This window comes from Periplaneta americana, chromosome 6 (assembly GCF_040183065.1).
Source record: "Periplaneta americana isolate PAMFEO1 chromosome 6, P.americana_PAMFEO1_priV1, whole genome shotgun sequence".
NCBI lineage: Eukaryota > Metazoa > Arthropoda > Insecta > Blattodea > Blattidae > Periplaneta > Periplaneta americana.
Window position 1 is genome coordinate 128390625 of NC_091122.1, and position 68830 is coordinate 128459454.

General features: G+C 34.3%; 1 protein-coding gene across 1 annotated transcript; it reads right to left on the reverse strand.

Moving 5' to 3' along the window:
- Positions 1–40536: 40536 nt before the first annotated feature.
- LOC138702234 (kalirin-like) lies at positions 40537–59342 on the reverse strand. Its single transcript, XM_069829822.1, has 6 exons — positions 58600–59342; positions 54997–55531; positions 51670–51811; positions 50155–50360; positions 45158–45353; positions 40537–41050 (listed from the first exon to the last, which is right to left on the reverse strand). Exons 1-6 carry the CDS (start codon positions 59324–59326, stop codon positions 40928–40930), a joined length of 1929 nt encoding a protein of 642 aa, XP_069685923.1. The 5' UTR covers positions 59327–59342; the 3' UTR covers positions 40537–40927.
- Between the last annotated feature and the right edge of the window lie 9488 nt (positions 59343–68830).

The following is a 68830-nucleotide window of genomic DNA, read 5'->3' on the forward strand; positions in this document are numbered from 1 at the left end:
ATTGTTGTATTATACGCGTAAATGCCAAGCAAACTTTGAAATAAATTCACATTACCACCCTACTTGTGAAGAATTAACTGATTTGAAAAAAAAGTATTTTTCACAAGTATTAACAAAATTTGAGACCGAATGAGCAGCGCTCGTGCTCGGTCGCAGTTCAGATATAATATTAAAATAAAAATAATAATAATAATAATAATAATAATAATAATAATAATAATAATATAAATAAATAAGTAAAATAAAATAGGAACTAAAATATAATTACAGTGGCAATGGAATTATATAATATAATATTAACACTAGAGAAGAATAATATCGCACGTGAAAAGTAGGACTAATATATATTTCAAAATTATAGAATACAAATATAATATAGGTTGATTAATTCATACACATAGGCTATAAATTTATGTAATCAAATTGAAGATATTAACACGTTTCTAATTTTCTTGTTATATGTTAGTGTGTTACATGTTAGAAGTTCTGGGTGTAATTTGGTTAAAGCATTGTACAACCGAGGGCCAAAATTTATGCTATGCTTTATACCAGCAGATGTGAGACATTTAGGTTCTACTAATGTTGAATTAATATTTCGTCTTTTGTCATAATTGTGTGCCTGTAATACAAACTTATTACGATATTTATGATAACATTTTAACAGCGTGTACTTATACATTTTTTTCAATTTTAACTACATTAAATTCAGAATAAATTAATTTAGTTGGATAATCGAAACGTTTCTTCAAACAAATTTTAATTATTCGTTTTTGCAGGAAAAATTTAACGGACTAAGATTAATTTTTGTACATCCACCCCAAACAATTTTAGCATATTGATTGATATACTGAATAAAAGGCAAATAAACATTTCGTAGAACTCTAATAGGTAAGCAGCATCGAAGATTAAGGAATTTATAAATTGTTTTACGAAGCCTCTTACAAACATAAGTAATGTGGTGAGGCCATCTTAAATTCTGATCAATAATGATACCCAGATATTTGACATAAGTGGCTCATTTCAAAGGTGGACATTTACAACTTTTGGGGTCTAAACAATTTTCACTGTGCATTATTAGTCTATATTTACCGCAAAATTTTAAATTTTGAACACTGGCAGCTGTTAACGAAAAAGGAACTAAAGTTGATTTAGATATATTTAAAGAAAGGAAGTTGGAGAAATCATAGATTCAATACTAAGATAAGACAAGACAAGACAAGACAAGATAAGATATCTTATCTTAAGATAGTATAAGATAAGATAGTATAAGATAAGATAAGATAGTATAAGATAAGATAAGAAAAAATAAGATAAGATAAAATGATAAGATAAGATAAGAGAAGATAAGATATCTTATCTTAAAATAGTATAAGATAAGATAACATAAGATAGTATAAGATAAGATAAGATAGTATAAGATAAGATAGGATAGTATAAGATAAGATAGTATAAGATAAGATATCTTATCTTAAGATAGTATAAGATAAAATAAGATAAGATAGTATAAGATAAGATAAGATAGTTTAAGATAAGATAGTATAAGATAAGATAAGATAAGATAGTATAAGATAAGATAAGGAAAGATAAGATACGATAGAATAAGATAAGATAAGATAGTAAAAGATAAGATAAGATAAGATAGTATAAGATAAGATAGTATAAGATAGGATAATATAAGATAAGATAAGAGAGAATAACATAAGATAGTATAAGATAAGATAAGATAGGATAAGATCAGATAAGATAAGATAGGATAAGATCAGATAAGATAAGACATCTTATTTTAAGATAGTATAAGATAAGCTAAGATATGATAAGAAAGTATAAGATAAGATACTATAAGATAAGATAAGATAAAAAAGTAAAAAATAAGATAGTATAAGTTAAGATAGTATAAGATCAGATAATATAAAATAAGATAGTATAAGATAAGATAGTATAAGATAAGATAAGATAAGATAGTATAAAATAAGATAAGATAGTATAAGATAAGATAAGATAGGATAAGATAAGATAAGATATCTTAAGATAAGATAAGATAAGGTAAGATAAGATAAGACGATAAGACAAGATAAGATGATAAGATAAGATAAGATGATAAGATAAGATAAGACAAGATATCTTAAGATAGTATAAGATAAGATAGTATAAGATAAGATAAGACAGTACAAGATATGATAAGATAAGATAAGGTAGAATAAGATGAGATAGTATAAGATAAGATAGTATAAGATAAGATAAGATGATAAGATAAGATAAGATATCATATCTTAAGATAGTATAATGTAAGATATGATAAGATAGTATAATGTAAGATATGATAAGATAGTATAAGAAAGATAGTAGAAGATAAGACAAGGTAGTATAAGATAAGATAGTAGAAGATAAGATAAGGTAGTATAAGATAAGATATGATAGTATAAGATAAGATAAGATAGTATAAGATAAGATAGTATAAGATAAGATAGTAAGAGATAAGATAAGATAGGATAAGAAAAGATATATTATCTTAAGACAGTATAAGATAAGATAAGACAACATATGATAAGTTAGTATAAGATAGATAAGATAAGATAAGATGAGATAATATAAGATAAGATAAGATTGTATAAGATAAGATAATATAAGATAATGTAAGATAGTATAAGATAAGATAAGATAGTATAAGATAGGATAAGATAAGATAAGATAGTAAAAGATAAGATAGGATAAGATAAGATAGTATAAGATATGTTAAGATAAGATAAGATAAGATAGTATAACATAAGATAAGATAGTATAAGATAAAATTAGATAAGATAAGATAAGATAGTATAAGATAAAGCAGTATAAGGTAAGATAAGATAGTATAAGATAAGATAAGATAAGATAGTATGAGATAAGATAAGATAAGACAAGATAAGATAGTATAAGATAAGATAGTATAAGATAAGATAAGAGAAGATAGTATAAGATAAAATAAGGTAGTATAATATAAGATAGTATAAGATAAGATAGTATAAGATAAGATAAGATTGAATAAGATAGTATAAGATAAGATAAGATGATAAGATAAGAAGAGGTAAAATAAAATATCTTATCTTAAGAGAGTATAAGATAAGAAAAGATAAGATAGTATAAGATAAGATAAGATAGTATAAGATAAGATAGTATAAGATAAGATAAGATAGTATAAGATAAGATAAGATAATATAAGATAAGGTAAGATATATTATCTTAAGATAGTATAAGATAAGATAAATTAGATATGAGAAGATAGTATAATATAAGATAAGATAACATAAGGTAAGATAAAATAGTATAAGATAAGATAATATAGTATAAGATAAGATAATATAAGATGAGATAATATAAGATAGGATCAGATAAGATAGTATAAGATAAGTTAAGATAAAATAAGATGATATAAGATAAGATAAGATAGTATAAGATAAGATAAGATAAGATAGTATAAGATAAGATAAGATAGTATAAGAATAGATGAGATAGTGTAAGGTAAGATAGTATAAGGTAAGATAAGATAAGATAGTATAAGGTAAGATAAGATAAGATAGTATAAGATAAGATAAGATAGTATAAGATAAGGTAAGATAGTATAAGATAAGATAGTCTAGGATAAGATGAGATTATATAGTGTAAGATAAGATAGTATAAGATAACATAGTGTAAGATAAGATAAGATAACATTAGATAAGATAGTATTTGATAAGATAGTATAAGATAAGATAGTATAAGATAAGATAAGATAGTATAAGGTAAGATAGGATAGTATAAGATAAGATAAGATAAGATAAGATAGTATAAGATAATATAAGATACGATAAGATAAGATAGTATAAGATAAGATAGTATAAGATAAGATAAGTTAAGATAGTATAAGGTAAGATAGTATAAGATGAGTTAAGATAAGATTAGATAAGATAGTATATGATAAGATAGTATAAGATAAGAAAAGATTATATAAGATAAGATAGTATAAGATACGATACGATAAGATAAGATTCGATAAGATAAGATAAGATAAGATAGTAGAAGAATAGATACGATAATATAGTATAAGATAACATAGTATAGGATAAGATAAGAGAGTATAAGATAAGATAAGATAGTATAAGATAAGATAAGATATGATAGTATAAGATAAGATAAGACAGTATAAGATAAGATAGTATAAGTTAAGGTAAGATAGTATGAGATAAGATAAGATAGTATAAGATAAGATAGTATAAGGTAAGAAAAGATAAGATAGTATAAGATAAGATAGTATAAGGTAAGATAAGATAAGATAATATAAGATAAGATAGTATAAGATAAGATAGTATAAGGTAAGATAGTATAAGATAAGATAGTCTAAGATAAGATAAGATAAGATAAGATAGTATAAGATAAGATAGTATAAGATAACATAAGATAGTATAAGATAAGATAAGATAGTATAAGATAAGATAGTGTAAGATAAGATAAGATAAGATTAGATAAGATAGTATTTGATAAGATAAGATAGTATAAGATAAGATAAGATACGATGAGATAAGATAAGATAGTATAAGATAAGATAAGATAAGTTAAGATAGTATAAGGTAAGATAGTATAAGATAAGATAGTATAAAATGAGTTAAGATAAGATTAGATAAGATAGTATATGATAAGATAGTATAAGATAAGAAAAGATTGTATAAGATAAGATAGTATAAGATAAGATGGTATAAGATAAGATAAGATACTATAAGATAAGATAAGATACTATTAGATAAGATAGTAGAAGATAAGATAAGATAGTATAAGATAACATAGTATAAGATAAGATAGTATAGGATAAGATAAGATAGTATAAGATAAGATAAGATAGTATAAGATAAGATAAGATAGTATAAGGTAAGTTAGTATAGTATAAGATAAGATAGTATAAGATAAGATAGTATAAGATAAGAAATGATAAGATAAGATATCTTATCTTAAGATAGTATAAGATAAGATAAGTTAAGATAGTATAAGAAAAAAGATAAGATGGTATAAGATATTATAAGATAAGATAAGATAAGATGATAAGATAAGATAAGATAGTATAAGATAAGATAAGATAGTATAATATAGGATAAGTTAAGATAAGATAAGATGAGATAGAATAAGATAAGATAGTATAAGATAAGATAAGATGATAAGATAAGATATCTTATCTTAAGATAGTATAAGAAGGATAAGATAGTATAAGATAAGATAAGATAGTATAAGATAAGATTGTATAAGATAAGATAAGATAGTATAAGATAAGATACTATAAGACAAGATAAGATAGTATGAGATAAGATAAGATACTATAAGATATGATAAGATAAGATAGGATAATATAATTTAAGTTAAGATATCTTATCTTAAGATAGTATAAGATAAGATAAAATTAGATATGAGTAGATAGTATAATATTAGATAAGACAACATAAGTTAAGATAAGATAGCATAAGATAAGATAATATAGTATAAGATAAGATAATATAAGATAAGATCAGATAAGATAGTATAAGATGAAATAAGTTAAGATAAGATAGTATAAGATAAGATAAGATAGTATAAGATAAGAGAAGATAAGATAGGATAAGATAAGATAAAATAAGATAAGATAGTATAAGATAAGATAGTATAAGATAAGGTAGTATTAGGTATAAGATAAGATAGTATAAGATAAGATAGGATAAGATAAGATAGTATAAGGTATGATAGTATAAGATAAGATAGTCTATGATAATATAAGATAATATAGTATAAGTTAAGATAGTATAAGATAACATAAGATAGTATAAGATAAGATATTATAAGGTAAGATAAGATAAGATTAGATAAGATAGTATTTGATAAGATAGTATAAGATAAGATAAGATAGTATAAGATAAGATAAGATAGTATAAGATAAGATAGCATAAGATAAGATAAGATAAGAGAGCATGAGGTAAGATAAGACAGTATAAGATAAGATAGTATAAGACAAGATAAGATAGTATAAGATAAGATAAGATAGTATAAGGTAAGATAAGATAGGATAAGATAAGATAAGATAAGATAAGATAAGATAAGATATCTTATCTTAAGATAGTATAAGATAAGATAAAATTAGATGTGAGAAGATAGTATAAGATAAGATAGTATAAGATAAGATAATATAAGATATGTTAAGTTAAGATAAGATAAGATAGTATAAGATAAGATAAGATAGTATAAGATAAGATAAGATAAGATAGTATAAGATAAGATAAGATAAGATAGTATAAGATAAGGTAGTATAAGTTAAGATAAGTTAGTATAAGGAAGGATAGTATAAGATATGAGGAGATAGTCTAAGATAAGATAAGATAAGATAGTATAAGATAACATAAGATAGTATAATATAAGATAGTATAAGATAAGATAAGATAAGATAGTATAAGATAAGAAAAGATAAGATTAGATAAGATAGTATTTGATAAGATAGTATAAGATAAGGTATTATAAGATAAGATAAGATAGTATAAGATAAGATAAGATAAGATAGAATAAGATAAGGTAATATAATATAAGATAAGATAGTATAAGATAAGATAAGTTAGTATAAGATAAGATGAGATAAGATAAGTTAAGATAATATAAGGTAAGTTAGAATAAGATAAGATAGTATAAGATGAGATAAGATAAGATTAGATAAGATAGTATATGATAAGATAGTATAAGGTAAGAAAAGATAAGATAAGATAGTATAAAATAAGATAAGATAGTATAAGATAAGATAAGATAAGATAGTATAAGATAAGATAAGGTAGTATGAGATAAGATAAGATAGTATAAGATAAGATAAGATAAGATAAGATAGTATAAGATAAGATAAGATAGTATAAGATAAGATAGTATAAGATAAGATAGTATAAGATAAGATAGTATAAGATAAGATAGTATTAGATAAGATAAGATAAGATAAGATAGTATAAGATAAGATAGTATAAGATAAGATAGTATAAGATAAGATAGAATAAGATAAGCTAAGATAAGATAGTATAACATAAGATAGTATAAGATAAGATCAGATAAGATAGTATAAGATAAGATAAGATAGTATAAGATAAGATAAGACAAGTTAAGATAGTATAAGATAAGATAAGATAGTATAATATAAGATAAGATAGTATAAGATAAGATAAGATAGTATAAGATAAGATAAGATAGTATAAGATAAGATAAGAAAAGAATAAGATAAGATAAGACAGGATAAGATAAGATAGTATAAGGTAAGATAAGATAGTATAAGATAAAGTTAGATAGGATAAGATAAGATAGTATAAGATAAGATAATCTAAGATAAGATAAGATAAGATAGTATTAGATAAGATAAGATAGTATAAGATAAGATAAGAATAAGATAAGTCAAGATAAAAAATAAGATAAGTTAATATAGTATAAGATAAGATAAGATAAGATGTCAATTTATTACAAAAAGTGTTAGATCTGTATATCTTCTTATTATAATGGTTATGTAATTTCATTTCAAGAGTGTTGCTTCATATCAGATTATTGTTGGCCACCATTGAATCTATGATTTCTTTTGAAATATACTTTTATCAAATCATTTAATTTTCAACAAGTCATGATAATGTGAATTTATTTCAAAATTTGTTTGGCATTTAGGATTATAATATAAGATTATTTAACTAATAATTTGTTTTCAAGAATGTTTCCTTCAGACTATTTGTTAGCAGATATTATGTGAACTGTTAAAAAAAATCTTATTTCAGATCAGTTAATTCTTAACAAGTAGTGATAATATGAATTTATTTCAAAATTTGTTTGGCATTTGTAATAGTTTAACTAATAATTAGTTTTCAAAAATGTTTGCTTCATTCCAGACAGACTAATTGCTAGCAAATAATCAATATATGAAATGTTTTGAAAAATTTTTCAAGAAGTACTGAATATGCGAATTTATTTCAAAATGTGTTTCCTTTTATATCAGTTCAACTAGTAATGGATATGTATTTTGTTTTCAATGCTATTTCCTTCATATCAGATTATTAGTCTGCAAGTATTGAATATGTGAATTGTTTTCAAATTTTTTTTTTTTCAATTCATTGAATGTGTGATCAACTATTGAATATATGTGCACTCACTTCACAAATTTTTGCTGTCTCTATCGTTTTCACTAATAGCTATGCAATTATTTTTCAAGACTGTTTGCTTGATATCAAATTATGTGTTATCAAATGTCGAACATGAGAACTGTGTTCCAATACCGGTAATTTGCATTCAGATCAGTTCATTTGTAAACAACCACAAAATGGTGAATTTATTTCAAATAATTTTAATGTTCCCATCGTGTTCATTGGAATGATGCCTATATAATTTATTACCAAGATTGCCTGCTTTCACACTACATTATTTGTGAACACGTACTGAAGAAATATAAGAACATAATAACGGGAATTAAAATAGGAAACAGAATTGAAATTGTACTCAACAGAGACATAGACTTCACAATATATACAACGGTGAAATATTAAACAGTTGATAATTTCTTTACTTACACCGTTGCCAAAGAAACTTAATACTTTGATATTGCAACAGCAGAATGAAGGATTGAATCGTAATTTCTAAAATAACAAATTTTACTATTGTCTGCATATCCAACAACTGTTATGCTACAACAAAGTAGGAATTTTAGATACAAAAACAGACTTCAGAATACTCGTTTTTGAGAATTTGCATCATTTCAGTTATTTAAGAAAGTTACAACATCTAAAACTGGAAAATCGTTCGAATTTTTATGTGTGCAATCAAAAATTACGATTCTTCTGCTGTAACAGAAAACTCACAAGACTTTATCAAACGTGCCACAAAACCGAAGTGGGACTAAACTGCAATGATATGCAACGAAAAAGTGACTTGAAATAGAGGACAAGTGACTTCTGGATGGAAGATAGTCGTAAAACAAGAAGACAAGCAGTCGCCTTAGGCTATTCATATTGCCAAATAGCGAGAACTGCATGGAAAGAGATCTCCATCGCCTCAATATACCAGACTGTGAAAATAACTCCTGATGTTATTATGATGAAGACGATATTGTATTGTACGATGATCTGAATCAGTAACAAGAACAATGGTGAAAAGTGACAACAGAATGTAATAGGAAATGCCACAGAACATGAAGCATACTTTAAAAGGAAACGAAAATATCATGTTTGGATATAGGAGAAATGATTACGGTAGTAAAAATGTACACTTTTAGGGCAGACGGAACAATTCTGTAAAATTATATATTATATAAACGTAATAATTGCCAGCATATGAAGGAAAGCGTCCACACCGGTGGAGTAACGGTTAGTGCGTCAGGTCGTGAAATCAGGTGGCCCGGGTTCGATTGCCGGTCGGCGCAAGTTACCTGATTGAGGTTTTTTCCGGGGTTTTCCCTCAAGCGAATATGAGCAAATGCTGGGTGATTTTCAATGCTGGACTCCGGACTCATTTCACCGGCATTATCACCTTCTTCTCATTCAGATGCGCACTTAGCACACCCTATGTAGTTTGGCTATCAGAGCAAATAAAGATATTCAGGCCTTTGCATCATCTATTTAGATTTTCCGAAGCGCAAAGTGGCGGCTCGTGACGTAGAAGGATCGTTACGCAATGTTAGGTCGACTTCTAATTTTATAACAAAAAACATGTATAGGCTTTTGTATATTAAATACCGGTATATTTAAACTACGTGACATTGATGGTGATGACAATAATAATAATAATAATAATAATAATAATAATAATAATAATAATAATAATAATAATAATAATAATAATAATAATAATAATTATAATAATATAAATTAACGGTAATAAATAATTATACCAATATTTTGAAGACAAGTTGAATCCTTCTGTTCATGGCATCGAATATATCAGTAACATCGTTGTGGAAAGGCTGATTTTTTTATAATTTTCTGCACATTTTGTTTCTGCATGGAAATATTTGCGATTGACGAGAGTCTTTGTTGTGACATGCTACTACGCAAATAGTTTTTAATGCGAATCATGTAAGAAAAACCTCTTTACGCGGACAAATTTGTTTATAAAGAGCCCAAATCCCTAAAGCATATTGATTTTATCAACAAATATTAATCTTAATTATTTAAAATAGTCCTAATAATTAAAGCAATAACTAAGAACAGTAGAGAAAATAATTAATGCACACAACGCGATCTTTATGCACACTCGCTCACGAAACCGCGGAAAATTTTACTTTGTATATAGGCTATAGTAGTACCCACAACACTAACACCATAACCATGTTTTTTTTCAATTCCTCTTACATTATATTTCCACTTTTCTCAAGACTCGTGCTTGCTTCTTTAGCAAAACAGTTAAAAAATACAAATATATTTATTTAGTATAACTTATCTATGAGCGATTCATCCATCGTACCGAAAGTTGTCACATTTTTGCTATCGTATATACATCTAGACCTATATGCAGCGTCCTACAAAAGAAAAAAAAAAATGTATAGTCTACGACAGACAAAAAGAATGACATCAAGCATTTCTTCATATATTTCGTTGCACTTATATGCACTGATTGAGAAAAGATATGAATTGGAAACCTAAATGTTGACTCAAGTGGAAGAGAATGAACATTATTTGAAATTGCCAAAGAATAACGGAATGCCCATATAAGGAAGGGAGGTTGGGATGGGCAGGGCGGAACTCGACATGCAGCCACCTCCACGTGGTGAGTTCTGGGTTGTTTCAGTTCATAGAAAATGAAACAAGCAAAGAGCTGCATCTCAACTGTGAAAGGTGGTAAGAAAATGTGTAGAGTAAATCTAATCTTTCAGGTAAAGCTCCCTGTAAAGCAGATTTGAATAATTTCAAGGGAAAAATTGTTCCGGGGCCGGGTATCGATCCCGGGACCTCTGGTTGAACGTACCAGCGCTCTGCCACTGAGCTACCCGGGAACTCCACCCTACACCGTCTCAACTTTTCCCTTTATATCCACAAAACTCGCATAGGCTGACGAAACGCCAGAGATCCACAACGAGTGCATACAATCTCTGTATGACTTGGAATTGTGGTTTTCGTCAGCCCATGCGAGTTGTGTGGATATAAAGGGAAAAGTTGAGACTGTGTCGGATGGAGTTCCCGGGTAGCTCAGTGGCAGAGCGCTGGTACGTTCAACCAGAGGTCCCGGGATCGATACCCGGCCCCGGAACAATTTTTCCCTTGAAATTATTCAAATCTGCTTTACAGGGAGCTTTACCTGAAAGATTAGATTTGCATAATATATACGTCACTGTGTACGTTAACAGAAAACCACAATTCCAAGTCATACAGAGATTGTATGCACTCGTTGTGGGTCTCTGGCATTTCGTCAGCCCATGCGAGTTGTGTGGATATAAAGGGAAAAGTTGAGACGGTGTCGGGTGGAGTTCCCGGGTAGCTCAGTGGCAGAGCGCTGGTACGTTCAACCAGAGGTCCTGGGATCGATACCCGGCCCCGGAACAATTTTTCCCTTGAAATTATTCAATGTGTAGAGTGTTCAATAACTGTAACTTCACACACTAAATCCATAAGGTAACAGAACAGAATATTCCTTCGCCATTTGTTCTTTTTATTTAATAAGAAATCTATTTTATTTCCAGAAAAAATTGCTACATCGCAGTAAATTCAGTAGCACTTGCCAACAGACGGAAACACTCTTCCCTGCTGCACCGCAGTGCTCAGCTCTGAGATGAGTACGCATCTTGTAATCGCGTTGCAAAATATCCATTACTTAAACTGATTTACTATTAACAAAAGTGTTAAAATAGTTACTTTTAAACCGTAAATGTAACAACATTATGCAAAATTATTTATTGCCAATAAAAAGTGTAATGTAGGCATGTTTACAAAATGCATATTTGTAGACTAAATGTGTTTAAAAGGTAATGGTATCAGAAATAATAATATAATAGCTATTTATGCAACAAGTTGTGAAATTAGAGCGTTTTAAGCACGAGAAATGAAGATTGTTCACCTACACGAAGTGGAGGTGGACAACACGGCAAGTGCTTAAAACTGTAGTTTCGCATGTGTTTCATACAAGATTCTATAGACAGTCGCTCAAGTATCCCTAATGTATTTATATTTTAAAGAGAATAAAATTATTGATTGGTTCTCTCGCAATGGCGAACTTCTGATGTTAAAAACGAAAGAGTATTACCTTCGCATGGAAAGAGAGAGATTTCACGGCGTTCGGGTATGTATTCGTAGTAGACCATCCTGATTGTTTTGCTGGTTATTACTTATTAGGAAGTTGTTTTCTGCTTGTCACGTAATTTGGAATATACAATTATTATAACGAAAATTATAAAATATAATTACGAGAATGAGTGATTCGAAAGAGATTGATGTAGATATCATATCTCTAAATGTTGTTATTTCCAATTTAAATAATTGTGTTGTGAATATTTTTGTAATAAATAATTAGTTGGAATTTATGTTTTCAGTATTTCTAATTAGCGTGTTTAAAAGTACTTTCATGCACGGAAATTTACTTTTAAGCACGCTAATTTATGGATGCGGAAATCAGTGACTTTCGATACTAAAATGGGGATCGAAAAGTCGTCATTATGAAATGACTGTCTAAAAAGTAATTATTTTTTAGAAATGTTAGCCCAAAGGCATGATATAGTGGAGAAGTCTTCCAGTTTCACTATGCTTAGGATTCGTCTCTCAAAGGACTACCACCGAAATCCTTCCACTCTATTTAAACTTTACTAATTTTTACAGTCAGACAAAATAACTCATAAACATGTTAACTTTTTCATGTTCTCTCTCTTTTATTTTATTGCTGAAACTCATGTTTACAATATCATGCTCTTTCAACTACTTTCCTTAATAAATAATATTTTTTTATTCCGTGTTAGAAGAAAATATTGATAATTGACCATTTTTGAAATGAATTTATTTCTTATCAATCTATCAAAGGTAGAGAAATAATCTTATGTCATATTGTAGATATGACATGTATAAATACACACAAAAAATTTCATCACAGAATTTTAGATAGTTTATGAGTTATGTGGGATACGCTCCATCACTGCACAGTGAACTTTGAATTTTGAAAAAAAAAATATATATATATAATAATTTTTTTAAATTGTAAAAATATGTTTATCATATAGCAGAAGGACAGTGTTTTACACATACTAATTTTCATTATTGTACAAGATACAGTAATGGAGGAAAAAAATGTTGAATATTTCCAAAATTTTACTCCTTTAAGCTGTACCTTAACGGTGGGAACGAGCAAGGGATAAATATTTATCTGAGTTGCCAATTCTTGATGGCATTGTCATATTGTATTTCTGCCGCGCGCCTAAGGGTTGAGGAGAAGATGGGGGTTTATGAGGGTTTACGAATTCCAGGAAGAAAGGCCGTCATTGTTTTGGAGCAAGGTATAATAACCTTAATTATGCAATAGTTTTTCATTTCGTTCCAGATGGAGCATTCGTTTACATCTGAAAGTGAACGGGGAAAATATAGTGTTGGCATATGAGGACTGTAAATTTTATAAAGCCAAGGAATTGGAAAGTTATGAAGTAATGTGGAGATTTTGTATTGGAAAATACAATTCGAAAATTTATAGCTTGCTGAACAATATGAAAGTTATTAGAGAACGCGATGACCATATCTTTGTGGTGGACATTAGCAAATTAAATCATGAAATAATTAATGCAGCCATTGATGATGTTAATAGTAAGCCATCAAAAATATTTCATGCTGTTTGTCAAATCTAGCCTACAGAAAACCTGAAAGTGCGTGACATATCTCCAATAAAATATATAATAATAATAATAATAATAATAATAATAATAATAATAATAATAATAATAATAATAATAATCAGTGGCGCTACAGCCCGTGAAGGGCCTAGACCAGCGTTGTCAGATAGAGACTAAACGGAGCGGAGCGCTCCAATATGACTCGTTTCGTGCTCCGGTATTTTCACAGACATAAGTTCACGCTCCGACTGCACTCTCTAGCTCCACAACCGGTTTTGGAGCTTACAACTCTGACACTACGGACCTAGACCGACCAGCCGGCTGCTGGCCTCACGCCCACAAGCCGAAGCAGAGGTGGACGATCATCCAACCAGAATGGAGGTATCGTGTGGTTAGCACGATCCTCCCAGCCGTTATAGCTGGCTTTCGCAACCGGATTTCGCTACCTGTTGTAGCTCCCCAAGTGCATCACGATGCTGGGTGGGCACCGGTCCCATACACTGGCCGAAATTTCATGAGAAAATTTCTTCCTCCATGAGGACTCGAACCAGCGCGCATTCCGTAACGCCAGTCCTAGGCAGGATGCCTTAGACTACCACACCAAGGCGCGGGACGAAAGATAACTTATACAGATCACAATATTTTGTCAACTGTGCAGTTTCCGGGTAGAATTAGTGAGTACCTCGAAAAGCGGTGTGCAGTATCCGCCTACCCAATTTGGTAACATTGGAGCATAATCGAGCAATATAGGATTCAAAACAAGAACATCGCAGCAGGATTATGATAAGTCGCTCCTTGACTTGACCGGTTTTGAATTCACTGGCTGAGTGACTTAGCCCGTTTTTTTGCACGACCCAATATTCAGCGATCTGTAAAGGTGCGTATACACTTAGCGAACGAACAACGAACGAACGGCAAACGAATGCATTCGCTGATTGAAATCGGTAGGTGTGTACGTCGCAGCATAGGCAAACCGATCGTTTGGTGTGCCTTCGAAAGTGATCCGTCGCTTGTCGGTACATCAAAGGAAGTTTGTATTCGTTGTGGACGGGATTTGCCACTAGTTTGTAGTTCGTAGCAGAACGCAGCGCTTAGTTCAATTTCACCAACAGGATGTCGAAACTGGAGTGGACGGAAGACGATGTTGTAAATATTATTAATGCATATAGGGAGCAGGAAACTTTATGGAATCCCAAGCCTCCTACTTACCACAATACAGTAAGAAAACGTGATGTTTGGGAAGCTATTGAAAAGATGTTCAGCTGCAAGATAGGCGAGTCAAACACGTGCAAAATTAAAAAATTATTTCTGTTTATTTATTTTCGGTGGATGCATGTTTGTTGTTTATTGTAGGGAGCAAAGTCAAAGAGAAAATTGAGTCCCTACTGACATCATTCCGGAGAGAAAGACAGAAGTCCACAAAAAGATCTGGAATGGGGAATGATGAAGTGTATGAGTCAACTTGGTTCGCGTATAAACATATGTCATTCCTTTTGGACAAATTCACGCCCAAAGAAAACAAAGTTCCAACCTTGTGCACACAAAATAAATTATTGGCACTGAAAAGTGCCTTTTCGTAAGCATGAAGCGCATTCGACAAACACAGATAATTTTTTCTTTTCAGTATTTTAAGATAATTATTGTCAGTGAGGTATCCGTGTATTGAAACTTTCCCCTGTCTTTCAGTCGTACCTTAATAAAATCTTCCAGCTCCTCAATTATAGCTGTACATACTTCTGAAACAATCCTGGTAATCAGCTGTTTCGACACTTTGAATAAATACATTAAACTTGTATACGAATCTCCTATAGCGAGATATTGAAGTGTTAATGCTAGCCTTTCCTGAACAGGTATTGCTTCTCGCCAGCCTGTGTCTTGGAAATTTTTGGCCCTATTTGGACAGTAATATTTCGAAGTCTGTTTCTGAAATGCGAAAAGTATTGAAACTGTCCTGATTCCATTCGACGTAAATTGAAGCAAGTCAGTGCCTCTATTGGGTGTTCAGTTCAAAGTGTGTCATGGCTCGCTTAATACCGTCATGTGGCTAGCCGATGAGCCTAGAGAATTCAATCTTCCTACACTTCCGCAGAGGTGTATTACTTATGTGCAAGAGAAGTTGTCTAGTAAGTACGGCGTTCATTCAGAAGAGTACTTGCCGATACGTACGGTAACGCCGGTAGTGGCAGGAATGTGAACTGTCTCGAAACATGTATTGAGGTGAGTTTTTTCTTACTGTCGGGTTAAGACGATTACTTACGTATTTGTTGACATTAACTTAGACTGTCAACATGGACACTGAGCATCTGATTTGTATTGTGGAATGTTGCCGTACGCAACCGATATACGACTTGCCCGCGCAAAACACAGTTCGAAAGAGGTTATGGTAGCACACAGACTTTACAGACCGCCATCTGTTGCTACGACGTTCAAGTTATACCGTACACGTTCTCAAGTTCAGATTGAACGCCTTGATTGATAGGCAACTTCTCTGACACAAAAGCTGAAACTCGCTTCAAATCGCTGACTCATCAACAGTGACGCCATGACACACTTTGAAATGAACACCCAGTATATTGATTGCGACTTTCGTAGAGTGGCGTCTGTCACCATCGCCTTTTGGTTTTTAACTTTCTTTTTGTTAAACTGCCTATAATAACAACGGCTCCACTTGCTATAATTATATTTTCGTCTGCCTTTTTGCAGATAATCAGCGAACGTGAATGTTTTCTGACCATTTGCTGATGATTTGTACGTTGCTTCAAACAGCGAACGAACAACGAAGTTTCGCTTCATCATTCGTTCGCTAAGTGTGTACGCACCTTAATATGACGTGGCCGAGTTTATAGCAAATTCTTGTTTCGCCAGCTAGAATACATTAATACATTCTGTTTATAATTAAAACTCATTTTCTTAAATTTTGTGACTTGGCCGGTTTTGATACTAGACGCCTCAAATATAAATATTTAACAAAGGACTCTCACGAGCCCTTGCGAGCAACCTCCAGGGGCCTGTTTCTCAAAACTCATGGACTAGTATTACTAGTCTGTACAGTAGTAATATTAGTTTATTTTACAAGTCTGTGTTTCTAGAAACTACAAGGGTAAAGTAGTAGTTACCAGTTCACAGACTAGTAATATTAGTCGATTTCAACAGTTCATAAGTGATTCTGTTTCTCAAAATGCTAGTCTAGTTGATTATACTAGTATTCAACGGAAATATTCCTGCAAGACCCTAAAGACTGGTGATTTCTATATGAGGCGTTGCGTCAGAGATAGTCACAAGCCACACTTCGATGGAAATCAAGATTTTGTTATAATTCTATTCTCTACCTATAGATGTCTCCAAAACTGCATAATTTTCTGCAATCCGGTAGACGTATTAAGAAATATAAGGAGGTGTTGTTTTCTCTTTCACTCTTTGGCTTCATATTTTTCCTGAGACATAATCACAAGCCACCAATATAGCGTCTATGAGGAAGAAGCCTGATTTTCAATCCGTAGTATGTGGTAATTCTGAAGTAAAAACTGATAAATTGGAAAGTGATTTATCCACTAATGGATTCTCCACTGAATTTGAACTGAATCGGACTCAGAAAACGAACAGGTAAGGGAATAAAAATATCTAAATTTCAAGCATAACCTTGTCTGGCACAGTGTGTCCCTTATTAATTCTCATATAGATATTGTTACTTTTTGTGAAATATGACATATACAAAACTAAATAAAAATTCATTATTTCCTTTCATGTTAGAGTGGATATAAGACTGTATACTAAAATATTTTGAGTTGCAATAGTGCATGTGGCTTGTGGTTCTATCTGATGCATTTTTTTTCAGATGGCATCAAAATCTATTATTAATAAATTTACTTCTTCTAATGCTGCAAAAAATGAAAGAAAGAAGTTCCGAGAAATTTTTGACCCAAAATGTAATGCTGAGTTAAAAATATCTCACACTAATATATGTGGCAAATGTGATAATGTTCAGAAACAGTTGACTGATGCTAGACAAACACGAAGGCCTGTGACTGAAATAAGAGCAATAGAAACAGTCGGAAATCATCATGCACAGGATAAACGGGGTCAAACAACAATAAAAATCTTTCTGAAATTGCTAAGAAAAAGAATAAAATTCATGTCATTGCAATGGACTGCCACAGACATTACCTACCCCAAAGTTAACTATGAGTGTAGTTTTTTATTGCAGAAATGTTTGGACATACAACTTAGAGATACACAACAGTTCCACAGGTCTACGTAGAGTATAATATATTTCTCTGGAATGAAAACCAGGCTAGAAAGAAGAGTAGACGAGGTGGGGAGTTGCTTATAGAAGAAAATCTTGCAGATAGCTGATCTCAAATCTGAACATCTCATAAGATAACTAATATATATATAAGGGACAGAACAAAAATTGGACGATTATAGCCCTGGAGAGAACACTAGTAGAATGCAGAATATTTAATTATGTTACCCATTGGTTCCTCCACGTGTGTCATATCAGATCACCCAGCGGCTTTAATTTAGGACGAATAGAAAAATATGCACGAACAAGCAGAGGCATTTATGATCCGAATGACTGGGCTGATGTTAACCAAATCGCCTGTCAATGTATGTAACTTTCATTGTCATTATGATGCAAAGAGATTATTTCAAGGATGTGGAAAGTTTGCAGCCTGACATTGAAAAGGACTGTTTACAATAATAAATCTGTTCGATTTTCAGACACCGTCAGCTTCAAGGTTGAAGAGAAGAATCATAATAATTTTCAGCTCGCTCATTTGTACATTCATGAAAATAATGAAAAATGCTGTAGTTCCCATCCGTAGAAAAGGCATATATAACTCCTTAAATACCGTTCAATTTGCCTGAAAAATACAAGAAGTCTTGAAAATAAATAAAAAGAAACTACAGGATGTACTGTCACTTACGGATTACATTCCAATAGTAAATCAGCTTTTCCTTCATGCATTACTGTAGAAGGTGACAACAAGAATGATTTGGAGATTGATGTTGATTAAGAAAGACTGATGAAGCATTTTGTAATACGTTTGATACATTTGTTTTTTTCCTAATTGGGTTGTTTTACGACGCTTTATCAACATCTCAGGTTATTTAGCGTCTGAATGAAGAGAAGGTGAAATGAATCCGGGGTCCAGCACCTAAAGTTACCCAGCATTTGCTCGTATTGAGTTGAGGGAAAACCCCGCAAAAAACTTCAACCAAGTAACTTGCCCCGACAGGGATTCGAACCCGAGCCACAACTTACAAAACTCTAAAAAGCTAATAAATTTAATATTTCTGGAGACAAAGTCATAAGCCACTTCAGCAATTACCTACATGCTTGTAATATTTTTTCATAACAATTAAATAGTGTAAATAATAAAACAATATTACCTTCTGTAAAATACTTCAGAAAATATCAGAGAATATGCCTTAAAGACCTTGAAACTCATATCAGATAATTCTGATTTTAGCATCACTCCAAAGTTTTAAAATGCTTTCCTGTAAAATTATGATTTTGTGGCTTGTGACTAACTCTGACGCAACGCCTCATATTATCAGTTACCAGTGACAACCTCTCTCAGATAATCCAAACAAAATGTTGTAATTATTTTTTAAAATATAAGCTTATGTGATTTAGTGATTCCGATTGAAGTGATGAAGTTGTTGTGATAAGAGCTAAAACTATATAGAGAAGACAAAATTATTATTCCTTTATTGGAGCATTGTTTAAATATAATGAACAGTTTAGGTAAAGTGCTGAAAAGCTTGGATAGTTGTTAAATATAGTGGGACCTGCCATAACAGGATAAACAAATAGAAGTCATGAATTATCAGCAAAGCTTCAAATGCAAATTGTTGATTATTTTCCAATGCCTCTGTCCTAGGCCAGCAACACTTGCAGAATTTTTTCCTAATATTCTAATACCAATTCATCAACTGCAGTAATTTTTGCTGGCTTTCCTCCTCCACTGCCCGTTCTTCTGACATTGTCAACTTCAATCTACAAATTAAATATAAAACGACACTAATTTATGAATAGATCAAATGTAAAACCGAAAAAAAAATAGCGAATTTTTCATCAAGTCATAAGTGGCATTCATGTGGGCACTATATTCACTAACTACATAATATGTTCATATTATGATACTGTGAACTTGAATTGGTACTTATCAATGTTGCTTTCTTAATGTTGTCCCTAACGTATGCATAGTTCTGAGGTAACTGTTCCATAGCCTCACACATTATAAAATTGTTTCTCCATTGGTTCACTTTATCATTTTTTGTTTATATGCTTGGAAAAGCACCGAATAATATATACTTTGATTCATTAATCATATTGAGTATAGTTAATTTGCTTCCAATTGATGGAATTTCAACCGAAAAGAGAAATCAAAACCTAAACACAAACAACTTAGCTTTCTAATCTCAAATAACACTACCTATCAATGACTATAAACAAATGAACTCAATCAGCTGACTAGTGAAAGAGATCATGTGACTAGTGAAAGATTGTCACAAGTTACTAGACTGGTAAAATAGTTTGAGAAACAGAATCTACTAGAGCTGGTGAAATATACTCTGGTACCGGTAACTGGTGAACTATTAAACTAGTATTTTTGAAAAACAGGCCCCAGCACAGCCTGTGAACAATGGGTGAAAGCAATATGTAAGAACCGCTAATATTCCTTCTGTTTCATAATGATGTTATTCTTAACAATAAAAGTAATGACCGAAATGGAATCTCTACTTACAGTACCTCAATCAGAGATAATCTAAAAAATTAACAGTGTCCACGCAGAGTGCTGCATTGGAGTTAAATCGCTCGCACCCTCGAGTGAGATAAGATCGGTCGTGATACGCTCGTAATAAATAGAAGTACAGTACAAGGTCATCTCACCGACAAGTCTTATCTTGTATGAAAGGCGACAGATAAGATACACATAATGTTTTGCTCACATGGTAAAAATAAGGCTTTATTTTCTGCATTTACAACAAACGTCTAATGGAACAATCTAATGGAACGTAAGAAAACAGTAACATGAAGTTATAAATAAAATGTTATGAAAAACTTCGATATACAGTTATTATTGTTATATTTGATTTACCACATATATAATATTACAGTACAACGTAATAATAATAAGTTTTGTAGTTGTTCTATGGAGAGGTTAGTTAAACTTTGCAACATTTTGAAATGATACACATCTATGATGTTACTACACAGTTCATCACTGTAACAAGAACGAATGTCTAACGCTCAGCTTATACCGTTCGAGGATTTATCGCTCGCGACAATTTTACCCATCATGCATATGCGCTACCTATCGGATTATGCTATGAACTATAATAATATTATATATGATCATATTATGATCCATACATAGTGTTCCGCCTATATACTGCGACAATGTGGAAACGTTTTACAAAATATTATTGATACAGCAGTAGATTAATAACAATATTAGTACAGAGACAACGTCACAGAAAATATAAAACGAATAATAATAAAACGATTGATACACTAATTATTAGAGATTATTATTATTACTAGAAAACTTGATACGGTTCTTGCATTATCGTGATTGTGTTCTCCGTCTGTAATAATTGCATTTACATCCAATAACATCTATCAGATGTAGCAAAAACAAAATCACTCCTGTGTGGAAAAACAAAAACATTTACCTACAACATTTATATTACATTTTAAAGCAAGTTTTGTAGTTGTACTATGGAGAGGTTAGTTAAACACTGCAACGTTTTGAAATGATACACATCTATGATGTTACTACACAGTTCATCACTGTAGCAAGAACGAATGTCTAACGCTCGGCTTATACCGTTTGAGGATTTATCGCTCGCGACAATTTTACCCATCATGCATGTGCGCTACCTATCGGATTATGCTATGAACTACTTGGCGCTCGAGCGAAAACGACCGATGCACACCTCTACGTCCAGTAACAAGGTGCAGTGACAGTATGAAATTTATACTAATGCAAACTTATTATTCAATGTTTTCTTTGTAGCATAAATTGTAAGAAAGAATTCTGTGAAACAGATAACATTCAAGTTGAAATAAAATTATGACCATATTATATCAGATATTGTATGGAAGCCTGTAACTGACATGAAACGCGTAGGTCTACATTATTTAATCCCTAATGCGTAAGTAATTTCTGCGCATATAGTAAACAAAAAAGAGTGATGGATCTGACTGTAACGCTTCTCTTAAAAAACTAAATACACAGCAAATTCAATTTCTATCTTTCTTGGACATCAGTAACAAGTCTACCATACAATGTGGTACACCTAGAACAAGGGTGCGAATTAAGATTTCTGATGATGGGGGGGGGGGGGATAGAATCCTAGATAGAGAACCATACGTAAAATTATTATTATCCTCACTCGATACGGTTCAACGCTTGGTCGCACTGAGTTACTTGTTTTGAATCTTGTTAATAATAATAAATATATCCATGAGCAGGCTTAAGATAAGATGTGCAATTCCTAAGTTACTGATTGTTGTCAGCTTGCCGGTGATAATACAGAAATATTATTTTCTTTGCTTACTTTGTACTTTATTTATATTTTGTGAGAGGGGGGGGTAGAAGCTATCCCTGGCAGGGATGTTAATATGAATTTATGAGAGGGGGATAACTTTCCAACAGGGGAGAAATCCCCCATCCCCCTTCCCGTTAATTCGCACCTGCTTAGAACACACAGACGTTTTTCAAGTTGCAGGTTAAACGTGACAAAAGACAAACTTGATTTATAATTTGAAGTATTTCAACTGTCTGTTCTGTAAAATCATCAGTATTTGACTTACCGTTATATTGCACCGATTCCTCCATAAAATCGATTCCTTTATCTTCTTAATGAAATTCAGTCCACAGAAACTATTTACGTGCACACGAACAGATTCCAACGAACGATCACCATCAAGAAAAACTATGTACTACACAATCTCTGTAGAACCAGTCTATACTTGTTTTGTTTTTTTTAAGATGGGACATGACAGGAGCGTTGCGATCGGAAAAACAACTGAATGTCACATAGCGTGGTAGGCCTGTTGCTGTGGTAACAACGGTTGAGTTGCCACTTACCATTCCCACGTAGAGAGTGCTTAATAGCTCTCTTGGCAACATTTATTGTGGACACATTGTTAGCATTGGTACGTTTCGTCTTTGATTCTCTGTCGATTTTTGTATTGTTTTCTTACCTTCGCGTCAATTGTAAATGAATGTTTTAATGACAGCTATCGTAACAACAATTGCTAGCTTCCAGCAGCTGGCAGCGTGATGGTTCTGTAGTTCCAAGCTCGGCCGCTTAACTATCATGTCTCATCTTTAAAAAAAAAACAAGATATAGTATATACAGTCACGAAGCTCAATACGTAGTAAATATGCATCCATACATAGTTGATAACCACTAGGATCGCTACTATCGCCTCATCACAGACAATGCGAAATAGTACCTGCACAGTCTATTGTCCTTATTACCCTCATAAACTCAAGCTTCGTGACTGTATATACTAGACTGTGGTAGAACTTTGAACTTCAAATAAAATGTCTTCATTTCAACTCATCAGCGCAACCACTCAAAGCAGTTTAGAATCCTTTCTTTCCTTGAATTAAACTCAATACTCCGACCACAATATATTTTCTTTATAAAGACAGACAGATATTTCAATTAAATACAAAGAAATCATGTTATTACAAATTTTGCAAAAGACTCAATACAATAAACTAGAAATTCGCCGCGTAGAGATGGCGTTGATATCAGTTTACTTATATGATAATATTATGTCGACTACGAATTCACAGACTGTTCCAAAATTTATTATGGGCTATTCAGAATATTATCAAGTGAAATGTTATACAATATGTCAATGACGTTAGTATTGCGATCTGACGTGAATACGTCTTTAAAATCAGATCCACACATGAGATATATGGTATAATAGGTCATTCGCTAGCTCGTGAAACTCAATGCATTCGTGCGCTGTAGCTCATAAGATCCTTATGGTAAGGGTAAGCGAGCTAGTCAGCTTGAAAGTCGAAGCGTAGCAGGGAGGAAAGCTTCTCAGTCTACTTTTTCCTTCCCCTCACGCACAGGTAGGTTTCACGAGATATTGAATGATCTATACCAGGACGGAAACGGCGATATAATGTTTTGCTGGGTGATCCATTCCGACACTATAACTTCAAGGCTAATAACACGATTGAAATAAATGTGATCTTGGTCAATTGGGTATACGACTACGATGTGAGCATGACCTTGAATTGGCGCCGCACATAAGCGAAGCGCGGGTGGGATCTGCGGCGACTGGCGCTCATTCTAAGCATGGACGAAAATCTCCGGGCAGTAGGTATATCTCGAGACTCCGATGTGCTAGCGCGCTGATTTTGGTACCAAACGAAAGAGCTCGTCTAGATCTGTCGATTTAAGATAATAGTATTCATATAAAACACACGGTTGTGTCCCCGACAAAGCCACATACCGAATTTTGTTTACTATATGTACAAATATTACAGTGGGTAGAGAATTGGACAAGTACGTCAGGGAGAGTTGCACAAAAGAAACAATCCGACTTGTCACTGGCAGGGCTATCTTAGCAGCAGCTTCTCTATTGCTCATAATGAGTTTAGTGCATGGCATATATAACTTACTGGCAGTAGCGGCCGGTGATCGAAATCCTCAGTGAGGCCAGATGCAACTAGTTTAATTGCCTCCGATAGGAAATGTTTGTTTATGATATTAATTATTATTGTTATTATATTATCATTATTACTGTATTATTATTATTATTATTATTATTATTATTATTATTATTATTATTATTATTGGTCTATTCTTATTATTATCAATGAAAAATAATAATTTCACTCACCAAATAAGCTGTTATGCTCTGAGTTTCAGTGATTTTTTCAGTGTGATGAAGCAACCCATATGTGTTGAAATTACCCTTTCTTTCTTTTCTTTTTATTTTTTTTTCTTTGACAGCAACAAACAAGGCCAAGAGAAGTTTATTTTGCATCACATTACCACATAACCATTTATGTTGCCCATACCAGGATGCAATAGAAACTCGCGTTTTAAGATTATGTGTGAGAAAAATTATCAGCTATGTCGTAGGTATCTTGGTAGTCTCTCTCTTTATTTAAAACTTCCTTTCTTTCAGAATTATCTTCTCATAAAAGGACACTCTAACAATGAATTAACTGCACCAGCATTACTTCTCTCATTTGTTTCTGTTTATATTTTCCCGAAATACATAACAACATTGGCCCAGATTCACTACTGTACTAAGAAGTACATAGTAGAACACCCTCGCTTATATGTCATAAACTGAGACATAAGGGGAGAGAATCGAGTGGGTCTCTGCCTGCCAAAGAGCTGGAATTTTGTTATTTATGGCCTAGTCAGGAAGACAAGTCACCACTGCTATTCCCACCCCACTCTACCCTTGAGGCCGGCCCATGGATGGGACGAGTGAAATCTGACCAGGCCAGATGAATTGTGCCTCAGCTACAACGTTTTAAGCGCAAACTCAAAGCCCGCGAAAGGACATGAAATGTATTAACCGAGACCTGGCACGAACGATTCTGGCCTCAGGAACAAATTTTACTGAAAAACAGGTCTATATACATCAAAGTTTTCAAATGCTTCTACGTACAGCGATATATGCTTTCTTTCAAATAACTAATACATTATATGAAAACACAAAATTTGATTTCAGTTAAGCCAAGTGACTGAGGCCCAGCCTCACTTGCCTCAGTCAATCAGCCACCACTGCTTACTGGCAATATAACTGATCACCAGTCGTAGTGTATGTGTTTAATGGAAGGATTTGATAGCTCTCTCACGTGGGAGGGAGTAGTGAATGGCGCCGGTTTAGGTCTATAGTCCTGTACAAATAATGCGCCGGTAAGAGATATAAGAAAACGTTATGTTGATCTTACATTTCATCGTTCCATGATTTCATCGACACATGAATATGCTGTCCATCTTTCTGGATGCAAGAATCACATCGGTATACAAAATTCTGAAACATGGAAGCACTGTAATCACAGTCTACTATATACAGTCACGAAGCTTGAGTTTTGAGGGTGCTAGAAACAATAGACTGTGCCGGTACTATTTTGCATTGCCTGTAATGAGGCGATATTAGCGATCCTAGTGGTGAGCAACTACCTAATGTTTGCATATTTACTACGTATTGAGCTTCGCGACTGTAGGCCTATATACTAGACTGTGCTGTAATGTTTCTTTTGTAACAGCTCGTACTCGTGTGTAAGGGTACGTACATGTTGAAGCAACGATAAACGATAAAAGAAACGATCTAGCGACGCTTTGGTATTATCAAAGAACCAAGTGTTCATATCGGAGCAACGAGGACACGGGAAGCGAACATTTTGATTTATCAGTAGAAGATATTCTATGCATCTACTTAATGAAAGAAGATATATATAGGAAATATCAGCTGCTAAGTTCAAGGTTAATATAACTTATATACAGTACCTACAAAATTAAACCCGTTTCTCATCCCAAAGATAGTATAAATTCGTTGTGTTGTGATTGGTTCTTGTGATCACATAACATATGACGAATAAATACACAACTGATCAATTTGCCAATATCTACAATAATTAATTTAATATGCCGAAATAATAATAAATCGATTAATATTCGGATATACTGATAACCACCGGTAATTATACAGATTAATATTATCTTAATCAGAGATCATATAAACGACAAGAGCGAAGAAACTGGAACTTTTCTTTTTCGTCGCTTTTATTGTGTATCTTCGCCTTTATCGTTACTCCAATATGCACACCTCAATGACAATGCATGCTTCAATTCTCCCTGATATAGCATCGCTGATTCTTTTATCGCTTATCGTCGCTCCAACGTGTACGTACCCTTAGAAGTCTGCAGTGGCCAACTACTGGATTAGGTATTAGTGAAAAAAAAAAAAAAAACACCATAGTCCCATGTTAAAGGAGTGGAAATTTTCAGTAGTTTTCATAAAACAACCATAGTCCAAAGATTTTTTTTTGTGAAAACAGCCATTTTCCAGGAAGATGGTACGATGGTAGCATTTACAAATAATATCCCATTCATAAACAAAAGCAAGAAAAGTCTTTTGAATTCAATATTTTATAATGTTAATAGAAAAAGAAAAGAGTTCAGACAAATTTGGGAGGGAGGCACTGCCCACACATACCCTCCCATAACTCTGCCTATGGTTATGCCCTATTACAATTTGTAGTAGACCTACAATTGAAGCCCTATACTACTCGGTCCGAAACATTGTGGATCTGGATGTAACACTGTATGCACAGCAAAAATACTTTTATTAAATGATTATATTCCGATATATTGTTCCACGGTCAAGTTACAACAGGGGAGGAAGTAAATGATATTCCCCATAACCTCGTTATATCGGGATTCTATGGTTTTGCTTTGCCCCCCCCCCCCCGCAAAGAAATGGTTCTCTCTCGCCTATGCTTCAAAGGTATTTTTCCCTCAGGTCTTCCAACTAACATTCTATATGTATTTCTGTACTCACCCATTCGTGTTACCTACATACCCTGCCCATCTCAAACGTCTGGATTTAATATTCTTAATTATGTCAGGTGAAGAATACAATGCGTGCAGTTCTGTGTTGTGTGACTTTCCCCATTCTCCTGTAACTTCATCCCTCTTAGCCCCAAATATTTTCCTAAGCATCTTATTTTCGAAGAACTTTAACATCTGGTCCTCTCTCAAATATAACATAGTACATAAGTTTACAACACATCACACATCCAACCATCCAACACAATACAAACAAGCTGCATTCCGAACAATGGTACATAGACTACTCAACACATCAATGAACCAACAGGATCACAACGAAGAACTAAACACAATCAAATACATAGCACAAGAAAACGGATACAACCCTAACATAATAGACAACATAACATGTAAGACAAAACATAAGAATACAACACAAATACAAGGACACAAAAAATACATCACACTAACATACAAAAACAAAAACACACACAAACTTGCAACCTCATTCAAGAAATTAAATTACAACATCGCATACAGAACAAATAACACTCCACAAAAACATCTCAACACACAAACAACACAAACAAACAAATACAACCACATAGGCGTCTACAAAATCAAATGTAACACCTGCAACAACTTCTACATAGGACAGACAGGCAGATCATTTCAAACACGTTACAAAGAACACATCACAGCCATAACGAAATTACAAAACACCTCCACATATGCAGAACACATCACAAATGCCAACCACATCTATAGAGACATCAACACAGACATGGAAATACTACACATCCAACCAAAAAGCCAGAAACTAAACACACTAGAACAATATCAAATATATAGACACACAAAAACACACCCCAATGAAATTCTCAACACACAACTCAATTTCAGAACACACACACTCTTTGACTCTACACTAAACCACACGAACACACCCTCACAGGAAACAAAACAAGAGGCGACAAGACCAACAACGACCAGTTCTGAGGATGACCCATAAAAGGTCGAAACATGTAAACTAGGTACGATAGAATTTAACACAAGAAAGTGATATAATACATATTCCGAAGTGATACAATGTTAAAAGGTGTGTAATCAAGATGTATACTTACTTACTTACTGGCTTTTAAGGAATCCAGAGGTTCATTGCCGCCCTCACATAAGCCCGCCATTGGTCCCTATCCTGAGCAAGATTAATCCATTCTCTATCATCATATCCCACCTCCCTCAAATCCATTTTAATATTATCTTCCCATCTACGTCTCGGCCTCCCTAAAGGTCTTTTTCCCTCCGGCCTCCCAACTAACACTCTATATGCATTTCTGGATTCGCCCATATGTGCTACATGCCCTGCCCATCTCAAACGTCTGGATTTAATGTTCCTAATTATGTCAGGTGAAGAATACAATGCGTGCAGTTCTGTGTTGTGTAACTTTCTCCATTCTCCTGTAACTTCATCCCGCTTAGCCCCAAATATTTTCCTAAGCAGCTTATTCTCAAACACCCTTAACCTATGTTCCTCTCTCAAAGTGAGAGTCCAAGTTTCACAACCATACAGAACAACCGGTAATATAACTGTTTTATAAATTCTAACTTTCAGATTTTTCGACAGCAGACTGGATGATAAAAGCTTCTCAACCGAATAATAACAGGCATTTCCCATATTTATTCTGTGTTTAATTTCCTCCCGAGTATCATTTATATTTGTTACTGTTGCTACCAGATATTTGAACCTCTCCACCGCTTCAAAAGATAAATTTCCAATTTTTATATTTCCATTTCATACAACATTCTCGTCACGAGACATAATCATATACTTTGTCTTTTCGGGATTTACTTCCAAACCTATCTCTTTACTTGCTTCAAGTAAAATTCCCGTATTTTCCCTAATCGTTTGTGGATTTTCTCCTAACATATTCACGTCATCCACATAGACAAGCAGATAATGTAACCTGTTCAATTCCAAACCCTCTCTGTTATCCTGGACTTTCCTAATGGCATACTCTAGAGCAAAGTTAAAAAGTAAAGATGATAGTGCATCTCCTTGCTTTAGCCCACAGTGAATTGGAAACGCATGTGACAGAAACTGACCTATACGAACTCTGCTGTATGTTTCACTGAGACACAAATCAAGATGTATACATAAGTTTAATCTGGAAAAGAGCCGTGAGTTCAGAGATACAAGCAGCAGCGGTAGCAGAAAGTGCTGCTCCTGGTCGGTTGATAGAAACACTGGGAACGTTCACTGGGACTTACTGTATTTGTGTTTCATTGGCTGTGCAAAGGGCTGTAGTGATCGATTTGGTATTACGTGAAAATGACGTAAGCACTTAAGTTATTTCTCATTCATTTGTAATATATATTTACACACACATTCGAACTAACACTGTCAAATTGTTACAAGCATGTTAGAATCATATTGTATAAAACACATTAGACATTGACAGAAATATATATAATATAGATACATTAAATTAACATATTATGTGAACTATTTACAACAACTTGAAGTATAGACTTCGCATTATGAGAACTCGCCAAAAGTCTCTCTACACAATGCTCTAAAAGCATCAACTCAAAGAAAGCTATTATTAAATCACTATGGTGCACATTGTACGAACTATGCCGCAACTAAGACAAAATTATTATATCACAAAGATGCGTACTTTAAAAAAAAAAAACATGCTCCTTTTACTCACTGTTCGTGAAACAGGAATTTTTCTGCTAACAATTGAAGGGTTCAGAACCATAGTGGGCCAAGCTACTAAAACCGTAGAAAACAAGGGTTAAAATGAAGTTATTACCACAATTCAATGGAAACACATACCAGTAGCAAGTAATATAAAGTATACATATTAAAACTAAATGATATGTCAATCTTAATTAAACTATGGTATTCACTTAACTTTAAACCTTGCTTTCTCCGTTTTTAATAAATGGCGCCTGGCCCACTATGGCTCTGAACCCTTCAATTTTGCACTGCACATGCACACTCTTCTTCCACTAATTTGCACACAAACTTTTAGCGACTTATCATGATGCGAGAGCTATAAGCTACGTATATGTGCTTTGGAAATCTCTTAAAATAGCTTACATTATATAATATGTAAAATTACAATACAACTTAGTGACTATTTCAATGGGAGCATATTTATCGAGCTCGTTTCTTACATTCTGGTAGTCTACATTGTCCCCATCTCGTGTCAAATACGAGAAATATCACAAATCTTTATTGGCACAAGGTAATTATATCAGGGGTAGAGACGTCAAGTCCGTGTTTTTACAAATACATACAAGATACCGTATTCTATCTCGATCAACAATTATACAAAAATATTTGCTTTAATCTGCTAATTAAAGCTCATGCAATGTACTTTTCTTCCAGACTTTTCTATTGTATTATTCATTAAAAAAGATCATGCATAAAAAATTTTTTACAACATATACAGGTAAGGGATGCTGCTTAACCTGATGTACATATTTATCCAAATACAAGATGAATAGGAATAAAATTTAGCAGCGATCTCAGCTGACACAGCGGGAAAGGCATGGAGGGTGTTACACTTTGTGATGAGGGTACTAAGAAAACTGAAAAGGCTCTGATAAATCCAAAGAGATTGCATATAAATATATATATATATATATATATATATATATATATATATATGCTAATCACTGGAAGGTAACTCATCTTGCATTGGGATAAACATGCGAGACTTTGATTAGACTTTTACTGGTTTATTTCCCTGTAATTACTTTTAACTCATACAAAATAATAGTGTAAAAATATGAACATATTTTAGAATAGTTGGACCTTCTATATTGTCATAAATTTTGTTCATAACTGCTTGCTTGTTTTAAGGGAACAAGTGTACCAACCATAGCATTTAAAAGTAATATTTCTTTAATAATGCAAACAATTAATTAAATTTACAAGTGTATATAAAATTGAAGATATCATATTACTAAGTCGTAAAAATATTTTATTTTCAGCACTTTTAATGTATGAATTAATTCATGTATTTTTTAAAGAAGCTACAGTTTCATACTATCAAAGTAACAAATTCATCTTCGGCTTAATATTGCAAGTTCACTGTAAATTATGCAGGACAGACACAATCTTCACATCATAAATTGTTTCAAGTGTATGTAAGCATTATGATGCTTAGGTAACACAACTTCAAATTTCTTTAACTATTAATACCTCACAGCACGCAGTCAGAAATCAGTTTCCTTTCTATGACTAGTAGCACCGTGTTTAAACTCTTCATAATAATCGAGAAGTAATAATAGCATTTCCATTTCATTCCTCTTCTATTGATACCTAGTAATAATCAGATACTGCAAGATTACTAATTGCTAGAAGATTTTGAAGAAAATGAAAGCTGTTACGAACAGTATTCTTTTTATTAGAATAAAATACACAGGCCTACTTTCAAAAAGACACTATATTAAAACTAGCTAGAAGTGGCAGGTGGAAGCAAGAGAAAAGTTAAGAAAAAAGTTATTTCTCTAAGTCTATAAATTCTGTAATATTTCTTTATCAATTACCAATGATTTTTCTCTTTCAAACATTCGCCTTTCCCACCTGCTGTTGCCATGATATGTCATTTCTTGCATGACAGTCGAACCACTTCTTTACACTTTTCATGGGACTCTGAAAAAATGGTGTGAATTGAGGGAAAATGTAAATGATTGAAAATTATTTATTATGGGAAATGTAGTCATGTAGTCTTTGATCATATGTGTAAAACAGTGTTTCTTAACCGCCAGGCCGCAGTCTGGTACCGGGCCCTGGCATCAATTATACCAGGCCGCGAGATATTCTCCTGGAATTTTTCATTTTACTTTTATAAGAATTGTTCACTAATAAATATTTTACAGCAGAAATATTCTTAGGAGAATAATTTTCATGATTGCGTCGAAAAGCGCAGAACCAGATCGTCTCTATGCAGACTTACATGACATAGCAATCAGATTTATTCTTTGTTTTTCCACTACATATCTTTGTAAAACTGCATTTTCTGCCATGGCTGTGCTTAATAATGTCCTGGAATAATTTCATGGAAAAATTGTTCCGGGGCAGGTATCGATCCTGGGACCCTTCACTTAGTGCACAAATGCTCTACCGACTGAGCTACCCCAGGAGCTATACGCGACACCGTCACAATTTTTCCTTTATATCCACACAATTCAAATGGGCTGACAAGAATTTGTGTGCACTCAAAGTTGGGTTCTGGCATCTTGTCAGCCCATTTGAGTTGTGTGGATAAAAAGGAAAAATTGTGATACAGTCGTGTATAATTCCTGGGGTAGCTCAGTTGGTAGAGCATTTATGAGCTAAGCCAAGGGGCCTGGGATCGATACCCGGCCCCAGAACGGTTTTTCCTTGGAATTATTGAAACCTGCTTTACAGGGAGCTACTACCTGAAAGCCAGATTTGCATAATGTCCTGCAATGTTCGAACATGAGAGAGGCAACCAAGATATTACAAACATCGTCTTATTTCATATGAAAAGCTAGTTTCTAGATCTGTGCTAATATCCTTAAGTGGTTAAAACATGAAAGGATGGGCGTGGAGGACAGCAAATACTTTTACAACAAGGTGGAACAAACGCGACAGGCCTCCTCCTGCAGACCGAACATCAGCAAATATCGAGCTTCGCCATACTCGATAAACTTGGAAAGAACTCAATGCCTGTAATGCATGACACTAGTGCTTAAAATGAAGCAGAGGAATCGCCTGCAACTTTGTCGCCGTTTGGCTATCACTTCAATTCATCACAGAATTAACAAGTGAATGGATAAAAAACAGCAACAAAAGGCTCACTAGCCTCGCTAAATCCTTAAAAATTCTCACGTGTAACACAAAAAATAAATTAAACATTGAGGTTAACTTTTTCAATCATTTATAACTATTGCTGTGGTAATGGCAGCATTTTTAAATTCATAATATTACTCAGTATTGGGACTAGTGTTTAGAATTGAGATATTCATACATTTTTACACAATGTTACATAGACTGCGCATAAAAAAATTTGTTGTATGAATGTGTGATAAGTGTTTCGCCGACATAATATTATTCTGCTGTTTCCCCTGCTCAGCTGACTTCTGTGGTGAGTTAGGCTGGGTGCACATAGAACCAGACACGATGTGACACGACGCGGCACAGTGCGACGCTACGTTTTGTTTTACAATGCCTCATGACAGCTTAAAAGTGTCTGCTCGCAACAACTGTTTGCTGGCTGTGTGGATTTAGAAAAATGGTCTAGGCTAGAAAATGAAAGAGGCCTGTCTATATGAAAATTTATATTGTATTTGGTTATTATTTCCTAAGGACGCTTAATATGCCTAAAAATCTATATGATTGAAGAAGGATTCTTAAACACTGCTGTATCTGACCTAACTTATGTAATTTAATTAAATACTACTAATGCACTGTACAGACGTCACTTTCTATGTTTATGACTCACAATAAAGAAAAATATATTAAATCCATAATAAGTGATAGTGTCCACACCTGTGGAGGAACGGTCAGCGCGTCTGGCTGCGAAACCAGGTGGCCCGGGTTCGATTCCCGGTCAGAGCAAGTTACCTGTTGAGGTTTTTTCCGGGGTTTTCCCTCAACCCAATATGAGCAAATGCTGGGTAACTTTCGGTGCTGGACCCCGGACTCATTTCACCGGCATTATCACCTTCATCTCATTCAGACGCTAAATAACCTAAGATGTTGATAAAGCGTCGTAAAATAACCTACTAAAAAAAAAAATAAGTGATAGTATAGAGCAAAAAAGTAGGCCTACTACAAATTATCAATATTATTATTCACCTGGTGCTTTCATCTCATTTGCAATTTCTCACATATTTTTAAAAACCACATTATTGTCGTGATATTGTTTCAAAGATTGTACAGAACATATATTTCCTGTACTAAAACAACTAATTTATCCGCAACAAGCTTCATTATGAATAATGTACACTACACAACAATATAGTATTTGTAGATAGTAAGGTGTGCATCCGCAGTACACTGCAGCTATTAGACAGTCCCCTCGCGATGAACTTCAAGCAGTCATTCGATGTTGTCTCTCCATGTCTCCTCGTGTCTTCTCGCGACCATCGTGACGCATCTGATTCTGTGTGCATCACATAATAAGAAATCAATGGGAGACAAGTACTACGAGACAAAATATCGCGTCACACTGCGCCGTGTCTGATTCTGTGTGCACCTTGCCTTACAGTGCATAGTCATTCTTCCCATTATATTTTGTTTTTCAAACAAACATCATTAAAATCAATTAAATAATACAATGATGAATGTTACCAACTTTTATTATGTCAAGTTTTTTATGGTTAGAAAGGAATAATATGTCCATGAAAATTAGCATAAATTGACTGATGATGATGGATTGAAGAAACTGCAATATGCTACAAAATGTCATTAATCCATTTTCGTAGTGAACTAATACTCTAAGTTTTAAGATTAGCCATACTTAATTATTAATAAATATGTAGCTAATCGGCGATGTATGCAATGGAGGGGGAAAGGAACGGGCCATCCTACCCCATTATCTCCTGACCTAGTTGCCTCGTAAGTAGTGCCTTGTTGGTATCACTTGTGAGGTTCAGACCTATCTTCGGACAGTTGACTAAACAACAATAATTATTATTTCTGTTAGTTAAATGTATGAACTTCAAAAAAATTGGAAAGGTATTTATGAGTGAATTTTGTTGGAACCAAGCTCACGCCTTACAGAAAAAGAATTTACCAGGTCGCAGTGTCTCAAAAATTGAGAACCGCTGTTGTAGAAGATGATGACACAGTGTCAAAACATAATGGGAGGTACCTTTGTGTCCTGCCATCGCTTACGGCTAGTCCTACTATAGTTCGCTAGGCCACTACTTCCTAGTTACAAGCTAAGAATTTACTAGTTAGCCATGTAGTACATTTATTACTACTGATTACAGGGAGGTGTACTTCTGATTGTATGATCATATATGAAATATGTATTCACTCTAATTTATGAAGTATCTTACAAGAAAGAAACCTTTTTACAGCAGTGAAATATCCTATATTCATCATATTTTCTATTTACAATCACGATTCAGTGTCTTATGATCAATTCCAAAGACTCGAAAGTTTTTCCATAGCTTAAACCGATCTGACCATCTTCACTGGTCTTCCATCACTTCTTTTTCCATTGTGCTTACAATAGTAAATTGTCTTTGGTAATCTTGCATCATCCATTCTTAATAAATATTCCTTACAGTACCAGTATCTCCAACATTATTTCTCCTTGTCATTTCTTCCAGAAAATTGTATTTCTAATGGTACAGTCACACATCGCTAGTTTTGCAGCGCTGCAGTACAAAAAACTGCGCAACTCTCGTACTGCGACTTGTGAAACAATGGTGCAACCCAAAAAGTAGCGGCTGCCAAACCTGCTGTCCGCTACTTTTTCATGCTGTGCGCAGCTTATAAGTAGCGACGTGTGAACAGGATTCTCAGGGTTGCAGCCGCAGCATTTTTGATATCGGTTTTGTTGAAACTTTTGCTGCGGTTGCGACCAGTGTTGCCACCCAAATGTGCCAATGATACTTTTATTGTTTGGATGTATTTTCATGTTAGATGTGATGAAAATAAATTATTTGTAACAGTTACTAAATGTACAACACAGTCTGAGTATATTTGCTAACGATATAATTCATTTTTTTTTTTTAATTTTCCATAGCGTAGTTTCAAACAGGAGGATTGCCAACATTGATTACGTGAACATGCTCTGTTGGTTATCATTTAAGTATATAGGCATTTTGAATAGCTTTATAGTAAAATTAATGTCAATTTCTGAATACTAGTTAGGACAGAAGAGCAAATAATAGATAAGTAAGCTATCACATGAGTTTCATAATAATGCGAACATAACCACAAAATTATATTGAGAAATCAACACAGAGATGGAAACCTGCAGCTAGACTGCGGCTGCAAAAGTAGCACCTTGTGTGTGAACAGACTCGCAACCTCTAGTTGCAACTTTTGCAGGTTCAGGTTGCGCAGCACGAAAAGTAGCATCCAGCGCGCTACTTGTGGCTTACATGTGAACACGACACGCTGCTTTTGCAGCTGCAGTACAAAAGTTGCGCAGCAAAAGTAGCGACGTGTGACCGTACCTTAATTTATGCAGTGATAAGCTAACTCTCTTAAGTAATTTAATTTGTTGAGCTTCCTGTCTTTCTTTTTTACCTCTACACTCACAGGGCCCAAACAACAATGCAGATTTGAATGTAATTCAGTAATTACATTTGCTTGCATAGATTTCCCAAGTATTGAAAGTGTTCCATTATTTGCCTATTGGCTACTACATTGAAGCGTATCAAGTTCTTCCCCTTCATTGTCATAGATTTTATCAGTTGAGATGGTCATTCCGAATTTTTAAGTAATTTTAAATGAACTGTGTGCTGCTTTTATACATCATCTTCTGAATGACATACAGTAAGGTTCAGACATATGCTTATTTCCTGATGTACTGTAAGGTTGGATTTTTTTTTTATTTCATTTAATATTACGGAGTGCAGCAAACAAGACTTGACCCTGATAATGTGCTTGTGCACCGCTTATCACCAGTCACTCTGTTCTGTGATGGATGGCATACTGAGGCTTTACACAGATAAGACCTAAGCATTGAGTCCTTGTAAAACGTTATGACTTTTTTGTAACCCCATGTTCCTATATCATAAATCGATGAACTTTAGCTCACAAGTAATGAAAAATCTATTAATTTGGTTGAGGCGAGGAGCGATAAAAAGAGAAACCAAGAGTCAGGAAGTGATAGAGAAGAAAGTAGTGTAAAGACTAAGGGTGCAAGTGTAAGTGGAAATCTAGGATGTGAAAGTGAAAGCGTGGGGGGGGGGGAAATAAAAGAGGAATAGAAGAAGAAATAAATAGAAAGAAAGACAAAGACAGAAATAAGGCAGAGACGAACAGTAAAGAAAGGTTAGAACCTGCGACAGTTGAGGATACAGCAGAGATATTTGATACGTTTAAAAAAATGTGGGGATGTGATCAAAAAGTGCAAGCAAAGTGAAAGTGGAAAAGATCGAGAAGCATAGGGGAGAGAGAAAGTGTATAAGCAGATGTGTGGAATAAAATATAAGTATTTATAGGAAGTGAGAATAGTAACAATGGATAAGGTGTAAGCAGAATAGTGAGAAAGGGAAAGTGAGCGCAAATAGGAATGAGTGAAAATAGTGAGAAAGGGTTAAGAGAAGTGAACGAGTGACAGCATAAAATTAGTACTAACATTTGAACGTTGGAACAGTAAATGAATAAAAGGTCAAAGAACAAATAGGACAAATAATTCAATATGATAATTTATAGAGAAAAATTGAAATTGAGATTTTAGTGAATAGTAGTTGGAGGATAAAGGGGGTTAGAAAGGAGTATATAATATTAGATATATTAGAATTAATGAACAAATAGAGAATAGCAAATGAAATGTAGGAGAAATACTGAAGGGGAGATTGAACAAGTAATAAAAAAAGTACATAGTGCAATTGGGAGTATTTGTGTAGACGTGTACTGCAAAAAAAAGTGTTATTGTAATAATATGTTAATGGTGGCACCGGATACAGAAATGTGAGGTACACCATTACATGTAAAGAAGTGCTGTGACAAAATATATCATATCATATGAATTTGGTTGAGTTTCTGAAAAAGGTCACCCCCAAACCGAAAATTCAATGTTACTGTATATGCTTATAAGTTAGAAAATCAAAATATTTTAAAAGCGTTATTTTTCAATTCTAATGTTGTAATTGTATAGTAGGCCTATGTATCCAGTTTTTGAAGGACTGTTTATTGATAGCATAGTTTAATGCTATAGCATAGGATAAGGAATTTAAAAAAAAAGCATACAAAATTACAAAATCACATATCAATTCTACAAGTACGAATAGCTATATAAGAAAACACATTGTGGGGTATTTAGCATAATTACAACATATACAACTATTATGTTTTGCTAGACATAATAAATCTGCTGAAGTTTCTCCTTCTTTTTACAGACGTCATAAAGATATTGAAGGCATTCAATTGCTCATTCTGCACATTGATTTGTTCTGGGAATTCCCAGTCTTGATGGTTCTTCATTTCAGAACTTTTTTCACAGACTTCAATGCATTTTCATGAACCTGCAAGTTGCTACATAGCTTCTGATAATCAGCTGCATTGTATTTCGGTCAGCAAACCAATGGTCCGCCCATCTGTAAGAGATGAATCTACAAATTTCGAATAGTGAGTCTCTCCTCTCTGATAATGCCAAAAGAGCTAGTATTGCTCGGCAATTCCACTTTGCATTACTTAAATTAGGTATTTTCTGAAACTCCACTTGCGTAAGCCTCCTAGTTTCTTCAAAAAAGCGGAAGTTCTAAGTTCTAGAAAGTTCCAGAATGTTCCTCAAAGCTCTAGAAGATTTTACAATCCAGAAACTTGTAGAAACATCCTGAATGTTCCAGAAAGTTCAAGCACGTTCAAGAAAGTTCTAGAAGCTCCAGAAAATCATGGTGCCACTACTTGCTTACAATACTTATATAAGATTTTAGAAAATTCGTGTTGGGGGTGAATATTTTTTATAACTAAACAGAATTAAAAACTTTTTTATTATTTTTTAGCAAAAGTTCATCGATTTATGATGCAGGAAATCAATTATTTTGCAAAAAGTAAAAAAGTCACAACCCTAAAATATATAGGCTATACTGTATATAATTTTATTGTTTAAATCAGAGCCTGTTTCACGCCACTTCTTAACTTGATGCTGGTCGCTATATCAGCATTTTTCAAAGTATCAAATTCAAATGACAATCACACTAAAATGGAAATGGTTGAAAATTTGTCCCTCTCTCTAGCTGACTTCATAGGTGTTCACTATTACCCGCTTGAATATGTGTTTTTTAACATACATGGTATTCTGTAGGGTAATTATTTGTCAGACAAGTACCGGTAGCTCAGTTATTGGAATAATTTCTGACATGTTTTGTAATGTCAATGGATCTTTAATACTATTCGGATTTATCATTTAAAGTTCCTATACCTTTTCTTGAATACAAACATTCTGCCAGACAACTTACCCTTTTCTAAAATAAAATAAAAACACGTACTTTGCAGTACAAAAGTCAATTTAACATAATAAGGCCAGGAAGTATTAAAGCACCTATGGATATTCCTTTCAAAGAAACTATACATTCTGATACATCAAAAGAAAGCCCCAAGTCGTAAGAAAACACGTTAAAAGTTATAATAGAAACAATCCAATATGACTCTACCCTCAGCAAAATGTCGGGTATGAGACCACCCAAATGATGACACTGTAGGCTATATAACAACCTTTTTCGAATGAAACAAGTCAAGGACATATTAAAACGGTCGTGTAGCTTCTGGAAAACACAGCCAAAATTTGTGCAAACATTTCATGTGTGATTTTTTTTTTTTCCAAGAGATCTCCACAAAGAATATTCGTTGCTCATCTTGTTGTGAGAACAACAACAAAAATGACATAACATCTGCTGGGAGGTGCTTCAACATCCACCCTACAGCCCAGATCTCGCTCTCTAATCAATGCGGGTGGAATTCCCAAGCAGGGAGGTTATAAACTGCTTTTTTGATAACTACTTTACATCTGTAAACGTGTTTATGCATCTCACTGAAAAAGGAATTTGCGCTACTGGAACTTTACAGGAAAATAGAACTGAAAACTATTCTTTCATAACTAAATCAGAATTAAAAAATGACAATTGTTTGGTAATTTTAATACAGTTTTATCTATCTGTAGACTGATGCCTCCTTGCTTATAATTCTTAATAAATCCTCTAGTGAGCAAGCAAGCAAGCAAGCGAGCACATTAGCATGGTCATGTCTTGTTTGCCACACTCTATACAATCTTTGCTGGAATTTAATTTCATGAAAACATTTTCAATATCAGATTCCAACCATCTATATTATCGGCTTTACTACACTTTTTTATCATTATTTTACAGGCATTAGTAAACATAATACAACTCTTAACCTTTCCAATTATCCAGAGAGATTTTACTTTCAATATATTACACAATTTACTGTATAGTCTAATGGAAAAAATGTTACTTAATTTTTAATATTATGGTTGGTATTTAAGACCATAATATATCGTCAATGGCATTGCAAGGGTTGGTAACTTTCAAGCAATAGTAAAATATTTTTAATTCAAGCCTCCATTCGGCTCACTTGTTAATGTATAATGCTTTGCGTATAAACAATTAAAATAAAAACTCAGGAAAGTATAATTTACATAGCTTCTGTAACATAAAGCCTTAATTTAACTATACAGATCTTGTCTTTCATTAGTTGATGTCCAGTCCTATGACATGCCAACAGAATGCTGATCTTGCAGTTTTATTTACCATTTATGTTGTCTAGTATCTAAGAAACTTCACTATCTTAACGCATTAATACAAACACAACCTTGAGCAATATCTTTGTTGCCTGTGTTCTGTCTTGTACACTGACTCACGGATCATATTCGGACAACAATGGAGGTCTGCCTAACAGAATCACGTGTCTGGAATACTGAGAGTGTGGCGAGAATTCGGAGTGAACAGAGGTCGTGCAAGTGACTGTCTTCTCTCCACAAAAGCTGCGAGTCGGGATGATGGAATGCAGCATGTCTTCTGCACCTGCATAAAAACAAATTATAAAAATGTATACTATGCAAATCTAGTCTTTCAGGTGAAGCTCCCTGTAAAGCAGATTTGAATAATTTCAAGGAAAAATTGTTCCGGGGCCGGGTATCGATCCCGGGACCTCTGGTTGAACGTATCAGCGCTCTGCCAACTGAGCTACCGGGGAACTCCACCCGACACCGTCTCAACTTTTCCCTTTATATCCACACAACTTGCGTGGGCTGACGAAACGCCAGAGACCCACATCGAGTGCACACAAACTCTGTGTGACTTGGAATTATGGTTTTCTGTTAACGTACACAGTGACGTATATATTATGCAAATTTAGTCTTTCAGGTGAAGCTCCCTGTAAGGCAGATTTGAATAATTTCAAGGAAACATTGTTCCGGGGCCGGGTATCGATCCCGGGACCTCTGGTTGAACGTACCAGCGCTCTGCCAACTGAGCTACCCGGGAACTCCACCCGACACCGTCTCAACTTTTCCCTTTATATCCACACAACTCGCGTGGGCTGACAAAACGCCAGAGACCCACATCGAGTGCACACAAACTCTGTGTGACTTGGAATTGTGGTTTTCTGTTAACATACACAGTGACGTATATATTATGCAAATCTAGTCTTTCAGGTGAAGCTCCCTGTAAAGCAAATTTGAATAATTTCAAGGAAAAATTGTTCCGGGGCCGGGTATTGATCCCGGGACCTCTGGTTGAACGTACCAGCGCTCTGCCAACTGAGCTACCCAGGAACCACAATTCCAAGTCACACAGAGTTAGTGTGCACTCGATGTGGGTCTCTGGCATTTCGTCAGCCCACGCGAGTTGTGTGGATATAAAGGGAAAAGTTGAGACGGTGTCGGGTGGAGTTCCCGGGTAGCTTAGTTGGCAGAGTGCTGGTACGTTCAACCAGAGGTCCCGGGATCGATACCCGGCCCCGGAACAATTTTTCCTTGAAATTATTCAACATGTATACAGCACACCAGGAATATCATTTCAGTCTTTGCTTTGGGCAGAGAGGACAAGATTTTTAAGTGACCTTATAGGTATTAAACATTACCCTTTTTTTAAAGACAGTATTTATAAAAGTGCTGAATTTAGTGTTGTCAGAGCAGGAACGTATATATAGGTACCGGTAATTAAGGGAAACTCTTTTCTGAAATTACAACCTTTAATAATGACGATTAATGTATTCAATTACTTGAGATTATTTTAAAATCTTAATGAAGTGTGTCACAGGACTAATTTTAAGTTGAAAAGCTTGAACAATAGCTAGAATACTGTAACCACTATAACTTATAACTAGGGGGCGGATGTTGATGACCTAAAAATCTACTTAAAATGACCATTAAAATGCCCTTAAAGTAATGGAAAAATGACATGAAATTAAAAGAAAATGATATTTAAATATTAGTCACCGTACTTGCATCACAACTTCTTAAAAATTAGTCACCTTGTTTCAATAACTGCTCTGCAAATCTCGAAGAGAGGAGGCAACTTCCTGGAATTTGGCTAAGATAAAGGAAAAGAACATGCAACAAAATGAAGGTTTTAAGGAAAAACTATAGATTTTAATGAGGGTTTACAATGTGTTTCAATCAGGGGTGGTCCATGTCAGTGCCTTCATTCTCCGTCTCCTCCTCCTTCTGTTCTTCACTTTTGTTACCAGATCTTCCAGATGAGGGAGTGTGAATGACAAAACAAATTGTGGGTGCAGCTTGCATTCTCCCCTTCCAAACAAACTAATTCTGAAGACATCCTCATACCAACAAAAGAACAGTAGCGGTCAAAGCCCTCACTCAAATTAAGCTATTGTCAAGCATTTTATATTACTTCCATTGCGTGAGATGAAGCCTTCAGCGGTATGAGGAATGGTCTTTACAGTTTGTTTGAAATTATAAACTCAAACTTCACTGCTATTCACTTATTCAGTAGGTAATTATTACAGACTTATTTGCTTAGAAAAAGATTTAACAGACCTATCAGTAAAGCAGAAAGTAAAATGCATTCCAAATGATCTAAAAGTTCTTCAAAGTATTAAAAATGACCAAAATATGCTGAAAAAAAATATAAAAATGACCTATTAGTTCAAAAACGTCGAAAAATGCAAAAAATGCAATATAAGAAATTAATTTTTTACATTGATATTAACACAGAAAGGATTTCTATATTAATATAATAGGCATCGTCCTAATGTGAAAAATAAGATGACTTTTCAACAACATTCGCCCCCTAACAGATGATGTAATTAATTTTGTTGATTCAAATCGCCCACTTGGAAAATAATTTAAATATACGCCTCTGTGTCAGAAGTGCCATAAGTACAACAATGTAGCTCACTGATACCATTCAGATCTTCCTTCTCTACTGGAAAAGTAAGTCCTAAACTTGTTTCCAATGCTAAATGATTCAGCAAAATTATTACCTCAAAACTTAAGTTATCAAATTTTCTGATGGCATAACATTTTCAATAGCAAATACGCCTATGTTAGCTGTAAAGGGAACCGCTCAGCTGACGTTGAATGCAGAACAATCATCACCAACTTTGCTTGCTCGGCGAACTCGTAGCGGAACTATAGCTTTACAGTAATGACATTTCATCTCATTTGTTCTATCACATACTATTAAACAATTTTACCTGACTTCGAGTTAAGATACACATCGACTCTAAAAATGTCAGATTTCTTCAAAATTTTAGTATACAATATTTTTGCCTCATCTGAAGCTCATTTCTTCTAGTTTTCAAAAATATACATATAACTTGTATCCTTTATCTCAATAATTTTATAATTATTTTGACATTTATAATACAAACACACTATACTTTCTATACCTTACGCCATCTTCATGTTTTCTATTCCACATTTTCCGACATTTATTATCCTTCCGATGGACAAAAAATAGACTTCCAATTGGGCAAAAGACTTCATTGAGGTACCAAATTGAAGCTTAAACATGTGGCTATGTTGTAAACTAAAATTATTATTTTCAATCGATTATAAATATTTTATCCCAAAAATATACAAATATACATATATTTTTTTCTAAAGTGCTTATATAATGTGGTCCAAGATAAATAAATAATTTTAGTATGAAACAATCTCCATATGTAGGGGATCATTTGGGCGAAAGAAGTTTTACCCTAGGTTAATTTCTAAAGGAGTTAGGTGATCCAAAATTTTATCAATTTCATTCCAAAAAAAAATTGTTCTTTGGGCCCCCAAATTCAATTTTCAAGTTTGAATTATATAAATTGTTTAGATTACTCCCAAGGATCATGTCATCAAAATTGTTGTTGTTTTCTAATGCCAGGCATTTGACAATGAAGTCATCTGACCTCTTGCACTCAAATATTTTTCAAAGATATTATCATGACCAGCCACTGAAGCACAGATTTTGAGATGTTCCGAATCCATTTCTTGGTTTGAGTTGCACAATGGACAGTTAGGGGACTGATATATTCCAATTCTATGCAGGTTTTTGGCCAAACAATCATGGCCTGTTGCCAATCTAAATGCAGCTACAGACGATTTTCGTGGTAAATCAGGAATTAAATGTGGATTTTGATGCAGAGAGTTCCATTTTTTCCCTTGGGATTGTGTTATTAAATTTTGTTTGTTGAAGTCTAAGTATGTAGATTTAATAAATCTTTTCACAGAGTAATACGTAGATTTAGTAACAGGTCTGTAAGTAGCAAAGTTTGAAAGATATTAAGGAAGAAATATGGATTTTTATCCTAAGATAAATATTTTACACCTGGGTATGAAATATCTTTCGAGATACCGAAAAATTCAATCGATTTGGAAGTTCGACTGTACTTATAGTAACAAAACTAACAACTTGAAAAGCTATGATATACAAGACTGAATATTTGCAGGATAACCCTCTTTTCTGCCATATCACAATTTCCTACTTCTAAAGTAGGATCCCATTTACAAATAACAAATCATCATCAGAATAACGGATGGGCCAACCATAAATGCATCAACTCACTACTATGGATGAATCAGATGTTTAAAATGTACAAATTGATCAGGCAACCTCATTAAACTTGTTGCAAAATTAAAATGCCTTTGAAATATAACACTGTATATGAATATGACTTACATCTTTAAACCAATGAGAATCCAGACATTCCTTTGGAGTCAGCCTTTGAGAGCATGTAGCAACCAGGAGACAACTGATCAAGTCTTTTCCTTCGTTTGAGATGTCAGAGAAATATTCATCCGGAAAGCAGAAGTCACACTTCAAAATGTTGGCTGTTGTTTCCTCCATAGAATCATCCAAGAAAGGAGAAATGCCACTGCAACAGTATCACCGTGTAAATACATGAAGAATATTTCTGATTATTTCTCATCAACTTCAAGTAGTATTAGACATTAAATGATATGCAATAGATATCCTGGTACTTTCTGTAAAAGTGATAATGGCGTTAATGTAGGGGAGAGTCAGGTAGTATCGGACAGTGCGTTTCTTTCATCTACCACCATATGGTAGTACCTGAATGACATGGTTACGTTTCTCTATGCGACATCACAGAAACGTAACCATGTCAATCAGGTACTATCATCGTGTGGTAGATGAAAGAAACTCACTGTCCGATATTACCCGATGTCCGATACTACCCGACTCTCCCCTATTGCAGGAAAACAGCAAAATGACGGCAGAGAAAATGGGAATATCCACAAAAAGTCTTTTAAGACCGTCTTTATCTATTATTTCCATTTAGATTTCCTGATTTAAACTCGGGGTCTTTGGAGCAGAACGCTGATGTTACAGTATTATTGTGATGTACCGAAGTACATATGATATTTCCGTGCAGGAATTCTGCGTTACCATATGATGAAGGAGGAGTGGAGTGGAGAAAAATTCTCTCCAGCACTGGGATTCCAACCCGGGTTTTCAGCAGATTCAGCATGTAGAGCTGAAAACCCGGGTTCAAGTGGTGCTGGAGAGAATTTTTCTCCCATCCTTCACCATATGGTAATGCAGAATTCCTGCACGGAAATATCATATATACTTCAGTACATCACAATAATATGATATGCGTAAATAATGGCTGCGTTCAGCTGGGACAGCGCTGCAGTAGCGCTGAAATAGCGACAGCACTGAACACCTTGCTGGCCGACAGAGCTGAAATAGCGGCCGCCATTTTTCGTAGCAAAATTTTTTTCTCTGCAAGCCTGCTGCTAGCCAGCGAAAGTGGAGGGGGTAGACATTAACCAATGGTGCCGGAGTAGACAGAACAATGGCGTGTTTCTTTGTAAACACAGCGGACATTTTGCATCCTGGTCATTCAGCCACTAACAGCTGCTGTAACTCAGCAAAAATGAATTGCTACCCCAGTGCTGTCCTGGCTGAACGCAGCCAATCACTTAGTGATTTAAGATGGTGCTCATTCCGTCGGATCCCGGCCACTTAGTCACTCGTAATGAGTGCACCTCTGCACATAGTGTGTTGGACATTGTTACACTGTCACACATCTGTGACACAGTACATGAGGGTTGGCCACTAAAGGGAAACTAAGAGGTGGAACTTTAACTGAGAGGATTCAATCCGGGATCGGAAATGGAATCCGGTGTGGCTTAGTGGATAAAGCGTCAGCACGTAGAGCTGAAAACCCGGGTTCGAGTCCCAGTGCTGGAGAGAATTTTTCTCCTTTCCACCCATCCTTCATAATATGATGTCACAATAGTTTAGGTAATGATATGACTGTACTGTAACGAATTATTGATAACTTATTACAACTGATCTGGAGTTCTTAGGTCACTTCTTCCACTGTCATTAACAACACATCCCATGCCAAAATTGAACAACAGGTATGAATATTTTTGTGGCTATATCAATATACTACGTGAGAAAAAATACGAAGTTCACTTACTAAGTCATGCAACCATTTTTTTTTTTTTGCAGGCAAATGTGTTGTTTACAAACATTTAATAATATATACAGAGTGTCCCATTTATCCTGTGTACCTATTATAACTTTTTTGTTTGGATAGGTATTGGAATTTTTGTTTTTGAGAGTTATGTTAGAACGAGGGGCTAACATGAGTGTAGGGATTTGGTGCATGTAACTACATTATGTTACAAGATACACGTGACGTCATCAATATTTCAAATAGCACTACATACTTTAATCATGTTACATTGATTACACACATTAAGACGAGTTCAAAAATGTATCACAATGTTACCTTTCCAATCAATAACAACAAAATGCAAAATGAATGACATCAGAATGTGCCGTTTGTTGTGATGCCCCATTCATCTTGTGTATTACCTTACAAAACACGAAAGACGACTGACGTCCGTACGAGTTGTGTGTTGTGTGTTTGCTGTCTTAACATGTAAACAAATCACAATTGGGGACGCCACAATCCACGTACAGTGGTTTGCACGTTCTCCGGACCTGTCGCCACTCGACTTCTTCCTGTGGGGAACTGTAAAGGACAGTGTGCACCAGAACATTCTGACAACACCAGACAACATGCAGCAACACATTCGACAGGCCTGTGTGTCCATTCAGCCAGCAACATGCCAGGCAGTCATACGGTCTTTTGGGGAACGCCTTCGAATGTGCATTAATGTGAATGGTCACCATTTGAAACATCTTCTGTGACTCAAAGCATAACATTATCACATTGGAAGTACGTTTTGTTTCGTTTTGTTGTTGTTATTGATCAGGAAGGTGACATTGTGATACATTTTTGAACTCGCCTTAATGTGTGTAATCAATGTAACATGATTAAAGTATGTAGTGCTATTTAAAAAATTGATGATGTCACGTGTATCTTGTACCATAATGCAGTTACATGCACCAAATCTCCACACTCATGTTAGCCCCTCATTCTAACATAACGCTCAAAAACAAAAATTCCAATACCTATTCAAACAAAAATGTTATAATAGGTGCAGAAGATAAATGGGACATCCTCTATATGAACTTACTTACTGGCTTATAAGGAACCCGGAGGTTCATTGCCGCCCTCACATAAGCCCGCCATTGGTCCCTATCCTGAGCAAGATTAATCTAGTCTCTACCATCATATCCCACCTCCCTCAAATCCATTTTAACATTATCTTCCCATCTACGTCTCGGCCTCCCCAAAGGTCTTTTTCCCTCCGGCCTCCCAACTAACACTCTATATGCATTTCTGGATTCGTCCATACGTGCTACATGTCTTGCCCATCTCAAACATCTGGATTTTATGTTCCTAATTATGTCAGGTGAAGTATACAATGCATGCAGCTCTGCGTTGTGTAACTTTCTCCATTCTCCTGTAACTTCATCCCTCTTAGCCCCAAATATTTTTCTAAGAACCTTATTCTCACACACCCTTAATCTCTATTCCCCTCTCAAAGTGAGAGTCCAAGTTTCACAACCATATAGAACAACCGGTAATATAACTGTTTTATAAATTCTAACTTTCAGATTTTTTGACAGAAGACTAGATGACAAAAGCTTCTCAACCGAATAATAACAGGCATTTCCCATATTTATTCTGCGTTTAATTTCCTCCCGAGTGTCATTTGTATTTGTTACTGTTGCTCCAAGATATTTGAATTTTTCCACCTCTTCGAAGGATAAATCTCCAATTTTTATAGTTCCATTTCGTACAATATTCTGGTCACGAGACATAATCATATACTTAGTCTTTTCGGGATTTACTTCCAACCCTATCGCTTTACTTGCTTCAACTAGAATTTCGGCGTTTTCCCTAATCGTTTGTGGATTTTCTCCTAACATATTCACGTCATCCGCAAAGACAAGAAGCTGATGTAACCTGTTCAATTCCTAACCTTCTGTGTTATCCTGAACTTTCCTAATGGAATATTCTAGAGCGAAGTTAAAAAGTAATGGTGATAGTGCATCTCCCTGCTTTAGCCTGCAGTGAATTGGAAAAGCATCAGATAGAAACTTGCCTATACGGACTCTGCTGTAAGTTTCACTAAGACACATTTTAATTAATCGAACTAGTTTCTTGGAATACCAAATTCAATAAGAATATTAAATAAAACTTCTCTCTTAACCAAGTCATACGCCGTTTTGAATTCTATGAATAACTGATGTACTGTACCCTTATACTCCCATTTTTTCTCCAATATCTGTCGAATACAAAAAATCTGATCAATAGTATGAAAATACACTATGTATTTTACCAATAATGTCTGTTACATGGGTTACTCGGGAAGTATTGTAGACAATAGAGAAGAATAAAAATAAAAAAAAATAAATAAAAAATAATCTACTGTAATAATGTTGAGCACAATAGTCTGCACGCACATTAACACATTAAGAATCTTCGCAGTAACCACCAAGACAATCAATCTACCGTTCACTGCCAATGATGAGAAAGACGACGAATACCATCAGCTGCTCCACTGTCCTATCTGGTAATCTTTTGTCACACTGCGTTGCCGATGTCTTATGTAAGGAAGCATCTCTCACCCAATGGAGATTTCAATTTCGGTATCACATCGCTCTCCAACAGCAAACATCTTCTACGAGTAATGCTTAACTTTCCCTGGCGTTTTGACTGTGAAGCACTGCTATTTTTATGTACACATGTTGTACTAGCCAACTGACATCCATACTTGACAACGGTTAAAAACCAACTCATTTTCGTGCATTCCTCCCACTTCCGCCCTTGAACATCTACATCATCTAGCAGCATCAGTAAGTACCATACATCTCAATGTCAATGCTGCATATCAAAAAATTTTGATCACAGTCTAGGATTCCACTGAAAAAAATTGTTGCTATGACTTTTAAGTATACAAAAAATTTAGGAGCAAAAAAAGGATACCGTAAAAATTATTTTGAAAATAAAACCAAGGAGTCTAAGATGCTTCGTTACCATGTTACATACATCATCTTCAGAGCTGCAACTGTGAAGTGTTTGCAGCTTGTCAAAGCAGACAAAACTCATTGGCACAAACATTGTCTTAAGGATACACTAGATTCGTTTTCAACACTAAAAAACTGTATGTGGTTCAGGAAAACTCTCTACAAATTCTCATGCATATGTGCCTTCCAAAGGCTGCCAGTTTGAGTAACAGGCAGGTCATGTGTTAAGTTCAGACGTTGTAGCTAACACTCACCTGAGAAAGGCATAGAGGAAGACACCCACGCTCCACATATCTGTCTGGCAGCTCACAGGCTGTCCAAGAACCATTTCCGGAGCAGCAAACTCCAGATTTGAAGGTGGAAGAACTTCCAGATTCCTCGTTACACTGACGGCATCTCCAAGATCAACCAGTTTGAGCACAGAACCACTTCCTGATAAATCCACCATCACATTTTCAGGCTGGGAAATAAAAGATGTTCCAGTGTCATTCATAAAATAAGGACTATTAAAATGAATTTTAATTACCACGGACACTATGTATTAGATATTGTGATAGATAGGATAATGTACTGCAGAATTTCTACTTGGTACTGAAGTTTATATCAATTTATTTGAAATGAATGTAAGGTATGGTGGAGGGATGTCTTTTAAGGCTAACATTCTGTTTACTCTCATGTGAAGTTTGAAAATGGCGACAAATCAAGACAAAACTAGTTACTTAGGTAAAGTACCGTATAAAGTTTCGTAACCTTCTCAGTCCTGAGAGTATAGTATACTATACCATACTTCATACATGTTTATCACATAAGATGTATGTGCAGAAACCCAAAGTATCGTAAATATATACCTGCATTTGTGCCCTACCTGTAACCTGCAGAATTTTTCCATCATTTTTCCTCATGTCAGTGATTTTTTCTTGAAGTTTAGAATTATATTGAACTTTAAAAATAAAAGAAAAAATGTCTCAGGACTCTGGAGAATAAGTCAACACAGTGGAGTGCAAAAGTTATTGATTTAACAAGTTTTAATTATCATTAGTGTTATAATATATAAAAGTGTGTGAATCAAATTATGTTATAACCTCAAAATATATTTCATGTTTACTTTTGCGTTTATCTGTTACATGGTATATCACCAATCTACCATAAACTTCATCTTTAAACTTTATCCTACTATATGTAAAAAAAGTGCTCTTTCTTTTTCTTGCTGCTATTTAATTTTTTTTTTTCTTTTTCCGTTTCTTGCTTTAAGTTTACTCTCTCTCTTTTTTTTTTTCTTTTAATGCAATCTAGTCTTACGTACAGTAGCCTACCTTTGACTGGTCTGAGTGTTTGATTTTTATTTACACATTAACCATAATTCTGTTTATGAAAAATTTCCATACCATAATTTCAATATCTTCAATAAATTTTCTTCAGAAGAGTTTTTCATGCTTACATTCACAACAGGAATTTTAAAAACTTATTTCCCCTCTAATTTCTGTATCGTTCATAACTCCATTATTCAAATGAGGGAGTCAGAAGATATTTCTAAAAAAAAAAATAGCTAAGTGCATCCAGGGTAAACTAAAGCATAACAATTTTTAGTGGCACTTGGCTATATCTTTTAATGATATCACACATTAAAATTTAAAATTATTGAAACTTTACGGAATTTACGAAAATTTAAACATTTTTATTACATTTTCTCAGAAGTTACGTTAAGTCCCCTTTGTTTCTGACCCCTTCAAATATATTCCTGTAGCTTGAAATAGTCTTTTCTTCGTTACCTTGACATCCAGATAAGCTATTCCCTGACAGTGCAAGTACTCCAGTGCCGAAATCAGCTGCCTCATATAGTGACACACTGTGGCTTCCAAATACTCGTCACTTTGCTTGCAGATGAAGGAGAAAAGCAATGGTCCGTTCACCCTGCAATAACATAGGATTTCAAAGTATATGGAGAAACAAGAACAGTTAAACTCATTATGTATCACATGCTCTTTGACTTAAAAATTTTACTTACGTATTACAAGAAGTTAAGTGTTTTCTAAATGCCACAAACTTACACATAATGAACCGTAAATCATGACATTAATTTCAGAGAGTTAATCTTTGAGATATCTCAAACACGAAAGTTCAATACAATTTTGTTCGATTTTGCTTACATTTCGAGAAAAAAATATTTCAAATTAAATGTTTAGTAGAGTTTTGGAAACACTATTGACTAAATTCCCGATATTCTCAGTCAATTTACGAGGCAGTGAATTCTGATAATGAAAGTTTGATCGAATTTTCGTTTTCCCCCTTAAATTTGCAGAAATTTGATCCGAACAAATGTAAATTTTTGTTCCTCAGATTACAATAGCGAACAACAAGAATTTTGCTCCGACTTAAAACAATGTGTCCCTTATGGTTTTGTGAGCGCTGAATCCGAATATGCATCTCTTTACTTCATATCACGTAAGTTTTTTAAGATATATTATGATTTCACTTTTCGATAAGCGCTCTTCCAGGAAACATCTGGCACAGGTTGGAGGTTGTAAACCAAAACGAAAGCTAATGCATATTATGAGTTTATGACCTATTGCCTGTTTCTTATGGTTGTTGACATGTTATTTTGTACTTCTAATACATAAACGGATATTGGTCCCTTCTACTCAGTAAATTTCATAACAGTTCAAAGTGAGGTCTACGCAATGAATAAACAAGGGTGTGGTTTTCAGTATTTAAAAGAAAAATTTACCAATTTGAGTGAAAGCAAATTAAAAGAGGGCATTTTCATCGATCCACAAATTCTCAAAGTTTTGACTGTTTCTTTGTTTGAGGAACAACTTTCAGTTACAGAAAAAATGGCATAGCGCACTTTCAAAGATATTTGCTCAAATTTCCTTGGAAATTCTAGGGCAGACAACTACATCGAATTTGTGGAAACTATGTTAAGTGCATATCAGAAAATGGGGCGTAATATGTCTCTCAAAAATAAACTTTTTACATTCTCATTTGGATTTCTTTCCTCCTAACCTTGGAGCTGTAAACGACCAGCATGGGGAAATATTTCATCAAGAAATATCTGAAATGGAAAGGCGATATAAAGGAAGATCGTCATCCAATATGCTTGCAGACCATTGTTGGTTCCTTTTAAAAGATAGCCCCAAGTCTAGTTATAAACGGAAGTCATCCACAAAATCTTTTTAATTGACAAGTTCAAATTCCGAGATTTTTCTCATTCTACATATAAAATATTTTTATTGTTGTTCTGTGTTTTGAGTTTTAAACTATGTAACATCATTTCTGTATCCAGTACACATTTTTCAAGTATTATGAAGCATTTTGAAACCCTAGTCTGTTGTAATTTTATCAGTAGCAGTGAAAAATAAAAAAATAAAAAGTTTTTTCATAAAAAGATTCAATTCACTTTCCCTGGGAAATGGTACGTGATGGGGGAATTTTGATTTTAAATTCCGATTTAGGGCACACATATTAGTAATATTCACTTATTTTTATTTCGGAGCAAGACAGAAAGTAAAAATTTATTGTTCAATAATTTTACATAATACAGATCTGCAACAACGCTGTAAAATGTTATTGCCTGGAGTCAACAGATACATATAGCTATATGTACGTTTGTTAGGGCTTACTTACTGGCTTTTAAGGAACCCGAAGGTTCATTGCTGCCCTCACATAAGCCCGCCATTGGTCCCTATCCTGAGCAAGATTAATCCAGTCTCTACCATCATATCCCACCTCCCTCAAATCCATTTTAATATTATCTTCCCATCTACGTCTCGGCCTCCCCAAAGGTCTTTTTCCCTCCGGCCTCTCAACTAACACTCCATATGCTTTTCTGGATTCACCCAACCATGCTACATGCCCTGCCCAACTCAAATGTCTGGATTTAATGTTCCTAATTATATCAGTTGAAGAATATAATGCGTGCAGATCTGCGTTGTGTAACTTTCTCCATTTTGCTGTAACCTCAGCCCTCTTAGCCCCAAATATTTTCCTAAGAACCTTATTCTCAAACACCCTTAATCTGTGTTCCTCTCTCAAAGTGAGAGTCCAAGTTTCACAGCCATACAGAACAACTGGTAATATAACTGTTTTATAAATTCTAACTTTCAGATTTTTTGACAGCAGACTAGATGACAAAAGCTTCTCAACCGAATAACAACAGGCATTTCCCATATTTATTCTGCGTTTAATTTCCTCCCGAGTGTCATTTATATTGTTACTGTTGCTCCAAGATATTTGAATTTTTCCACCTCTTCGAAGGATAAATCTCCAATTTTTATAGTTCCATTTCGTACAATATTCTGGTCACGAGATATAATCATATACTTAGTCTTTTCGGGATTTACTTCCAACCCTATCGCTTTACTTGCTTCAAGTAGAATTTCTGCGTTTTCCTTAATCGTTTGTCGATTTTCTCCTAACATAGATAAGAAGCTGATGTAACCCATTCAATTCTAATCCCAATGTGTTATCCTGAACTTTCCTAATGGCATATTCTAGAGCGAAGTTAAAAAGTAAAGGTGATAGTGCATCTCCCTGCTTTAGCCCACAGTGAATTGGAAAAGCATCAGATAGAAACTGGCCTATACGGACTCTGCTGTAGTTTCACTAAGACACATTTTAATTAATCGAACTAGTTTCTTGGGAATACCAAATTCAATAAGAATATTATATAAAACCTCTCTTAACCGAGTCATACGCCTTTTTGAAAGTTTGTTAGGGCTACTGAAATTTAAACAATCAATGCAAACATAATTAAGTTTAAAGACAGCTCTGGAAATATACTTTCTCTTATGTAAATTTACCGGTTAACTACTTCAAAAATTGAAGTGGGAAGGAACTATTTCTAATTGGTGGAAGAAAAATATTGCTTGCAGTTTCTATCTACACGATCAAAACGGAACAAAACCCACCAGTTTTTCCACCTATAATATTAATATCATTTGATTTCAAACTAGTAAGCACTGAAACCCGTTTCTGGCAAGCACGTGATTCCTCGCCTCTAAGGATGCAATGGTGGAAAACCAGTTGCATGCAGTGTGACTGCTGATAAAGGTCATACATACAAAATGGTGGCTCACGCTATATGTAGAGACACTCACAGCTCCATGACGATGGTGTCCAGGCCAGGCTGTGGGGCACCCTCAAACAATGCTAGAGCCCTCACTATGTTGCTGTGCTGGAGACGCGCCATTAGAGAATATTCTGCCTGTGTCACTTCAAGTGACTGTCGCTTTTCCACAACCTGCTTGATCGCCACCTCCTGTGCTGTTCCCCTATCTCTCGCCCGTTTCACAATCGAAAAGCGACCATGTCCCAATTCTTCCAGCTCGATGTACCGCCTGTGAAACTGGTCTTGCTGCCACGTATTGTTTTCTGGTTGTTCCTGCAGAGTGACGAGGGTAGAAGGAAGTCCTGAATTTATCCTGAAGCTATACTTCTCCCCGGGTTCTAGTCCTTCCACAACATTAGACAGGCCCTGTATAGGACCTCCTCCGACTGTTACCCACGATCCAGAGTCATGTTGGCAGCACTCCAATGAGTAGTGTCCACTGGGAACTCCATCCCACTGCACCAGTACACTTGAACCTGTGAGGGGTTGCACCGATGGCGTACCATTCACATTGTCTAACGAACCTGAAAAATGAAATTACCGGTACATTAACAAAACTGAACATCTACAATGACAATCAAGAACGAAGGTGGCTCAGTTTTGGGTATTTTTACGTGTGTAGCGTAGTGTGTGTCTGTGTGTGTATATTTATTTCATGTCACGTGACCATAAGTCAATCAGTTTTATTCAGTAGCCATATAAATTGTAGGCATATAATAAAATGTATACTTTCAAGCTAGTTCAACGCAATAAGTTTTGTGTTATACAGGGTGATTGACGAAGATTTACCGTCACGCTTATTTCCAAAGATATTCCGAGCAAAAAAGTCATATAAACATTTGTCTTAATCTCAATAATTTTAAAGTTACACTAATTTGAAGTTGTGTGTAAAATACCTTTATTACAAATAGAGACTGAACTATTCAGAAGTATCATTTCTTTAATTGGCTAGTGTTCTGAATAATACAGATATATTAATTTGTCCTACAGAATTGATCTGTAATATTGACACTTAATATTTGAGGAGAAAAATTCGACTTAATATGTGAGGAGAAAAATTCGGGAAACCTCACCAATAGCTAGCAGTGCATAATAACTGCGGATTCTCGGCCAACAAGTCACTCAGCTGAGTGCGCTCCTAGTATAATGGCAGTTGACATTGGATATATACGTCAACATACAACATATATATGCCTAACTTGGAGTCAGGCCACAAAAAGGGAAACATCATAGGAGGAAGGTTCGATCTGGTGCTGTGGATTGAATTCGGCGTAGCTCAGTGGTCAGAGCGCTTGGTACGTAGAACCAAGGACCCGGGTTCGATCTCCGGCGCTGGAGCGAATTTTTCTCCTCAAATATTTAGTTTTCTGAAGTTAAAAATGTGTTGTCAGTTGCTTTGTACAGATTTTGTTTTTCAATTTTTAACTAAAAATGACATCATTCTTACGCACTTATCACAAAAATTTTTACAAATCATACAACTTTAGGAACTTGTTTCTTTGCAGTTCAATTATGCATCCTAATGTACAGTCTTGAATAATTTACAAGAATGTTGTGATTTGTAATAATTGTTGTGATAAATGCGTACGAAAATGTAATTTTGTAGTTAAAAATCGAAAAAAAAAATTGTACGAAGCAACTATGGAATTCACAACACTTTTCTAGCTTTAGAATATTAACTAATTAAAGAAATGATAATCCTGAATAATTCATTCTTTATCTGTAATATTCTTTTACCCTTAAAACTCAAGGATAATGGTATTTTACAAATTTCAAATTAGTGTAACTCTGAAAATATTGAGATTAGGACAAATGTTTATATGATATTTTTTGCTCAGCATGTCTTCGGAAATAAGTTCCGTAAGGGATGGTAAATTCTCGTGAATCACCCATAAATAAGCCAGAAAAATAGTGCACAATATTTCAATATATTTAATACCATACATCCGACATAATTATATATCTTGCAATTTCTAAAACAAATTGGATCATGAAATCACATGACTGTGCATGTGCAAGAAGTTTTCTGAACTGGGTCACCTTCAAAGGTGACAATGTTATATAGGTCTAATACGAAAATACTGTATCAAATTTCACAATATTTCCTGTCTACCTCAGTTCATTAAGGATAAACTAAATCTAAATTGCCGATATAACAAACTACGAGTAAAATTAAGTTTGGTGGAACTTTAGTTAGGCGTTTTAGACATAGCAAGTTTTTTAACACATGACATATATGGAGAGTTAGTTCAAGTATTTATGGTTATATTTGTAAATGAAGAAGGAGGGATGTGGCGTCCCCATCGCCCAGTGGATTTTCTCATTGTAAGCAGCCACCCGAGTAATGGCGGGAAAACCATAGCAATAGAGTTTAGGAAGAAATGTCCAAACTGCGCCTCAATATTAGAGGATTTCTGTTAAAATCGGTTTTTGTCCTTGGAGGTACATGAATGTCGAATAGGTGTTACCAAGAAATACCAAGTTAAGAGATAATGGACTGAACATCTGTCAAAAAATCCAAAACCTACTAAAGGGAAAGGCGAAACCTGGCGCCTAAAAACGAGGCCCTTCGACTAAGGTATGGAACCCCAACAGAAGAGTCCCTGGTCCTCCAAGTTGGGGGTTGAGCGTACAATCCCATCCCGGAAAATTTTATTGTAGAGAAGCTCAAAGAGCATGATACCGGACGGACAAAATTATGATGATATAAAGCGCGGAAAAATGGTTGGGGACCAGAAATTGGTGGCAGGTCGCCAAAGATAGGTACGCCTGGAAATCAATTTTGAGGGAGGCTGTGGCCCACTTTGGGCTGTTAAGCCAATGATGATGATGATTTGTAAATGAATGTGTACAGTATAATTTCATTTCAAATACAAATCATTTCAAATAAGTATGTTCTCACTATGCAAGATTTACCATTCTCAAATCCAAATGTTTTTGTCCGACATTTTAATTTTTCGTAACTAAAATCCTCTATGACTACTCTACGAGCATCACTTTCAACTCTTAACAGAGATGACCAGGCAAGCTCCTGCAGGAAGTTTAGGGTTGTTAATGAATAATAATAATAATAATAATAATAATAATAATAATAATAATAATAATAATAATAAATTTAATTAATAATTATTATATTATTATTACTTCGGAATATGTATGATAAGACTTTCTTGTGTTAAATTTTAACGTACCTTGTTAACATGTTTCGACCTATTTTTGGTCATCTACAGAACTGGTCGTTGTTGGTCTTGGCGCCTCTTGTTTCCTGTGAGAGTGCGTTCTCAGTGTAGAGTCAAAGAGTGTATGTGTTTTGAAATTGAGTTGTGTGTTGAGAATATCGTTGGGGTGTGTTTTCGTGTGTCTGTATATTTCATATTGTTCTAGTGTGTTGAGTTTCTGGCTTTTTGGTTGGATGTGCAGTATTTCCATGTCTGTGTTGAAACTCAAATCGAGATGTATTAATATTATTATTATTATTATTATTATTATTATTATTATTATTATTATTATTATTATTATTATTATTATTTCGCAATGTCGTACATATAAGAACATAGCTCAGTAGTAAATAAGCTGAAGTAATATCACTAACCTGTGACACTAAGATTTGCAGAAGTCACAGCACTGCCAGCATCATTTGAAGCCAGACAGGAGTCTTCCCCGGAATCCGTAGGTTGACAATTTTCAATAATAAGAGTCAGAAATCCGTCTTCTAGCACACTGACAGAGTACCTCCCTCCACTTCTTATCACAGTCGAAACTCCTACTTCACCAATACATTTTCTCCACGCCACATTCACGTCCCCCACTTCGCACTGAGGGTGACACTGTAGTCTACACCGCAATTCCACTTTCTCACCGCATGGCACAATCACGTCACAAAGCCTCTCCCGAAATTCCGGAGCAGGAGAAGCACACTCTGGTATCAGTGAGTCACTTGCAGACTTGTTCGCTCCTCCAGTGACTGACAGCAGAGGTGAGCCCATGCCTCCGTCGAATGACCTCCTCTCTCCTCTTCTACCGCCTCCACTGAAGCTCGGCTTGCGAAATCGGAAGGACCAAGGCTTGCGAGGCAATGTAACATCGGTGCCCGGATGGTGATGGTGGTGGTGGTGGTGATGGTGATGATGAGACAAGATGTGGGCCGGTAGCCAGCCTTCTTCTCCATCACCTTCACCACCATGTCGACGAACAAGATAACCCCTTATTGGGGAAAATGTCACTATTTGAACGTTTTCACCTCTGCTGGCTGTCAGTTCGTCACCTCTGATTGCACGGAAGTCTGCTGCTACTTTTACTACAGAGCCAGGAGCCATCATGGGTAGTGCCAAGGATTCAACCTAAAAATACATATCGTACTTAATTCAATAAGAATATCACCATTATGGAGCAAATCTAAGAGTTATGGATAAATTTACAGCATATTCATTGACACTCACTTAAAAGAATGTAGCCTATTAAGAAAATATATATAAACATACATAACATAAATACAGCATGATTTAAAAGATATTTATGAAATGCTAGGTGATGAAATATAATGTTATTTGGAATGGAAATGTAAATAAACAAATACATTATTTGGAATAGTTTCTGAAATAATTACATTTTAAATATACAGTACTAACATGCGATACCATTTATCGTGTATAGCAACTACTTTTCTTTGCCTGTCTGTATGTCATGTTTACTCTGAAAGGGGTTATGTTTTGTAACACTTCCCTTTGATGTTCGAATCTACTATGGTCCGTCCCAGAAATCTGTGGGGTAGAAAGACGAAACAAGACCTCTGCGCAAGTGGTATGTGGGGGGGGGGGGGGCTACGGCCAATGACTGCTCTGGGGGAGGCACTGCTTGAACGAAGCGAGCAATCGCTTGCAGGAAGGGATAATTTCTATCTGAACTCTACCTTTTACCACGAATATCTTATCCCTTAGCAGACTCTAGCTGATACTGCCCGCAATACACTCCAGCACAGATAGACTTTGTGCCCATATGCGCGAAGTTACTCCACAGATTTCTGGGATGGACCATAGAAGATAAATTACGTCACTAATCTTAAAAATACAAGTAGCTTTACGGAATAATAAATAAACTCGATTTAATCCTATTATTATTAAACTTGCACTCTATGTAATGGATGCTGCGAAATATCCGAGACGCCACAGAAACATACGAAAAGATGTCAATCATATGAGCAATTTCTCTTACAGTATATGCTACAGAATCAGTTGTACTATTGTGCATGCTGAAATCTTATAGATGGAGGATATTTTGTAAATAAGGTTGTGCAGTATGATAAAAGTTTATATAATATGGTACTAACGAGTATTTTCTAAGTAACAATAACGAAGTATTTAATGATATTTTGAGGTTATTATAATCCTAATTAAGTAATAGTAACAGAAATCGCATCATAATATCGCTTTGTTTCAAAGTACATCTCAAGGTTAGAGAATCATGTAGATTATTTTTTAAAAAATTAGAGATTCTAACCTTAACAAATCAATACATATACTCTACAATAAATTTCCTCTTATGTAATAAAGAATCATGTAGATTATTTTTTAAAAAATTAGAGATTCTAACCTTAACAAATCAATACATATACTCTACAATAAATTTCCTCTTATGTAATAAAGAAAATTTTCCAACTAACTCAGCCATACATAGTATAAATTCCCACAGAAGGAATGATTTTCATACGATCATCAAATTTATCATGCTTTCAAAGGGGGAGTACGTTACATGGCGATAAAATTGTTCAATAGTCTTCCTGAAGACATTAAGAATCATAGCCAAAACCTTGCATTATTTAAGACAAAACTAAACAATTACTTAATATCTCACACTTTCTATTCTGTAGATGAATTCTTGACATTTCACAGTACTGTGTAAATATTATAATAATATTAAATGATAAACATATTACATTGTATAAAATATTATTGTTATTAAGGTATTCATTCTGTACGTATTTCATATTTGCATTTTATATGTATTGCATTTTATTGTTAAACGTAAGAATTGGACATGTTCTTTATTCTATGCTGTAAAGCAAATGTAAGAATATTATGGAACAAATAAATCTATCTATCTATCAAAATATTGTATGTATGTCTGAAACGATGCCTTTTTGTAAGTTATTTTAGTCCTCTAGAACCGTAACTCACAATATCCAAAACAAATATTTATTCTTTAATAATTCATAAACTTATATAAAACAAACGATTGTACTTAAAAACAGTCATTACAATTTAGAATTATAATAGATGCCGTATTTAAAATAATTACTGCCAAATGGTAATTAGTGAGACGTAAATTTTTGCTTAATTTTCAAAAAACATGTTTTTTGATATTGTGACTTATGATTCTAGAGGACTCGTTTAGCCTATATCTGTTTCAAATAGTCATATCTTTCACCACCTAGCATTTCACATAAACCTTACGAATCATCCTGTATTGTCGCTTACTAATTCCCATTAATGTGAAATTTCTTTATTTAAAAACGGCAAATAAAGCTACAGCTATGCTCTAGTTCATTAAACCAATTACGAAACATTAATCAGAACACTGTACAGTTAAGTAAAAAATGATAGCACACTCTTTTAAGACCTGAAATATTTCTTAGTCCATTAGGCTTAAAATCAGGTAAGAAAACCATGAATTGAAAGTCATCCTGTTGCTTCAGCCATAATATTTTCCAAAAGGAATTTAATGAATGCGAACATCTTCAACAAGGGGTAACGTATCTGGCTAATATGGAAATCCATATTCCTGTTGGCGCTGTGTAGGTATATTTACAAAATTTAGAAAACTTCAAGACTTGAACGATACTTACAAAATACACAGAATTCAATCATTTTTTACTAACTATACAAAAGAGAAATCAAAATAATATAAGGAAATAAATCAAATTAAAGCCTTACAAAACACTGGCAGAATCCCACGTACTATACAAGAAGGAAAAATTAGATGAAACTGAAAGAGATAAAATTATGATTACAGACAGCCAAAAATTATATTTTTAACATCAGTAATCTGAAATCATAATTTTCGAAAACGAACTAGGCCCAGTCGATAGAGATAAAATTTGGCAAGCAAGAAAAAATATAATTTTCATAACATTCTGTATAGACTTTTTGGTATTTCACCATATCCTAGAACGTAATATTTCCAACTTCGATAACTACATAATACAGGTTCCATCATCAGGACAGATACATACTGCTTAAGACTAAAGGAGTCGCTTATTCTGTTGGAATTGTTATGTCCGGCGCATCTACTGTTCTCTTTTACATACATTTATATTAAACATAATGTTCATGTTATTCAGATGTCTTATTTGACTTCAGAAATTATTATCTTATATGCCGGTAAACAAAAGCGAAATCCATTAACTGAACACAAATATTTTACTGCTGCTAGTCTAAAACACAGCTCTAGTTAGTCCTAGACTATTTCATTCTCTTGTTAAAAAAACCCTAAATTAACAAGTCTCAATAATAAAATAATTAAAAAAAAAAGAAGTATTTAATATAACATTTATTTATACTAATATATATTTTTCATATAATCCTTTCTAAATCATGTTTATTTTACTCATTTTCTTTCATTAATTTTTTATTCATTATTGTACACTCATCATTGAGTCATCACCTCACATTTTGCTCGATTGTCCAGGTCTAAGCCAAATCAGGCATCGTTATCACAGGAAAAATGTATTGTCTCCCAAGGAATTTCAAGGAATTAAGCCCAGTATCATCACAAGGCTGGTGTCACATTGCGATCTGCTGGGTTGATTTTCAGCTCAAGGGGTGCACAATGGGCCATTTGTGCCTAAGTGTTAAAGATGTAATATTCACCCTTATATTGGACAAAGAAGAAAAAGTACACTACCGGTAATGTATGTTTTTCGTCATATAGTTATTTATTATAATACTGATACATACATACATACATACATACATACATACATACATACATACATACATACATACATACATACATACATACATACATACATACATACATACATACATACATACATACATAAATGTTCTGCCTCAGGGCAAGTCTTTCACTGCAAAGCTAGCATTCTCCAGTCTTTTCATTTTCTGTCTTCCTGTTGGTCTATAGTATATCTTAATGTCGTCTATCATCTTATATCTTCTTCTGCCCTGAACTCTTCTCCCGTTCACCATTCCTTCCAGTGCATCCTTCAGTAGGCAGTTTCTTCTCAGCTAGTGACTCAACCATATCCTTCTTCTCTTCCTGATCAATTCCAGCAACATTCTTTCTTCATCCACTCTTTTCAATACAACTTCATTTCTTATTATGTTTGTCAGTGTTATAAGCTCCATTCTTCTCCATAATACTTCTAGTTGCCTCTCTTTACTTCGTCGTAATGTCCATGTTTCTGCCCCATACAATGCCACACTCCACACAAAGCACTTCACTGGTCTCTTCCTTAGTTCTTTCTCTGTAGGTCCGCAGAAGATGCTCCTTTTTCTATTAAAAGCTTCCTTGGCCATTGCTGTCCTTTTGACTTCCTGGCAGCAGCTCAGGTTATTGCTTATAGTACACTCCAAGTATTCGAAGCTGTCCACTTGCTCTACTGCCTTATTTAGTATTCGCAAGTTTACCTTCTTTATTTTTCTTCCGACAATCATGGTCTTCGTCTTGTTTGCATTTATCTTCATCCCATACTGCTTACAGCTGTTATTTAGCTCCAGTAGCATATCCCATAATATCATCTTCTCTTCTGCTAACACCACCATATCACCAGCAAATCTTATACATTTTATTCTTCTTCCTCCTACTATCACCCCTCCCATGTTCCGAAAACAGTTCTTCACCAAATTCTCCAAGTAGATGTTGAACAGGGTAGGTGATAAGGGACATCCTTGTCGTACTCTTGTCCCAATTTCACTTCCTTCTGACATTTCGTCTCATATCCTGACTTTGACTCATTGTTTCATATAAAGTTTACTGAACAGCCTCCTCTCTTCACCTATTTTCTTCAGAAGGTCTATCAGTTTGATAACATTGATATTAAATTAATATTAGAGTGCTTTCCTTTTTTTATTTTGAGTTTGATTTTTCTTTTCCTTTTGTTATTATTTTAAAAATATTTTAAAGTTATTCTTTACATATTATAATAGTGCAATTTGTAAAATATTTGTAAATATATGTCGTTTTAGCTAGTAATCAATTCAAATTCTGAAATGTTGGAAATGTTAAATTCTAGGATGCGGTGGAATACTCAGAAATTTATTTTTTATCATATAAACTGTGAAAGCCTAGAGACACTTACAATTAGAACCTTATTTTCGGAACCAGATTTAATTGCAAATATCAAAAGCAAAAGACTCCATTGGTTGTAACAATGAGTTAAGAAGAAAAAAATTTCCTTATAAAGAACTACATGGTAGGAAAATCCCAACAGACGTAGACCGTTAGGCAGACCAAGATCAGATGGAGTGATCAAGTTCGTCTGAACCTGGAAAGCGTAGGAGGAAATGAAGAGAACACAGAATAGAGAACACTTGTGATGAGGCCAATATTTCCTGAGCTTTGAAGCACCATGGAAGTACCACAACTAAAGTAAGTACCGGTAACTAAAGTGAGTAAAGAAATTAACTAAGATAAGCAAAGTAAGTAAGTGAAATAATTTAGTAACACAATAATCGTAGAAGCCACACATTTTTAAATGTTTGCATAATTAAAAATAAGCTCACTTACAAAATTAAATCCTCAGAATAACACTTAGGCAGGAAAGCATAATACCATAACTAGGCCTATATTGTGTAGAAGGAAGTGTGCCAACCATATTAATTTATTTCTTCCATATTCATTCTACGTACACTTTGAATTCACATTTCTTCACAGACTTGGAGTATATAATGATGTTTGATATAAAAATTAAATGTAAAGAATGCATTACGGTACTACTTTTGTAATAGTGTGTGTAAATGTACAGGTACTAATAATCATTTTTATTACGCGAGAAAGTGAGAGAACTAACCGACAATTTTTGTTTTCAACCCAGACAAGAATTCTATTGCACGTTTAGCAAACACAAAAATGAAATTTAGAACCAAAAATATATAACACATCCACTTATACGTGGTACAGTCATTAAGTTCTGACACTGACGCCTAAAGGGTAGGCACCCACAAGAATCTGGATGTCTCAGAAGATGCCGCGTGATACGGCGTACACTTAAACAGATCGACATCCTCCCTCAATATAGTCGCCGTTGGCCGCTATGCACGTCTGCCAACGTTGGTGTAGCTGTTGGAAGCACTGCTGAAAGATGTTGGCAGGAAGACGCCGTATGGCTTCTCTTGTGGCAGTCATGACCTTTTCGGCCGCATAAAAATTACGCCCACGTAGGATTGATTTCATGAGGGGAAAGAGAAAAAAAATCGCATGGTGCGAGATCAGCTGAGTACGGAGGGTGTGGCAAAACAGCGACCTGTTGCCTTGCAAGTTCCTCTTGGACAAGGATGGAGCGATGTGCAGGGGCGTTGTCGCGTAGCAACAGCCAATTCTTCCTATGCCAAAGCTAGGACGCTTACGACGAATTGAATTACGTAAACGGCCAAGAATCTCTTTGTAGAGGATCTTGTCTACAGTTGCACCTTGTGGGATGAATTCTATGTGAACAATTCCATTTGAATAAAAAAAAAACTTAAAGCATCACCTTGCCTTTTGACCTGTCTTGTTGCGGATTTTTCTGTCGTGGAAATAATGGCGTTTTCCAGGTGGCGGATTGTCGCTTCAGTTGCGGATCGTAAAGGAAACACCATGTTTCGTCTCCAGTTATGATCGGTTATAGCAGTTTCGCCTAATTTCTGACAGAACGTGACGTTTGCCCGTTGCTCAAACTGCAACATACTCGAGTTCCGACGCGCGCATTCAAATCACCGTCACAACAATGACCGTAGTTCTGCTTACACTATATGCACGTAACTGCACAATGCAGACAGGTGCTTCTCTACAAACAAAATGAAAAGTGATACTGTAATGCACTGAATATAAGCCGCTTTATTATGGACAGAATCAAAATTAGTCAATAATTAAAACATTATTTTTGGGGAACGGGAGATAGTGAAACAGCGTATTGCGTAATATAGTAAGTCTATTGAATAACGTCGTGTTATCATAAGCTGAAATAATAGATAGTTCTATACATTACAAATGAATGTATACTTCTCTTCACAGAAGTACAGGTATATTTCACAAGTGCGGCTTATATTCGAGTATTTACTTTATTCCGTACAACAGAATATTACGAGTGCACAAATAAACCTACAATCACAACATAAGTCAATAAAAGAAATGTGTACAATCATGCAAAAACAATATACCATTGCAGAAAAAATAAGAAATGCATCCATTCAGAATTGTTCACAAACAACACACCATTCGCTCTTTGACGATTTGTTCTATTTCTGCCAAGTCAGCTGATGTAGCTCCTTCCAGCGCTTTAAGGGAGAGGCTGGACGACTGCAAACACAGAGCTATATTCAAGCAACGACTTTATGCTTACTAAACAAGACGTTTAACTTACGGTACTGAAATCTAGACATACATCTATGACATCATAATATAATTAATATTTGAGCCGTTCAGAGCATAAGTGGTGTAAGTCAAGAATGAGTAATGAGGGTTGAAGTAAACATTCTGTAAAATACAGCACAAAGTAGCAAATAATATTCAATTTATTTAAACTATTAGTAGTCAGTGGATAGTACGAAGGACATATTAATTGCTACTTTGCGCTGTTTTACAGAATTTTTACTTTAAACTCCATTATCCAATTTTGACTTACATCACTTTTGTTCTGAACTGCTCATTTGTGTAATTATTTTATATTTAACTAACTGACTATTACCTAAGCAAGAAAAAAAGTACGGTACTGAAATCTACACACACATCTCTGACACCATAATATAGTTAGTATATCAATGGTGTTGAAAAGCAACCTCGTATTTCAGAAATATGAACAAAATAAGATTTCACTTGATTCTTATCAAAGAAACATTCCTTAATCTTCTGCAAGCACATGTTAAGTCAAAACATGGATATAAACTTCATAAGAATATGTTTCAATATCCTATTATATCAGATATTTGATATTTTTCAAGATATTAAAATGTTTTTTCGCTCTCCTGTAAAATTGAATATTTTAACCTACGAGTTGCAGTTCAACACCATAGATATGGAATGTTTTGATCTTAAAACTATTTGACTATTGTCTAGCAAGTACCGTATTCGCAACTAGTATGCCATGACACATAAAATATTTTGTGTAATTGAATAGTTTAGAGCCATAGTGGGCCAAGCGCCATTTATTAAAAACGGAGAAAACAAGGGTTAAACTTAAGTGAATACCACAGTTTAATGAAGAGTGACATATCATTTAGTTTGAATGTGTATACTTTATATTACTTGCTATATGTTTCCATTGAATTATGGTGATAACTTCATTTTAATCCTTGTTTTCTACGGTTTTAGTAAATGGCGCTTGGCCCACTATGGTTCTGAACCCTTCAATTTATGTATTTACTAGGTTCAGTTACAAAAAAATATATGCCATATCTTCTAGCACTATGCTTCTCAACTAGGCGTCATAAAAAAGTACTGTCACTGTGAAGCGCGCATAATTTATCATAACACAATTATAATTTAAATATAAATTTACATTTAAACTTGTCACCATTACAACATTATCGTATGATACTTCAATATTTGGGTATTTAAAAATTAGGCTTTTTTATACCGAGAGTGCATTTGTTCAACCCAATTCAATTAAGCTTATTGCCATGGGTGAATATATCCATCCATATTACTGTCTATGGCCACCCTTACTTTATATCTTGTTTTTTTCATTTGTCCGTAGTCTCACGAGATATATTCGCCTCAGTCGAGACGTTATGCTCAGAAAAATATCCCCAAAAGAAAAAGAGAGAAAAAATTGGCCGGTAAATTCTGGCTGAAGCCTTCTCAATAAGGTTATCTTACTTGTACCCTAGATCATATATATTCCAGATCGGTCGGCCTTATAGGCTTTGAGGTTAACAACTTTTGTCAGGTTTACTACGCTGCCAGCTAGTTGTTACGTAAGGAGTCACGTCATAATTCCCATTTGAATTGCATTAGCGACTGTACTGCCATCTCGTGTTCGTCTACGGCGGACGGGTGGCGATCCTGGCTGTTGTTCTCTTCAAAGTGCTGCCGATTTTAACATAGCGATGACCTATCTGTTACATATATGATCTAGGCTTGTACTAAATATAAAACACAGAATTCTCAGCTTTACTTCCCTTTATAAAAAGACATTAATTTTTTTTTTTATCCGCTCTTAATATGTAAAGCTCCAAACAATGACCTAACAGAAAATGTAGCTATAGGCCTACTTGTTTTCCGTCTTCTAAATTCACTTAAAATATGATGCTTGTATAAAAATTACTTTCACTTTTAAGCCTCTAGGTTAGTGGTGAGACATTTACACATAATTTAGTATTAGAAGACAGAATTCTCAGGCCATTAGTTTATTTGTTTTTAACTCCAAACACAAAATATGTATGTATTACTGTTTTTACATAAAAGCATTTTCCGAGCAATTTTCACAACTTTGATGTGGCATGTAATTTTTTGCTCGATAACACGGAGTTACTAGTGTATATTTTTCTTCATTCTTTTTGTCGATAACTTACATTATTATTATTATTATTATTATTATTATTATTATTATTATTATTATTATTATTATTACTATTATTATTGTTATTATTATCACCATCACCACTATT

Bases quoted from the DNA above. Each gene is read 5' to 3' on its own strand.
- LOC138702234 (XM_069829822.1), bottom strand. From the start codon at position 59,326: ATGATGGCTCCTGGCTCTGTAGTAAAAGTAGCAGCAGACTTCCGTGCA. The intron at 50,361-51,669 runs GTAACGAAGAAA...TTTATTTCCCAG, and splicing joins TAGCTTATCTGGATGTCAAG to CCTGAAAATGTGATGGTGGA. The intron at 45,354-50,154 runs GTGAGTGTTAGC...ATACTGTTGCAG, and splicing joins TTCCTCTATGCCTTTCTCAG to TGGCATTTCTCCTTTCTTGG.